This window comes from Xenopus laevis, chromosome 1S (genome assembly GCF_017654675.1).
Source record: "Xenopus laevis strain J_2021 chromosome 1S, Xenopus_laevis_v10.1, whole genome shotgun sequence".
In the NCBI taxonomy this organism is placed as follows: domain Eukaryota; kingdom Metazoa; phylum Chordata; class Amphibia; order Anura; family Pipidae; genus Xenopus; species Xenopus laevis.
This window is the reverse complement of record NC_054372.1, coordinates 56,690,799-56,758,893: the sequence shown is the minus strand read 5'-3', so window position 1 is coordinate 56,758,893 and position 68,095 is coordinate 56,690,799. Positions and strand designations below refer to the sequence as shown.

The 68,095-nt window shown below is 38.5% G+C and overlaps 1 protein-coding gene across 1 annotated transcript; it reads left to right on the top strand.

Moving 5' to 3' along the window:
• Positions 1-22,254: 22,254 nt before the first annotated feature.
• On the top strand, positions 22,255-59,351 carry enpep.S (glutamyl aminopeptidase S homeolog). The gene is made up of 20 exons (XM_018243348.2): positions 22,255-23,075; positions 26,306-26,447; positions 31,663-31,794; positions 32,754-32,874; positions 33,208-33,362; positions 36,422-36,535; positions 37,780-37,914; positions 38,129-38,194; positions 38,869-38,934; positions 39,019-39,170; positions 40,356-40,444; positions 42,049-42,191; positions 45,464-45,519; positions 48,222-48,372; positions 50,390-50,463; positions 51,643-51,744; positions 52,402-52,572; positions 54,760-54,903; positions 57,627-57,708; positions 58,945-59,351. Exons 1-20 carry the CDS (start codon positions 22,375-22,377, stop codon positions 59,083-59,085), a joined length of 2,937 nt encoding a protein of 978 aa, XP_018098837.1. The 5' UTR covers positions 22,255-22,374; the 3' UTR covers positions 59,086-59,351.
• Positions 59,352-68,095: the final 8,744 nt, after the last annotated feature.

The window sequence follows — 68,095 nt, the reverse complement described above, 5'->3', positions numbered from 1 at the left end:
GTGAAATTTTGTTAGTCAATAAATACTAGATTTGTTTAAAAAGATATACAAGACTGAACAGTATATATATACATTAAAGATGTGGGGGGGGACATCAAATAACTGATGTATAGTTCTCTTACAGCGACTATGCATAATCTCCTACTCAAATGTAAACAATTAAAAAACACTCCAGGAGATAATACTGCATCCATTTATATTCAGATAACTGCTTAGATAAGAGTGTTTAATAAGCACAGCCTTCCATAAATTAACTGCAAACAGTGTGTTATTTTTTCCTTTAAAGCAGATCAGAAAAAAGGGTAGTATACTGTAAATAACACAGTTTTAATATCTGGTGTAGCATATTGATTATTCTTCTCCTTCCTGTCAAAGGAAGGCAGCATTAAATGATTTGCTACAACAGCATGAATGGAGTGACGTTTTAGTTGCAACCAAGTGTGTGCTGAGGCTGCTTGTGTACAGCAATTGTATCTACATGTCATTTAGCATCCCACCAATCAGGTTCCTTCTCTGCCTTTTCTCAAATTAAAGCCACCCAGTCGCCATTCTGTAATGGAGAGATTCTCAACCTTTGCTGTTACAGATGAGGCCAAACTATAATTCCAAGCGCCACTAACTGATGAAGAAGGACAGAATGAGGCCAGGTTACATTACTCTTTTGTTTTATGAAGTTAAAACATCGCCCCTTGTCTGAATTTCCTATAACAGTAAGTTTATTTTCAGCAGCAGACCAGTTTTAAATTTCTTAACCCTCCCCACCCCCAGTTATACATAGCAGTTAGTTTCTAACTGGAGTATCAGGTAAAAAAAAATGTACATGTAAGAAAAAAATTGCAAAGTGCCAACCTAATCAGAACACAGTTGGCAATATATATATATATATATATATATATATATATATATATATATATATATTTTTTTTTTTTTTTTTTTTGCCAACTGTGTTCTGTGTTCTGATTAGGTACATGTAAGTAACAAACATGGCACTTTGCAATTTTTTTCCCTCCGAGTCCTTACCACAACTAATGATAGTTTTGCCCACAATAGTTCACTTGTGTGCATGTTATGTGGGCCATTTCAGTACAATTCACTGCACTACACAGCATGTACTAATTGGTCCCATCAATTGCTGGGTTTGTACCCATACAGATAACTGCTATCATGAAATCAGCAGGTTATTTGTGTTGCCAATACTGTTTGTGTATAGCTTTCCCTAGTGATGGGCTACTGACCATCTGTAATGACATCATAGCTTCTACTATGGGCACTAACGAGAGAAAGAGGGTTTACTTTATCTCTGCTTCTCCCTGATATGGTTTGTTGGCCTGCACACACATCTGACAGTTGGTTCCAGAAACAATATGCATCATTTTTGCTGCTATAAATAACAATGTACAACTGATGCTTTGTGCACCATGCCCAGAGCACGTTTGATGATAATTCCCGAAAGACAAATGTAATGTTTGTTGCTTTTCTTTTTCATCAATACAGAAGCAAAGGTGGCGATGGGGAGTTTCATTTTAATGTATGAATTTAATGTTTTTTATTTTTACTCTTTAACTATGGACAAGGAGACACTAAAGTGTAATTCAATGTGTATTTTGAGAGTGGACCAAATTGCTTAAATTGTGTGTTTTTGATTAGGCTACAGAAATGCAAGAGGTCTATATTATGTTTTCTAAATGTTGAAGTGACAGGCATGATTCCTACAAAATAAAATTCTGACATGCTATTTTCCTTACACCCAGACTGCACACTAATAATGAACCTGAGTGTCAGGTTATATGTATTTGGGCAAAAAAGCAATAATAGACTGGAAAAATACTGGTAACTAGGGATGTAGCGAACGTCGGAAAAAAAGTTCGCGAACATATTCGCGAACTTGCGCAAAAATGCGAGCGGTTCGCGAACGGTTCGCGAACCCCATAGACTTCAATGGGAAGGCGAACTTTAACATCTAGAAAAGACATTTCTGGCCAGAAAAATGATTTTAAAGTTGTTTAAAGGGTGCAACGACCTGGACAGTGGCATGCCAGAGGGGGATCAAGGGCAAAAATGTATCTGAAAAATCTGCCTGTGTGTGCTTGGAAGAGATAGTGTAGGGGGAGAGCTGTTAGTGATTTCAGGGACAGATGATAGTAAGCTTGCTGGCTAGTAATCTGCTTGATACTGCTCTGTATTGGAGGGACAGAAGTCTGCAGGGATTTGAGGGACATTTTAGCTTAGGTAGCTTTGCTGGCTAGTAATCTACTGTTCTCTTTAAACAACTGCCATACGTTGACCTTGTAGGCATTGTTTGCCCAGTTTTTTTGGACGCAGCCACTGAAGCACAGTTGCCAGAAAAAATATGCCATATAAATGCTGAAAATAGTAATTTTTCGCCATACGTTGACCTTGTAGACATTGTTTGCCCAGTTTTTTTGGACGCAGCCACTGAAGCACAGTTGCCAGAAAAATTATGCCATATAAATGCTGAAAATATAAATTTTTTTGGTTGCAGCCACTGAAGCACAGAGGCCAGAAAAATTATGCCATATAAATGCAGAAAATATGCATTTTTTTGGTCGCAGCCACTGAAGCACAGTTGCCAGAATAATTATGCCATATAAATGCTGAAAATATAAATTTTTTTGGTTGCAGCCACTGAAGCACAGAGGCCAGAAAAATTATGCCATATAAATGCAGAAAATATGCATTTTTTTGGTCGCAGCCACTGAAGCACAGTTGCCAGAAAAAATATGCCATATAAATGCTGAAAATAGTCATTTTTTGCCATATACGTTGAGTCAACGTATGGCAAAAAATTACTATTTTCAGCATTTATATGGCATATTTTTTCTGGCCTCTGTGCTTCAGTGGCTGCGGCCAAAAAAAACTGGGCAAACAATGCCTACAAGGTCAACGTCGTTGACCTTGTAGGCATTGTTTGCCCAGTTTTTTTGGCCGCAGCCACTGAAGCACAGAGGCCAGAAAAAATATGCCATATAAATGCTGAAAATAGTAATTTTTTTGGTCGCAGCCACTGAAGCACAGTTGCCAGAAAAATTATGCCATATAAATGCTGAAAATATAAATTTTTTTGGTTGCAGCCACTGAAGCACAGAGGCCAGAAAAATTATGCCATATAAATGCTGAAAATATAAATTTTTTTGGTTGCAGCCACTGAAGCACAGAGGCCAGAAAAATTATGCCATATAAATGCAGAAAATATGCATTTTTTTGGTCGCAGCCACTGAAGCACAGTTGCCAGAAAAATTATGCCATATAAATGCAGAAAATATGCATTTTTTTGGACGCAGCCACTGAAGCACAGTTGCCAGAAAAAATATGCCATATAAATGCTGAAAATAGTCATTTTTTGCCATACGTTGACCTTGTAGACATTGTTTGCCCAGTTTTTTTGGTTGCAGCCACTGAAGCACAGAGGCCAGAAAAAATTAAACCAGTAGGGTTTGCACCCTAGTTTGTAACGGTGGCGGAGGGAGGAGGAGGACGCTAAAGGACAGCTGTGTGTGGAGTCATGAGGCTTGAAGAGAAGGACAGCTGCATAGAAGTCAGAACAAGTCTTCCGGCGTGCAGTAACCCTCCGAGATCCACCCCTCATTCATTTTAATAAAGGTCAGGTAATCGACACTTTTGTGACCTAGGCGAGTTCTCTTCTCAGTTACAATCCCTCCTGCTGCACTGAAGGTCCTTTCTGAGAGCACACTTGAGGCTGGGCAAGACAAGAGGTTCATGGCAAATTGTGACAGCTCTGGCCACAGATCAAGCCTGCGCACCCAGTAGTCCAGGGGTTCATCGCTCCTCAGAGTGTCGATATCTGCAGTTAATGCCAGGTAGTCCGCTACCTGCCGGTCGAGGCGTTCTTTGAGGGTGGATCCAGAAGGGTTGTGGCGCTGCCTTGGACAGAAAAACATTTGCATGTCTGACGTTACAGACTGGCCAAAGGGCTTTGTCCTTGCAGGTGTGCTCGTGGCAGGATTACTGGCACCTCTGCCCCTGGAATGTTGATGAGTTCCTGAAGTGACATCACCCTTAAAAGCATTGTACAACATGTTTTGCAGGCTGGTTTGTAAATGCCGCATCTTTTCGGACTTGTGGTATGTTGGTAACATTTCTGACACTTTATGCTTGTACCGAGGGTCTAGTAGCGTTGCGACCCAGTACAGGTCCTTCTCCTTAAGCCTCTTGATACGGGGGTCCTTCAACAGGCATGACAGCATGAAAGACCCCATTCTCACAAGGTTGGATGCAGAGCTATCCATCTCCGCTTCCTCATTATCAAGGACTGCATCATCCACGGTCTCCTCCCCCCAGCCACGTACAAGACCAGGGGTCCCCAAAAGGTCACCACTAGCCCCCTGGGAAGCCTGCTCCTGTTGGTCCTCCTCCTCCTCCTCCTCCTCCACAAAGCCACCTTCCTCCTCTGACTCCACTTCTGGCACCTCTCCCTGCGTTGCAGCAGGTGCCTGGGTTCGTTCTGGTGATTCCGACCAGAAATCGTGCGCTTCCAGCTCCTCGTCACGCTGGTCTACAGCCTCATCTGTCACTCGTCGCACGGCACGCTCCAGGAAGAAAGCGAAGGGTATTAGGTCGCTGATGGTGCCTTCGGTGCGACTGACCATATTTGTCACCTCTTCAAAAGGTCGCATGAGCCTGCAGGCATCGCGCATAAGCACCCAGTAACGGGGGAAAAAAATCCCCAGCTGTGCAGATCCAGTCCTACCACCCAGTTCAAAAAGGTACTCGTTGACGGCCCTTTGTTGTTGCAGCAGACGTTCCAACATAAGGAGCGTTGAATTCCAGCGAGTCTGGCTGTCAGAAATCAAACGCCTGACTGGCATGTTGTAGCGCTGCTGAATGTCAGCAAGGCGTGCCATGGCTGTGTAGGAACGTCTGAAATGGGCCGACACCTTTCTGGACTGGGTGAGAACGTCCTGGAATCCTGGGTACTTGGAGACAAAACGTTGGACTATTAAATTTAACACATGTGCCATGCAGGGCACATGTGTTAAATTGCCTAGTCTCAACGCTGCCAACAGATTGCTTCCATTGTCACACACCACTTTTCCGATCTGCAGTTGGTGTGGGGTCAGCCACCGATCGGCCTGTGACTGCAGAGATGACAGGAGTACAGATCCGGTATGGTTTTTGCTTTCCAGGCACGTCATCCCCAAGACAGCGTGACAACGGCGTACCTGGCACGTCGAATAGCCTAGGGGGAGCTGGGGGTGCACAGGTGTGGAGGAGGAGAAGGAGGACCCAGCAGCAGAGTAAGAAGAAGAAGAAGACGAGGTAGAGAGCGATGGAGGAGTAGAGGTGGTGGCAGAACCGCGTGCAATCCGTGGCGGTGACACCAACTCCACTGTTGTTGTTGAGCTACCCATTCCCTGCTTCCCAGCCATTACCAAGTTCACCCAGTGGGCAGTGTAGGTGACATACCTGCCCTGACCATGCTTGGAGGACCATGCGTCAGTAGTCATATGGACCTTTGGCCCAACACTAAGTGACAGAGATGCGGTAACTTGGCTCTGCACATGTTGGTACAGGTGTGGTATTCCCTTTTTAGAAAAAAAATTGCGGCTGGGTACCTTCCACTGCGGTGTCCCAATTGCTACAAATTTGCGGAAGGCCTCAGAGTCCACCAGCTGGTATGGTAAAAGCTGGCGGGCTAAGAGTGCAGACAAGCCAGCTGTCAGACGCCGGGCAAGGGGGTGACAGTCAGACATTGGCTTCTTACGCTCAAACATGGCCTTCACAGAAACTTGGCTGGTGGCAGATGACTGGGAATGGGAACAGGTGGTCAAGGTGGAAGGCGGAGTGGAGGGTGGTTCAGACGGGTCAAGGAGAGCAGAGGTAGAGCAGTAAGATGCTGGACCAGAAGGAGTGTGGCTTTTAGTTTGCCTGTTGCCTTTGAGGTGTTGCTCCCAAAGTGCTTTGTGCTTGCCGCTCATGTGCCTTCGCATAGAAGTTGTACCTATGTGGCTGTTGGGCTTACCAAGGCTCAGTTTCTGACTGCACTCATTGCAAATTACAATGCTTTTGTCAGAGGCACACACATTAAAAAAATCCCACACTGCTGACTTTTTGGAAGTGTGCGATCTGGCGGTAACAGTAGAAGTTGGCGGAGTTGGCGGTATTGGCGGCAATGGCGGGTGCGTTGGCCGGCTGAACACAGGTGCCGATACATGTTGTTGCCCTGCTGATCCCTGCGGGCTGTCCTCCCTGCTTCTTCTAAGTCTTATTCTCCTACTGCCTCTCTGACTCTCCGTCTCTCCATCTGAACTACCCTCCTCTTGCTCTCTTCTACTAGGCACCCACAAAACATCAATCTCCTCATCATCATTCTCCTCAGATGCATCAATTTCTTCTGACACATCACAGAAGGAAGCAGCAGCGGGGACCTCCTCCTCATCACTCATTATGTCCATCTCTATCGTGTTCTCTGCCAGAATTAAATCTGGTGTAAGGTCCTCATCTCCTTCATCTTCTTCTGGCAATAATGGTTGCGCATTACTCAGTTCAAGAAACTCATTGGAAAATAACTCCTCTGACCCCAGTGAAGAAGGGGCACCGGTGGTGGAGGAAGTGTTACGTGGGGTGGCCATAGCAGTGGAGGATGAGGAGGATGTTGTGGTAAAGTTAGAAACGGTAGAGGATGGGGTGTGCTGTGTAAGCCAGTCAACTACCTCTTCAGCATTTTGGGAGTTCAGGGTCATTGGCTTTTTAAAACTGGGAAATTTGCTAGGGCCACAGGATTGCATAGCAGCACGGCCCCTAGCACGGCCTCTGCGTGGCGGCCTGCCTTTGCCTGGCATTATTTTTAAAAAAACAACAACAACAACAAAAACTCAGTTGGTTTTTCTGGAAACGATAATACACACAGCTAGATGGCGGGTTGAAGAAAACACTGTGCAAATAATGCCTACAAAGTCAACGTATACACTACTACAGCGGTGGATACGGATTACGTAAAATATATGAATGCTGCTTGAAAAAAAGTAACTCAAGTGGTTTTTCTAGAGACGATAATATTATCAATATTTAGACAAAATGTGAACAAGGTCACACAGCTCGATGGCGGGTTGAAGAAAACAGTGTGCAAATAATGCCTACAAGGTCAACGTATACACTACTACAGCGGTGGATACGGATTACGTAAAATATATGAATGCTGCTTGAAAAAAAGTAACTCAAGTGGTTTTTCTAGAGACGATAATATTATCAATATTTAGACAAAATGTGAACAAGCTCACACAGCTCGATGGCGGGTTGAAGAAAACAGTGTGTAAATAATGCCTACAAGGTCAACGTATACACTACTACAGCGGTGGATACGGATTACGTAAAATATATGAATGCTGCTTGAAAAAAAGTAACTCAAGTGGTTTTTCTAGAGACGATAATATTATCAATATTTAGACAAAATGTGAACAAGCTCACACAGCTCGATGGCGGGTTGAAGAAAACACTGTGCAAATAATGCCTACAAGGTCAACGTATACACTACTACAGCGGTGGATACGGATTACGTAAAATATATGAATGCTGCTTGAAAAAAAGTAACTCAAGTGGTTTTTCTAGAGACGATAATATTATCAATATTTAGACAAAATGTGAACAAGCTCACACAGCTCGATGGCGGGTTGAAGAAAACAGTGTGCAAATAATGCCTACAAGGTCAACGTATACACTACTACAGCGGTGGATACGGATTACGTAAAATATATGAATGCTGCTTGAAAAAAAGTAACTCAAGTGGTTTTTCTAGAGACGATAATATTATCAATATTTAGACAAAATGTGAACAAGCTCACACAGCTCGATGGCGGGTTGAAGAAAACAGTGTGCAAATAATGCCTACAAGGTCAACGTATACACTACTACAGCGGTGGATACGGATTACGTAAAATATATGAATGCTGCTTGAAAAAAAGTAACTCAAGTGGTTTTTCTAGAGACGATAATATTATCAATATTTAGACAAAATGTGAACAAGCTCACACAGCTCGATGGCGGGTTGAAGAAAACAGTGTGCAAATAATGCCTACAAGGTCAACGTATACACTACTACAGCGGTGGATACGGATTACGTAAAATATATGAATGCTGCTTGAAAAAAAGTAACTCAAGTGGTTTTTCTAGAGACGATAATATTATCAATATTTAGACAAAATGTGAACAAGCTCACACAGCTCGATGGCGGGTTGAAGAAAACACTGTGCAAATAATGCCTACAAGGCCAACGTATACACTACTACAGCGGTGGATACGGATTACGTAAAATATATGAATGCTGCTTGAAAAAAGTGACTCCGGTGTTTTTTCTGGAGACGGTAATATTATGGATATTTAGACAGAATGGGAACAAGGTCACACAGCTCGATGGCGGGTTGAAGAAAACAGTGTGCAAATAATGCCTACAAGGCCAACGTATACACTACTACAGCGGTGGATACGGATTACGTAAAATATATGAATGCTGCTTGAAAAAAGTGACTCCGGTGTTTTTTCTGGAGACGGTAATATTATGGATATTTAGACAGAATGGGAACAAGGTCACACAGCTCGATGGCGGGTTGAAGAAAACAGTGTGCAAATAATGCCTACAAGGCCAACGTATACACTACTACAGCGGTGGATACGGATTACGTAAAATATATGAATGCTGCTTGAAAAAAGTGACTCCGGTGTTTTTTTCTGGAGACGGTAATATTATGGATATTTAGACAGAATGGGAACAAGGTCACACAGCTCGATGGCGGGTTGAAGAAAACAGTGTGCAAATAATGCCTACAAGGCCAACGTATACACTACTACAGCGGTGGATACGGATTACGTAAAATATATTATGGCTGCTTGAAAAAAGTGACTCCGGTGTTTTTTCTGGAGACGGTAATATTATGGATATTTAGACAGAATGTGAACAAGGTCACACAGCTCGATGGCGGGTTGAAGAAAACAGTGTGCAAATAATGCCTACAGGGCAAATAATGCCTAAAAGGTCAACTTATACACTACTACAGCGGTAGTAAAATAAAAAAAGTAAAATAAAAAAAAAATGAATATTAAAAAAAAAAAATTAAAGTTGGTGCTGCTGAACTACTAGGAGCAGCAGATTAGCACACCAGTCCCACTCCCCAACACTGCTAGACTAATAGCACTGGGCTCTTATAGTAGTAGTAGTAGTAGTAGTAGTAAAACAACAAAAAAATAAATAAAAGCAGTCCTTACAAGGACTACTGTTATTGCAGCAGTCAGCAGATGAGATCAGAAGCAGGACAGCTGCCCACTGCAGCTACATACAGAGCACTGCAGTAGAAGGTAGATTACTAGCCAGCAAAGCTACCTAAGCTTAAATGTCCCTCAAACCCCTGCAGACTTCTGTCCCTCCAATAACAGAGCAGTATCAAAACGATTACTAGCCAGCAAACTTTCAACTGTCCCTGAAATCACTAACAGGCAGCAGCTCTCTCCCTACACTATCTCTTCAGCACACACAGGCAGAGTGAAAAAACGCTGCAGGGCTTCGGTTTTTATAGGGAAGGGGAGTGGTCCAGGGGAGAGCTTCCTGATTGGCTGCCATGTACCTGCTGGTCTGGGGTGAGAGGGCAAAAAAAAGCGCCAACAATGGCGAACCCAAAATGGCGAACGTCGCGCGACGTTCGCGAACTTCCGGCGAGCGCGAACACCCGATGTTCGCGCGAACAAGTTCGCCGGCGAACAGTTCGCGACATCTCTACTGGTAACTTATGCGCTTGATCAAAGAATATTTAGTCACATAAAAATAGTAGTGTTTGCCTTCTGACAGTAGGCCAGTAAATGCAATATGCTGATAGCTTGCTATGGGTTACTCAAGCTGTAGCAATCGTTGTACTTTTTATTATATTACCCCTTAAGTGAAGAAGTGAAGAGTGGATGGTAAAAGCTCCAAATTGAAATGCTATATTTAAAATGTGGAGATTTGTTTGAACTAGTATTGGAACAATCAAGGCAATTGGGACTCCAAAATTTTCACACTGCACTTAATTAACCACCCCTTTAATGTATGTTGAATCAAATTACAAAAAGGTAATAGAGCTCATATTTTACTAATCTCCTCCCCCTAGAGTATTAGTCAGGGATGTGCTAAATGTCCCTTCACTATTTGATAAACCATAAAACTGTATGCAAAAGCCATGCTTTAGGGCATGTCCTAAAATTCAGTGAATAAACTCTCCAGCAACCCATGATCCCGAGCTTTACTTGTCAAAGGACTTGAGGTGTCAGAGATTGAAAAGGGGGCACTAAAAAAAAATGAAATAGCAAATAGTTCTCACCTTTCTGCTATTTAAAAAAAAGGGCCTGGTATGGAGTTAGAAAATGAACAAAGGACATGTTTGACTGTTATGCCTGGAAACACATGGAATAATCTTATGACTATAGATCTACTGTATAATGTCTGCAAAACAAATACATCAATGCACTGTTCTCCTGACCATGCACAGTACATGTTTGCCTGTTCAAATATCATATATTGGAATGACCCAGGAACAAAGTCTCCATGGACATAATTTTTTAACTTAGCAATTACATGCCAGAATATTTTCATAGCAGGGCAGCAATCTGTAAATACATCAGTGTCTATAAAATGTCTACTTCTTTATCAGTCTTTCCTTAATCTGACACCCAGTAAATCGTTTTTCCCTACTTTTCCATGCTCTGTATTTGGCATTTGCAATGATTATGGCTCATTCACCATTATGTTCAATTTATGTAGACACTCAATACACAATTATGGATAGGGTTGCCACCTTTCTCGGTAGGTAACTCCAGGTGGGGGCATAGCCGTGATGTAATGTGCCAGTGGGGTGGGCCAATGACATCTTGGGGGCAGGCTGATAATGTCAGGGGCAGGGCTATGACAACCTGCCTTGTTTTCCTAATTTTAAAAACCGGCAGGCCGGTTCAGATTTTTGAAGGGCTATCCAAACCGGACAGGTGGCAACACTGTATGGGGTGCCATTTGTCCCAAATACATTCTGTATACAAAACTATCCCTAATACACAGAATGAATGTCTCTCATGTTATATAAGAATTTGTGACCATACACAGAGAAAAAAAATATACAAAAGATTTATTTCTATTAAAGAATGAAAACAAAATCTGGTTAGTGCACAAAAGGATGTCATTATATCACAAACTCCATTCTGTGACGCAACACTGTCAGTCACATTCCTGAACCAATAAGAACAAAGCTTATTGCCATATACGAAGAAGATGAGAAGTGGCCAGCTCTGCTCCACATGGCTAAGGCAAAGTATCTGACATGCTATAGAGGGCGCCCTCTAATGTCCCCTGTGCTGCATAGTAATAAACATGAACAAACCTTTCCTAAAAGAGCTGCTGTTAAACATTACAGGTTCATAAATGGAAGTTTTTACAAATGGCTGAGAAATATAATGCTGCACTTATAATGATTGTAGAGAAAGAAAAGTATGCAAAACATAAATATGATAATTTTAGGTGATATGGCTATTCTTATTGTGTGGCCATTTTGGTTAAGGGCATTCCTGCTGTTTTGCCATTATCTTATGACTCACTCCTGTTCCTCTTCCTGTGTAAGCTGAGAGCAATAATGGGACAGGCCACACCCACCTGCCATGTTGTATTAAATGTACCAGAGGTTACTGTGCTTGTCTGGCTGCTTTGCCTGACTCTCAGAGACAGTTATAAGTTTTGTATATGATAGTTAGACTCCAATGTCTCCTAGCTGTAATCTTGCACCAATTAGCTTGTAGTAGTCTCTTAATAATGTGCTTAGCTATAGTTCAACTACTACATAATAGCTTTAGCCAGAGACTTGGGACTGATCATGTGCACACATACCTCCCAACTGTCACTTTTTCAGAGGGACAGTTCCTCTTTTGACAGCTCAACCTGAGGCCCCTCATTTGTACTGGAAAGTCCCTCTTTTCTCTGCACTGAACAGCCAGAAAAAGAAACAAAATTTCTAACGTAATTGGCTTTTGGCAGAGAGGCCAGTACAGCTAACAGGTGCAACTAAGATGCTTTATAACAAATTTGAGATAAGAAAATAAGTAATTTTAACAGTTTAGATAAGGAGAAATATTTTCAAATTTTTATAACCTGCCAAACTTTGTAAAATGAACATGGTAATTAGGGGATGCGGCCACAAAATGGGTGTGGTCAAAAAAAATTGCTGCACTACATGCAAAAAAATTTTTTGTCTCTCTTTTTATTTCCAAAATGTTGGGAGGTATGGTTCAACTACTACATCATAGCTTTAGTCAGAGACTTGGGACTGATCATGTGCACAGTGCATACCTCCCAACTGTCCCTTTTTTGGAGGGACAATCCCTCTTTTAACACTCAGCCTGCAGTCCCTCATTTGTACTGGAAAGTCCCTCTTTTCTCTGCACTGAACAGCCAGAAAAATAAACAAAATTAGTATGGGTACTTCAATGTGGTAACCAAATTACTCACCACGTAAGGGAAGTGGCCCAGGTGCACTGCCCTGAGCCCTCAGCATGGGGGCAGACGAACCGAAATGTAAAAAGGAGCAGGCACTCAATGAACGCAGACTTCCAGCAGGCACCAATTCAAAGTGTAAAGATCTTTATTGTGTCCAAAATTTCTAACTTAATTGGCTTTTAGCAGAGAGGCCAGTACAGCTAACAAGTGCAACTAAGATACTTTGTAACAATTTTGAGATAAGAAAATAAGTAATTTTAACAGTTTAGATAAGGAGAAATATTTTCAAACTTTTATAACCTGCCAAACTTTGTAAAATGAACATGGTAATTACGGTGTGTGGCCACAAAAATGGGTGTGGTTAAAAAAAATTTGCCGCGCTACATGACAAAAAAGTTTTTGTCCCTCTTTTTATTTCCAAAATGTTGGGAGGTATGACCACACATTCTGTATAGTATGATGTGTAGGTTATATGAACAGCCACTCCTGAGTACTGTGTGTAAACAAAAGGGGGTCATTTAGGCAGGGGCAATTTTAGGGGATCATAATCTATATATATAGAAGCAACAAGCTATACAATGCTTTATATTTATTTATAACAAAAGACTCTAATGATGTTGTCCCCTTACCTGCCCAGTGCTTAACCCTTTCACATCAGAGTGGGTCGAGGGGGGCACAACACTAGAGCAGAGAGCACAACTGCGCCCATGTCACATGCATGTCCAGGGCCGCCAGCAGGGGGGGGGACAGGGGGGACAAGTGTTCCGGGCCTGAAGGGGGGCCCAGAAGTGCTGCATTTTTCAAAGAGCCGGGTCCCATTTACGAGCGCCCGAGCCGTGCGGCCATTTCGCATATTTTGTTTACACACAGTACTCAGTGTGGCTGCTCATATAACCTACACATCATTCTATACACAATGTGTGTCATACCTCCCAACATTTTGGAAGTAAAAAGAGGGACAAAAATGTTTTCTGAATGTAGTGCGGCAATTTTTTGACCACACCCATTTTTGTGGCCACACCCCGTAATTACCATGTTCATTATAAAAATTTGAAAATATTTCTCCTTATCTAAACTGTTAAAATTACTTATTTTCTTATCTCAAAATTGTTACAAAGTATCTTAGTTGCACCTGTTAGCTGGACTGGCCTCTCTGCCAAAAGCCAATTAAGTTAGAAACTTTGTTTCTTTTTCTGGCTGTTCAGTGCAGAGAAAAGAGGGACTTTCCAGTACAAATGAGAGATCTCAGGTTGAGCTGTCAAAAGAGGGACTGTCCCTCTGAAAAAGTGACAGTTGGGAGGTATGTGTGCACATGATCAGTCCCAAGTCTCTGGCTAAAGCTATTATGTAGTAGTGTTACTATAGCTAAGCACATTATTAAGAGAGTACTACAAGCTAATTGGTGCAAGATTACAGCTAGGAGGAGACATTGGAGTCTAACTATCATATACAAAACTTATAACTGACTCTGAGAGTCAGGCAAAGCAGCCAGACAAGCACAGAAACTTCTGGTACATTTAATACAACATGGTAGGTGGGTGTGGCCTATCCCATTATTGCTTTCGGCTTAGACAGGAAGAGGAACAGGAGTGAGTCATAAGATAATGACAATTTTGGTTAAATGCCCTTAACCAAAATGGCCACACAAGCAGGTTACTACAATAAGAATAGTCATATCACCTAAAATGATCATATTTATATAAGTTTTGCATACTTTTCTTTCTCTACAATCATTATAAGTGCAGCATTATATTTCTCAGCCATTTGTTAAAACTTCCATTTATGAACCTGTAGTTTTTAACAGCAGCTCTTTTAGGAAAGGTTTGTTCATGTTTATTACTATGCAGCACAGGGGACATTAGAGGGCGCCCTCTATAGCATGTCAGATACTTTGCCTTAGCCATGTGGAGCAGAGCTGGCCACTTCTCATCTTGTTTGTATATGGCAATAAGCTTTGTTCTTATTGGTTCAGGAATGTGACTGACAGTGTTGCTTCACAGAATGGTTATTTTATCTGTTTTGTGAAACAAAACTGTCATTTTGTGGAAAGAATGAATCCTGTACTATAAAATCTTGCTTTCTGTCACAGATATCTATTTTGTCAGTCAAATCTAGCTTGACAAGCACTAGTTAGTTACATTATTATATATTATGTCCAACTTTGTTTTTACATAATTCATTCTGTAAGTAACTTTGCACATAAGTGTGTCCGTTACATGGAGTTTATACATTTATGAGACAGATTGCTTGTTAAACTGTGCAGAATGGAGTTTGTGATATAATGACATCCTTTTGTGCACTAACCAGATTTTGTTTTCATTCTTTAATGGAAATAAGTCTTTTGTATATTTTTTTTCTCTGTGGATGGTCACAAATACTTATATAACATGAGAGACATCCATTCTGTGTATTAGGGATAGTTTTGTATACAGAATGTATTTGGGACAAACGGCACCCCATAACACTGATCATGGACCAAAGATTTTGTGCAAAAATTTTCATTTTGTATCTTAAATATTTTTTGTATCTTGTATCTTATATCACTATTCATTTACAATTTTGTTAACATCAACGTTACAGTAGATGGAGCTCTAACTCTCTAGCTAAAATTCTTTGTAGGCTTCTGTGGGGATTTTTACAACTTACTTGCGCCATTTTCTACGTCACATGATCAGAGTATTACTTGATCACACAAGTGGAGCCCACTGCAATATTCTGCAACAGAGTGACCTGTTAACACCTGAAACTTCAAGCTACTAGGCAGAATCAGTTCTTTCTCCCAGGCTGAAAACGTTATCAAAGGTGATGGGGAAATTTAACTTATGTATCAGGTGTTTGCTTTCAAACACTAGTCCAGTAGATTTAACATGCTGATTGCATACTCTAATCTTTTAGACCTTGAGCAAACTTTGCACCTTTTATTCAATTTCTCCTTACTTTCATTTCACAGAGTAGCAGTAAAAGTGAAAAGCTTACACAACTGGGGATTGTGTATCAAATACCTTGACAAGGGAACTCCTCAATTGACCCTCTCATTTTAGCCATCCCACTGAACCCCATTGTTACACACCTTAATGAAACACCAGGAGCCAGAAATGGGGTAAAATTGCCACAGCATTTATTCACATTTTATCAAATAAATTGGACCTTGCCAGCCTTACCCCTAGGCAATATTCAAAGCCAGAATTCCATAAAAGATTGCCACTAGGCTCTGCCATTTCTCATTTGAGATCAGCACTATGTCATTATATCCACCACTGAGTATTAGGCTGCCTCTACCAACAGAGAGTATGGCCATCAAATCTGCTTCGAGCAAGAGCTACATCTTCCACCATGAGAAAATATCAGTAGTCCTGCTGTCGGCCCTGAATCTGCAGTGTCTCGAAGATAGGAAATCCAAGCAGGCTGTCACGTAGCACAAGCAGTAGTAGCATCTGTATCAATCAACCCTTGTGTAATCATTAGAGAGAACCTCCTTTCTGCCTGAGCACTACTCTAGCAAGGTCCTACTTCCACAACAAGCCCAACTGAAAACCTTCAGTTGGGTTTGTCCCCACCATAACTATATGGTGGGGACTAAACACTATTGGTTATTAGTTAATAAAACATAGAAAAAGAAAGAAAATAAAATATTTACAAAATATGCAAAACATTTCCTTTGTTTCACACTGTACTGTACCACAGTATTGGTGTTCAGAAATTGGCCAATAGCCTTATGGAATATATACACATATTTTTAAAGATATCATATGGATGCAAAACATAAATAGAGGGATAGTGAACATAAACTTGATTATTTCAGAAACTATGCAGAATTTTTAATTATTATATTTAGTAAGTTTCTTTTTGCAGTATGATGAAGCTTATATTAAATTTACATTTTTGCAATCGTTCCCCTTTAAAGGGCAATTTCATCTTCATTAGCAAAACTGTAATAACACATAAAACATGGCCCTAAAATACCCAGAAATGTGTTCAAACTTTCATAACCTGCCAAATTTTGTAAAATGGTCATGGTAATTAGGGTCTGTGGCCATAAAATGGGTGTGGTAATTTTTTTGTTGGGAGGTATGCGTGTGATTCTGCCAATCCCTAAACACAAACCTGTGTAATCTGGCTGCTGGTCATTCGTATCCCTTATCATGCAGCCCTTGTGCGTATAGCTTCAGAGCTTTCCTTTCCACTGCTGAAAAATGAATGTAGCAGAAAGCACATAAAATTTGTAAATAGATAATACTATAAACAATTGATTTTACTATATAAAACAGTTCATATAAAGAGATCAATGAATGAATCTGCTAATAAATAAATCAAATTTCAGTTAATTGAGAGTCACTGGAGTTTGCCCTAAATTTCAACCACTTGTTAACCCCAAAAATAATTGCATACCGTATATAAAATCAATCACCACTGTTGCATAATGAAGAAACATTGTAATTTTCAAATGTACATAAAACATTTTTAAGGAATTGACTCTTCATGGCCCAGCACTCCCCCCCCACCATGCATGAGACTTATAAGACCTAAGGAATATTTTAATTACATTTCTATGCAGCATTCTTATTCATCTTTGTGTTGCCTATTACCTAACCCTTTTAGTTTCCTTGGCACTGCTGTAAATTAGTTGTGGTGCCACCTTTCTATGCACTTGTACTATTCATCTTATGGTCATATTCCTTGCATCTTGTTGTTGTCCATATCCCCCAGTACAGCCATCCTCATGAAGGTATTACTATTAAGGGGAAGATTTATTAGGGTCGAATTGAAAATTCAAAATTTTTTTATGGTCACAACTGTCAAATTCAACTAGGGAATTATCCAACTCGTTCGAGTTATTTTAAGTAAATTAAAACATGCTCTTCAAACGTTTTCATGTAGTAGGATAATAATTCTATATTGTTGCCATGTTTTATAGGTTACAGTACAGGGATATCATCTGGAATGCTTGGGTCCTGTGTTTTTCTGTAAAAAGGATCTTTCTATAATTTTGATCACTATCACTTAAACATATTTCAAAACAAATATATCAAATAGGATTGTTTTTCCCGCTAATATGGATCTATACTGTTAGTTAAGATCTAGTATACTTACAACAAATATTTCTTTAAATATTTGGGATTTATTTGCTTAAATGGTCTCTATAGCTGATGGTTTTCTCATCATTCTGAGCTTTCTGGATAATGGGTTTCTGGATAAGAAATACCATGCCTCTATAATGAAGATGCTATACCAAAAATACCTTGGGCCCAGCTAGGAGGCCATAAAGTTACTTCTGGATACATAACCAGCACATGGGCCTCAAGGTGGACAACCCTGATGTTTTCTTTCTCTTTATTTCTGTTGCCTTCTAATCAGTCACCTACATTATTTAGCCATTTCACTCCCATATGAGAGTGTTGTTTTCAAATTTTTGAGATTCTACATCTAGCCACCCACACAGTGTGTTGCTTACTTAGACCCAATTTACCCACACTAATACTTATGTCTTATTAATTATTAATTGTTTGGTATACATCTTCTTCAGTTAAATATTATGGGCAGAGCTATAAGATAGATAATTGCCTAGAGTCACACATATAATGGAACCCTACAGACCAGTAGCTAAAAGAAATGATGTTGGTGAACAGCAGGGCAAGATGACAACACTATGGGGAGATCAAATCCACAGAGAAACATGGAAGTAGTGAGTTCTTATATCAGTGTTGGCATCATCCAATAGTTCTGTTAAAGTCACTACTAAACACATTATGGTTATATTTGCTGTTAAAGGAGAACTAAAGCTTAACTAAAGATAGAAATTTTGTACATTGTGTTTTGTGCTTCTGTACCAGCCCAAACCACAGCCCTTTAGCAGTGAAGATATGTGTCTCCAAAGATGCCCCAGTAGCTCCCCATCTGCTTTTCTGTTGATTCACTGCACGTGCTGTGTGCTGCTGTCACTTTCTGAGCCTAGGGACCCACTCACAATATACAGTACACATAGGGGTATATTTATCAAGGGTTGAATTTGAAAAACTTTGAAATTCGAATTCAAAAAGAACCACCGAAAATAAGTCAGTTTTTTTTGGCCGAATAGGTCCGTATTCAGCCAAATTCGAATTGTACTAATCAAAGTAATAGCGTATTTGATCAATTCGAATCGAAGTTCTTCCCAAAAAAAACTTGATTTTTCAAAGTCCACCAATTGACTCCAAATAGGTTCTAGGGGACCCCCATAGGCTAAAACAGCAATTTGCAGGTTTTAGATGGCGAATGGTCAAAGTCAAATTTTTAAAGAGACAGTACATGATAAATTAGAATTTTTCCAAATTCTAATCGAATTTGGACTATTCCCTATTTGAAGTACACAAAAAATAGCTTGAAATTCAAATTTTTTTCGTTCGAAAATTCACCTCAACCTTTTATAAATCAGCCCCCTGGAATACAAATGTCATAATTTAAGGCTGATTAGTAATTAATACCGATAATTACTACATGGGAGCACAGAAACCAGTGCAATTAGCATAAAAATTTAATGATCATCTTATATTACAGTTCAACCTTATTTTCTGCTTGATAATTAGAGACGACCCATAACCTTAGCTTTTCAACAGTTGCTCAGAGCCCACTGAGCATGTGAGTGTCGCAGACACTTTCCAAGATGACCCTCTGTGACAAGTTTGAAGTCCTGGATAATTGCTGCTATTGAGAAGCTGAAAATTTAGGCTGGTGCAATAAGTTCATTATGTACAATATGGCATTTTAGCCATATTTTAGCCATATTAATTTTTAGGGTCTAAGCAAACATGATTTGTGTTCATTTTGTTTACATTAATTACCAGAGCATTGCATAGACTGTGGGAGATGTTATCATGCAGGTATTCTGGGGGAAACCCTTCTTGTACAAACAAAAAACAGACAGTGACTCTCACAATCCTCCCCAAATTACTTTTAAAATAAGAAAAATAAAAGTCAGCATGTCAGAGAAACCCTCCACAAAGCTAAGCCAAGCTCATATAACATGATTTATGATGGTAGGATGCTGATTTGAGGTGTGGTTGCCTGTTTAATAAAATAAAGATTTAGTCCCTAGAGTTGCAGCTGAAGCCAATCTGCAGTTAGAGTATTTTGGATATTTACAATTCAAATATCCACTGCCCAGTTCTACAGAGAAAGCAATGTCATGTGTGAATGGCCCCAGTATCAAAACAAGTTCACATAGCCAACTAGATCACTACATTTAATTTAGCATAAGGTCTGTTTTTAGGACCATTATAATATCTTGAGTATAGTTCTGTCTTAATTTATATTTATTTATTTCATGGCCTTGTTTTGATAGGACTAGAATAATTAGTAGCACACCATCATGTGCCTTGTGCTTTCGGGTACCCTTTAGGAGAAGCTTCTAACAACTAAATATTTATAATTAGCTAATGCAATTGAAAATTAATATATTAATTTAGGCTAGACAAAACAAACTAAATTTAGTAAAATATAAAATATGATACTTCTGTTTTTCTGTTCTGGTTCTATCAAGTCTGACATTTAAAATGCTTTCTGGTTGCTTTAGTTAGGAGAAGATGTCAGGAACTAGACTGCAGACTATTTGTGCACTGTTTGTAAACTTAGATAATCTTCTATTTGCTTCATCGTGTCAGTCACTTGTATAGAGGCAAAATGTCAGTTTTGGCAATAAGAGTTGCTTTGTGTTTGGTCTCCCCTAACAAATGTTTGTGCAATGAGTAGGATCTGACAAAGAAAGCTGAAATGTGCCATTTATGGCAAAAAAAAACTGAAGTAGAGTGACACACCACTATTTTACTAACCTCTCAAACATGAGAGACTTTGGCTTGTACTTGTGCATTTAAGCAACAGTATAAAAAATGGTAACAATTTCCAATGTTAATATACTGTGAGTGTGATGGGGCTTAGAGAGGAAAGGGTGTAATTCTAACACAACAAACAATCAGGGCTTGGGGTAAGTGAGTTTGCAAGTTAAAGCAATGCGTATCTTGACAGCGCTATATAAATAAATGATGATGAAGTTCCCGCCAGCGTTGTGCAAGAGGAGACAGAGAGTGAGATGGATGGTGGTTGTTCAGAAGAGGCAGAGTAACAAGTGCTATGGGAACAAACAAGGAAAAGTTCTGCTCACCGCTAATTTTTTAAAAACATTAAGCGGAGATGCAATGAGGTTGTGACCATAAAATTCCCATAGACAAATACAAGAAATCCTCTGAACTCAACCCATTATCAATATATTTGGGACATTGAAACATTTTGTGCCTTAAGCTACTAAAAATGCCTTCCCCTTTAAACAAAGCAGCGGGTAAGTTGCAGGTAAAACTTAGTCCCTTTGTAAAATATATAATGAAGCAATAGAATTCTTAATGAATCAGATGAAAGTTTTGTGTAGGACTGGCCATATCGGGGATGACTTTGACGTAGTTGGCCATCTTAAATATATTGCAATATATGGAAAAACAATCCCTGTTTTGTTTCTTTAAGCGTCCGCACACTTGCACTGCGTTACTATTCGGGGTGCACGGTCAATTTCTGGCATACATTCGATTTTTGGAATAATTTATTCCTGGATCAGCACTCCCATTTTGACGTGATTCATTTTGATTTCTGATTTTTAAGTGATCAGCCTTTGATGTGAGATCTCATGCTAGAGACCATGGTTTAATACCTTGTGACCCTGGACAAGTCACTTAATCTCATGGTGTCCCGGGTACTTAGTGCGCCTATAATGGCTGCCTTGCTTGCTGTAAAGTCCCATGGGAGAAAAGTGCTATATAAAAATGATTCCCTTCCTTTTGCTCGTCAGACTTTTAAAGGGGAAAACAGCATTTCTTCAGGAGAAAAAAAACTAAGATTTTTCATGATTTATTAAACCCAGATGGTGTTAAAAGTCAGAATAAAAAAGTACTCAGATCTGCCAAGTTCATGTAAAAGTCAATGGCAGATGTTCCGTTTGCCACTGGAAGATATCCTGTTCTGCGCTGGCTTTCGTACAATATTCTGAAGATTTCCTGGTTTTTGACGATAATCCAAAAGAGTTTTCAGGCGTCAAATTCAAAAAAATCATACAATTTAGATTTGTTTAATGAATTTATCCAGTCTTTTTCCTACACCAGATTTTTTCCTGAAAATTTACTGATAAATACAGTAAAAAAAAGTCAGTGGCAATTTGGTGGGAGTGGTTTTAACAAAATTGTGAGACATTTTCGAAGTTTTATAAATAAGCCCCTCAAACAGAATTATCAAAGCTATGGGTTTCTTGCTGAGTTTTTCCAGCAAATTAGTTTCCTACAAATCATTTCTCAGACCCAGCATTACCTTGTTAATGTATACAGGCTGAAACAGACTGAGTTTGGTTAATGACTTTGCCCCCCTCCTTTTCTCTGGAAAATTTCTTGCAGGCACCCATGCATTATTACATTCATTTCTGGCACTTAATGGAAAATAAGCTGGAGAGATTTGTGGATATCCAATACCCCTCCAGTTCTGAAATAAAACATTGGAGCCTTTCATTTTAAATGCTGAAATGTTGTCCGATGGCTGCATGGGATGCAGAGAATTGAAGTTTGATATCTGACAAACTTGGATTATACAGTTGCTAATACAGACAGGAGTACTTGGGTTTGGGGTGATCTGCAATTTGCTGATAAGAGCCTGGTAAGATAGCCCTTCTATTATCTGTTGCTGATCATTAACAAGCAATTGAATAGCTACACTATGCCCCGGGAGGAGAGGGAGGGGGACTGAAGAGAAGAATGTTAAAAGAAGCTTGAGTCAGCTCAGAGTTGCTCACACCAGCAGAGCACACAGACAGGCAGCAGGGCTGTGCACATGTTGTGCATTACACCCCCTTGCATAGATTAGCTACTTTAGCCTCTTTCTAATTCGGCAGAATGGGGATGGATATGCAAGATATGGACCTGTATGATGGAATGCAATCTAAAAAATACTGCATTCGTGGCATGCATGTGGCTGTCATTGTAGGAATAGCGATAGTGGTTGGAGTGTCTGTAGGGCTAGGAGTAGGTCTTACATACCCTGATCCCTGTAAAAGCAACAATGGAGATGTAACCACTGCATCAACTACAACCAGAACCTCTACCACCACAACAAGCGGCACCCCCACTGCCCCTTCTCCTGCTACCACCCCAGCACCACCAGAACAGGAGGTTTGTCCGGAACGTGATGACAGTAGTGGAAACTGGACACTATTCAGGTTGCCCACCCACATTAACCCAATTCACTATGACGTGGAGCTGCACCCCATAATGGAACAGGACACTTATAATGGAACTGTGAACATCTGGCTGAAGCTCAGTGAAGTGAAGAGCAAACACCTATGGCTCCATATCAGAGAGACCAAGATTATTGGGCAGCCCAGACTGACAAGAGGCTCACTCCAGATCCCCATCCAACAGTGCTTCCAGTACACACCCAATGAATACCTGGTGCTGGAGGCCCAGCAAGTTCTGGATCCAAACTCACCCACCGATGAGAGTGACACCTATTGCCTGACCCTGCAGTTTGCTGGGAGACTGGATGGCTCGCTGGTGGGGTTCTACAGGACTACATACCAAGAGAATGGGGTGACCAAGTAATGTATAATTTTTGTTTCTTTTTGTCTTGCATGAGGACCATATCTGACTTAATAAGTCTCCCTTGGGGGTAGCCTAATAATCAAACTACATCTATCCTTTGCTATGAGTAGCTGGTAGTCCCCAGTAGAGCTGCATAGTAGTTTGGGCATCATTTGCTCCCTTTTGCCCAAACATCGTGGACAGTCTCCAACCTGTTTCCTAGACTAAACCGAAATGAATTATGGGAAGGCCATCTCCCATAGACTCCATTTTAATCAAATAATCAAAAATTTTAAAAAACATTTTCCTTTTTTGTCTGCAATAATAAAACAGTGCCTTGTAATGGATCCCAACTAGGATATAATTAATTCTTATCGGAGGCAAACAATTCTATTGGGTTTATGTAATGTTTACATTATTTTTTAGTAGACTAAAGGTATGGATATCCAAAATATGGAAAGACACCTTATCCAGAAAACTCCAGGCCTCAAGCATTCCAGACAATAGGTCCTATACCTGTACCTGTATTAAAAAAACTCATCATGAAGCCCACAGCTCACATAGTTGTAACAGTGGGCTGGCTATATGTAGTGTATATATACCAAAATGTGTTGCACTATACATAGCACAATAAATAGTGAATAAAGTACCCCCTCTTGTAAAATATAAGGATATTATAAGTTACCAAGGAGTTTCATGACCATATAAAAACACGAGGCCGAAGGCCGAGTGTTTTTATACAGGTCATGGAACTCCGAGGTAACTTATAATATCCTCATATCTTACAACTGGGGGTACTTTATTAATTATAATACACAAATTTTAGTGAGTCATGTGACAGAAATTACATCACTACTCACCGTTTATAACTGATGACATCACTACTCACCGTTTATAAGGATATAATTTACAAGATATTCACGGCTTTTGTGTATTATTAATTGATATATAATATATATATATATATATATATATATATATATATATATATATATATATATATATATATATATAGTGAATAAAGTACCCCCTTTTGTAAAATATAGGGATATTATAAGTTACCGAGGAGTTTCATGACCATATAAAAACACGAGGCCGAAGGCCGAGTGTTTTTATACAGGTCATGGAACTCCGAGGTAACTTCTAATATCCTCATATTTTACAACTGGGGGTACTTTATTTATTATAATATACAAATTTCAATGAGTCATGTGACAGAAATGACATCAGAACTCACCGTTTATAACTGATGACATCACTACTCACCGTTTATAAGGATATAATTTACAGGATATTCATGGCTTTTGTGTATTATATATATATATATGTATATGTATATATAGTCCCAATGGAGAAGCAATCACACCAAAATTATATCATTTGCCTGAGTGCTGGTAACAAATAATCTAATAGTCCAATGAAGTACAGCACTTGACAGGACTTGTGCAAGGTTTTTTTAAATTGAATTTTTATTTAATACATTACATTAACTTAAAAAAACATAGCTTTGTTTGCACAAGACCTGTTGAGTTCTTTTCTGCTTTGGAGTGTGTGTGTGTGTATATGTTACTTAGTAAATGTTCTTCATTGATAGACTTGAAATAGTTTAGAAGCTGGACTGACAAAAAGGAACAGAGCTGCTAGTCAATGGGGAGATTGAGTCAAAACAGACTTTAGGGAAGTGATATACAAAGAATAAAACCTGATAGAACAATACAGAGAAGATCGGGCTGGGATTTGGTGGGTTCCATTGCTGCTGCAGCCACAGGTAGCCATGCAAACAGAAACGGAACTAGAGGGGGGCGGGCACTGGCGCAGGACACGCAGCCGGGCCCCCCGCCCCCCTCTGTACACCCGGAACTGGCCGGGAATATGCGGTGCGCGGACTGCCGGGGGGCCCTGAGGGGGTGCGGGCCCTGGCCCGCTCGCACCCCCCTGCTCCACCGGTAGTTCCGCCCCTGCATGCAAACACTTACTGCACTAACAGACAGACAGATAGACACACACGCACAGAAACAAGATCCCTCTCTCACTCACAGCATCATGTGACCAGTTAGGGGCTCAGAAAAGTATCAAGTAAGAGCCTGCAGCAGCTGCCAGAGAGACCTGCAATGATATCAATAGAGAGGCAAAGGATGAACACTTGCTGAGATCTTAAAGGGCGCCTAATTACTTACTATTATTTCCCTGTCGTAAAATGATTTCTGGTTTCATAGTTTTCTTTTTTGCTTGCAAAGTTTGGCTTGTCAGGCTAAATCATTTTGAATTCTAATAATGCCTTCAGCTTTCACACTGTTATCTCTTGAAGCAAGGACAACCTCTTCCAATGTTTTTGTGGCCCTGCCTTTCATTTTAAAACACACCAATTGATAGTATTGCTCCAGCAGGATTGCACTGAAATCCCTTTTCAAAAGAGCAAACAGATTATGTTATATTTAATTTTGAAATCTGATACGGGGCTAGACATATTGTCAGTTTCGCGGGTGCCCCCAGTCATGTGACTTGTGCTCTGATAAACTTCAGTTACTCTTTTCTGCTCCACTGCAAGTTATAGTGATATCAACTCTCTCTCCCAACCCCCAGCAGCCCATCAGCAGAACAATTGAAAGGTAACCAGATAATAGCTTCCTGGTAGATATAAGAGAAGCGCTCAATAGTAAAAATCCATGTCCTACTGCGACTCCTTCAGGTACATTAAGTAGGAGAAACAATAGCCTGCCTGAAACCAGTTCCATAGTGCAGCACTGGCTCTTTCCGAAAGCACATGACCAAGCAAAATGATCTGAGATGACTGCCTACACACTAATATTACAACTAAAAAATACACTTGTTGGATTAGGAATTACATTTTGCATAGTAGTAGTAATTATTTGCAGTATAAACAGTGTAATTTAGAAATATAAACTAAACCATAAAAATCATGACAGAATACATTTAACTTTGTAATGGCTATCCCCTGTGTAGCTGGTACTGATGGACTGAGAAACTAGCATTCAGGGACTAGTCTAGCTAAGTAAAGAAATAGAAAAATGTAAAATAATATAAGAATCAAAAATATTGGTACCCTAGAGCCATCCATGCTCAACACTGTGTGTATTTTATACATGGTTAGCATAAATCTTGCACAAGATTGCACTTGTGTTACTTTTACATTCCCTGCTTTATCCTTTGGGTTCAGATAAAGCAAAAACAGGAATACTGTATGTGTTTGAGAAACTGAAATCATCCATATGTTTCTTTTTCTCAGGAGCATTGCGGCTGCCGACCATGAACCAACGGATGCACGCAAATCCTTCCCTTGTTTTGATGAACCCAATAAAAAAGCAACCTATACAATTAGCATTATCCACAGGGAGGAGTATGATGCCATATCAAACATGCCTGTGCAGGTATGTATTGGAAATCTACTGACAGGCTAGTACAATTGATGGGATCATTCATCAAAGAAGACGTTTGAATTCTTATAAAAATATACTATTTTCCCTCTTCCAGATATGTTATAGAGCTCTTTCTTTTGATTTGGTTTGATGTTTAAAGGGAAGCTGTGCTGAATGAGCTTTAGGAATTATTTTTAAGAACTTTGCTCCCAAGTGTTAACATTGCAAATTCATACATATTTAGCAGTTTGGGAACAAAGCCCTCTTACAATATAGGTATGAGATCCATAGTCCTGAAACCCATTATTCAGAAAGCTCTGAATTACAGAAAGGTAATCTCCCATAGACTCCCATTAATCCACATTTTTAAAAATGATTTCCTTTTTCTCTGTAATAATACAACAGTACCTTGTACTTGATCCAAACTAAGATATAAATAATCCTTACTGGAAGCAAAACCAGCCTACTGGTTACATATTTTTCTAGTAGACGGAAAGATCTTTTATCTGGTAAACTCCAGGTCCAAAGCATTCTGGATAACAGATCCCATACCTGCATTTCCAACTCAGAATGACCACCTGAAGATTCTGCATATAGCTGTAAAACCCAACATGTCATGTTTACCATCACAGTTTCTGTCTAACCATGCTGAATATTGCATGAAACTAAATTGATAAAGTTTATCAAATTATGTCATAATACACAACATCCATAAATATCTTGTAAAATATAACTTTAGAAACAGTGCATAGTGATGTCATTTATTATAAATGGTACTTAGTGATGTCACTTTGGAGTTCGGTGACATGTTTAGTAGCACTTGGCCTTTGGCCTTGTGAGCTATTTGAAGTCCTTGTGACTTTTACTATATTCCCTACATAGTGTTGACATTATGGGGCAGATTTACTAAGGGTCGAATATCGAGGGTTAATTAACCCTCGATATTTGACTAGGAACTAAAATCGTTCGACTTCGAATATCGAAGTCGAACGATTTAGCGCAAATCCTGCGATCGAACGATCGAAGGATTATTCGTTCGAACGATTAAACGATTAAATCCTTCGAATCGAACGATTCGAAGGATTTTAATACAACGATCGAAGGAATATCCTTCGATCAAAAAATCACAGGCAAGCCTATGGGGACCTTCCCCATAGGCTAACATTGACTTCGGTAGCTTTTAGCTGCCGAAGTAGGGGGTCGAAGTTTTTCTTAAAGAGACAGTACTTCGACTATCGAATGGTCGAATAGTCGAACGATTTTTAGTTCGAATCGTTCGATTCGAAGTCGAAGTAGTAGTCGAAGGTCGAAGTAGCCCATTCGATGGTCGAAGTAGCCCAAAAAAAGTTTTTTAATTCGAATCCTTCACTTGAGCTTTGTAAATGTGCCCCTATGTGTATAAAAATGCTTGCTTGATAGGTAGAAGAACAGTAGTGAAGAACAAGAAACCCTTATGTTTTGATATAACTTTTGGTTTTTATCCAAATAAAATGGATCTGCTATATTTATAATATTTTTCCCATCAGAATATTGTTCCAGTTTTTTAAAAGCTAAAACAAACAGTTGTTTTCTTACATTGTGCAGTGTAATACATTAGTTAAAAGCGCTTCTGCTTATATATATATATATATATATATATATATATATATATATATATATATATATATATATCAAACCCTCTCACAAACCGCACTCCAAGGACTTGTAAGGTGTCAAAAATCAAAATGCCTTTATTTCTCAACGTTTCGGCTCTCACTCGTGAGCCGTCTTCAGGAAAGTGAAAAAACTACACATGTGAAACGATTTATACGTGCAAAAAGGGCGCCAAATGACGTCATCATTGGTGGGTGTGTACAAGGACTGATAATTATACAAAGAAGTGATAAACATTGTATGTCCATGTCTATAATAAACAAGTTAGCGGAGCTTATAGGTGCTCTCTTAGTACATACCTCCAATCGCATACCTTCATATATCCGCCCGCACACTGGTATGTTTAATCGCCAGGGGACTCTTGTTCCTTCTCGGCCTCTCACCTTTCTCCCTGGGGTATAATCACGACCTAAAAACATAGATCACAGGTCAAAAGCCAAAAAAATCAAATTCATATTAGTCTTTTTGTAGCATCAGTTATGGATACCTGTGATCTATGTTTTTAGGTCGTGATTATACCCCAGGGAGAAAGGTGAGAGGCCGAGAAGGAACAAGAGTCCCCTGGCGATTAAACATACCAGTGTGCGGGCGGATATATGAAGGTATGCGATTGGAGGTATGTACTAAGAGAGCACCTATAAGCTCCGCTAACTTGCTCTACCAGAATACTCCTACAATCACTCCATTAGACCAGAAGTGACAGAACCAGGAGTAACCCTGGGAGAGATTTACACCGCATCCCTGACGGCAGAAGGGGGGCCACAGACCATTTAGTCAGTGTACACCCTGATGCCAGGGAAAAGAGTGAGATAATCATCCAATATGGAGAGTGAGTCACGATCGGGACAATAAGTGCAGGGTCGCCTGCAAGGAGTGATTGGAGTCTATGGTTTCCCCGCAGTTGAAAGCGTTAGTACGCACCATGGTAACGTGGGCGGGGCTAAGGCCGGATACCGCGTGAGAGCAGGGAGCTGTTGTCACTAGGAACCGGAGAGTAAAATGAACGGTCGGGCTAAGCGGCACATTTTACTGGTATGATCTGCCGAGACGGGGGACTGTGAGGGAGTGAGCGGCCCACACCTTAGATCGCCTGGGGGTAAGTGTTTTTAATCACGATCCCTGACGCGAGTCAGGGGTCGCAGCTGGACACAGCGACGGGTGGTTTTTTTAAAGATACACGTTTGGTGGATATGCACTAAAGAAAAGTCACGCGGACACATGGATCAGTTTATTATAGACATGGACATACAATGTTTATCACTTCTTTGTATAATTATCAGTCCTTGTACACACCCACCAATGATGACGTCATTTGGCGCCCTTTTTGCACGTATAAATCGTTTCACATGTGTAGTTTTTTCACTTTCCTGAAGACGGCTCACGAGTGAGAGCCGAAACGCTGAGAAATAAAGGCATTTTGATTTTTGACACCTTACAAGTCCTTGGAGTGCGGTTTGTGAGAGGGTTTGATAGTATTATTTTACCAGCACCCAGGCGGATGTTTTTTGGAAAAGAGTGCACCTGACTAGGATTGTTTTATATATATATATATATATATATATATATATATATATATATATATATATATATATATATATATATATATATATATATATATATATATATGACAACTTCCATTACTGCAGCTACTCTATAACAATCTATGCCACTTGGTTTATATTCCTTTTCCAGTCTGGGAAGTGTGACCATAGGAAGGTATTGTTTGTCCATATTTTTGTTGGAAATATGGATAGTTAGGTAACTTGGGAAGAGACCATTATTAAACATTATACGAGCATACACTAATTCCTTACATAAAATGCAACGTGATTCCTTGCCATGAAAGCATTGTGCTGTAGAAAAAAGCAGAGGAAAGCCTTACTCGGAATGTAATCACACCTGCATTCCCAAAAGGCCTATTTGAATGTTTACATGCTCTGTAGGTGAATGTGCAGCTTGTGTCAGCAGGAACAGCTTGCATGCCCTCCTGGAGCCCTTATTAGATCCAAGGCTTGTGACTTGTTCTGCCCCAGAACTCAATGGACATGCTGTTCCCTTGCTTTCCTTCTTTCACTGAAAGTTATTCTTATTTTTTGGCCCAGATCCATAAGCATAATCGAAAAGCTAAGGCATGGTTAGTCTTTTGAATCTGAGCTTTTGTCATTATCCCTTGGTGCTCTTTCCTCCTGAAGTCTGTATTTACCTTCGAGTGAATGAAGCAGTTTATAAAACTTTACGTTTCTGTGAAAAAACGTTGCACAACCTCCATGCCCACATAATGAACAGCAACTCTTTTGCCAATTCAAAAGGAATATTTAATTAAAATGTAAGACTCTCAAAATGAAAGAGCATTTAGAAAAGCCCACATAGGTATGTAATGTAGCACCCTTTAGCTTGACATATGTGACCTAAAAGTATTATCCTTTGGCAGCTTATAGAAGGAGCAAACGTTACACCTCCTCTGCATATACTGAGAGAGTGGTTTGCATTAAATCAGGTGCTCTTTATTTTATGGGCATAACACACCAGAGAGAAAATCAAATCTGCAATGTTTGAAACTGGGATTTTCCAGATGAGAGGCCTTCAATGTAACCTGGATAATATGATTTGCATGATTTTTATTTGTATTGAATTTGATTTATAATTGGTTTGAGTCTCACCGAAATGTTTCACGGAATGGTTCACTTATTAATGCACAAAAATGGGACTATACCCTTATACTGAGAGATTTTACACAATTGGACTCAAGGAACTGTTCATTGCTTTACAAGCAAGCACTACCTATCCACAAACCAGGAAGACCCTTGGAAGGACCGGTTGAATATGGATCGCTTTAAATACCTATACAGATATATGGACATATGCTTAAAATTAACCTCTCGGTTCACTTGATAATATGTTAATTAACTAGGGTATAAGACATGTTGTGAGGGATGTTCTGCATGTCTGACGAAGGGGCACGCCCCCGAAACGTTACATCACTGACGCAAGTGTAGATTTAATTAAATAGAGAGAAAAGTAGTAACACCACAATATTGTTAAAAATATGTTGTAGAATTAATTCACTAATTAATTTACCCTTAAGGTGCAACAGTTAGAAAAAGTGCTTAGTGCTTCATGTGCCGTTAAATTAATTCTATACCTACACACCACCAATTAATTTTACCAAAATTAGTTCATGTATTCATTTAAAACATCAATTATAGTTCATTCAAAAAGTGCAAGTGCTTATATACTGTAACTTCAATTCATTTAAGAATTCATTGATTATCCATTAATTAGTTAAAGTGCTAGTGCTAATAAATATCAAAAATTCATTGAAAAATGTGATATTATTATAAAAAGAGGATCCTTTATATCTCAGCAATTCATGAATAAAAAGAATGGGAAAGGAAAATAGATTAGAGGTGGAGTTGTCCAAAAATCTCCTAAATAAGGCTTTTTTCTGTCTAATGCCCTGGGACAGGTGTAGATTTGCCCACTGTTTACAAATGAGTCTCACAAAGAGACTGCTTGTGGGTTACATTTGTATTCTGCCCTTTTATTCATTCCATTACCATATGTTTGTTTATAGGAATCAGTCAGCCTTGGAAATGGGTGGAAGAGAACTCTGTTTGAGAAGTCAGTTCCAATGAGTACGTATTTGGTCTGTTTTGCAGTCCACCAGTTCACTTATGTAGAAAGGCTTTCAAAACGCGGTGTGCCTGTAAGTATATGACTAATCTTTAGTTTGTCCTCATTACAATAACAACTGACTGCAACTGAGTGACCCATAAAGGGAAAGTTCATGTTATAATAAATTTTTAGCATAATGTAGACAAATCTTCTAGGTAATAAACTACTTAAATGGAGTGACATGTTTTTACTCAAGAATGCAAGCTACAAACCAACCTACTTTTACCCTTAAACTCCACAAGTGCTTTTGATCAGATTTTGTGGGTCGGATCTCCCATGCAACTACAGCACCAAATTTTGTAGGATGCAACAAAATCTGATCCCCCTATAGCTAGAATGTAAACTCGGATCAGATAAAGTCGGATGGAGTCTTTTGTTCATATGTTTATATCCTACAGTCAATGTATTTCAATGAGAAAAAAAAACATTTCCAACACCATCCGTTTTTATCTTGTCGGATGAACATGCAGCATGTAGCCTTCCCATCCGACAGTCGTGTCTTGTCAGATGGTAAATGTTTCATGAAATTTACACATCAGATTTTTCTATAAGTCCCATTATATTAGACCCATGTAACAATATCTGACCATGCACCAAAAGCATTTGAGTAGTTTAGCCCATAGAATCTGGTCAGTGGTGCCTGGAAATTTGGTAGGCTATACTGGAGAAACTGTTGAGAACACTGAGATAATATTTCTAAAAAATGTAAAGGTATAGTTCACCTTCACAAAACCTGTGTTATAAGAAAAATATACCATAAATAATGACTTTTGGCTTTGGCTTTGGATTTATATTTTCTACTCTTTTTGTTTGTAAATAATATGTTTTTGAAACGGTGGGCTGACTATTTAATGACCTTGGCTTTGTACTTTATACAGCAATAACATGGCTGTGTCCTATCATTAAATGTGCTCCTAGCATGAGCTGTTATAGCTTGGGAGTGAGACAGGTAAGAGAGGCCAGAAACTGATTACTTCCTTCTGATTCCAGCTGAGAATTTATGTACAGCCCTTACAAAATGCAACAGCAGTGTATGCAGCAGACACAACCAAGATTGTGTTTGACTTCTTTGAAGAGTATTTCAACATGACTTATTCCTTGCCAAAATTAGGTACGTCATTTCACTTTTAATCACGCCAATCTCTGTTACTTTTCAATTACCTCGATGGAAGTATTCTACGCTGCTGTTTGAGGGTTTTTAATGTTTCTTTTCTTCTGCCTAAAACAATCAAATAAATAATAAAAAAATGGAGACCACTAGAGTGATATTTTAAGGATAATATAATTCAACATAAAAATGGAATCCCCCAAAGGAGAGGGTGGAGGGATCTGCATCTGCAATTTCCACAAATCTTGGCATTCTAGCTAAGATATTTTATTTACTTGACTTGTTCTTGCCTTAAATTGTTCTTCTCCCACCCCCCCCTTCCCCCTCTTTATTTAGACCAAATCGCCATCCCTGATTTTGGCACAGGAGCTATGGAGAACTGGGGACTGATCACTTACAGAGAAACAAACCTGCTTTATGATCCCAATGAATCTGCCACAGTGAATAAACAAAGAGTGGCAGCTGTGGTTGCTCATGAGCTTGTGCATCAGGTATAATACTTCCCCACTGTTAATTTCCTGTCAATAATCATAATCTTCGTAGTAACCCTTGTGTAGCTGTGTGTGTATTTTGCTTGAGATCAAGTTTGCGGGGGGTTCATTGAATATTGAGGTGCACCACTTTATTTCCACTTATCAGTTTAAGTGGTAACAAGTACCATAACAAAGGTAAGGTGCCACTTCTCAGTCATGTATGAGGCACCAGCACATGTGAAATAAAAAGGGGCCTCAGCTTCACCCTTTCTGGTCCACCAATGTGAGCCATCAGCTTAAAAACTGAACTAGTTTTATTTGGATATTCATTCCAATGACTGGTCAGTCAACAGTTCACCAAATTATTCAGTCTGTTTATTGTTTTATTTGAGAACTGAAATTTACTATTGCTTGTTCATAATGATTGATAAGTTTATAATTAGGAGAGTGGTGAATGCACTGATGATGACCCCAACTGCAACATCATACACCAGGACCTTAGAGCATTTAGGGAATAGTGATCATAACATGGTCTCCTTTGAGATTCTGTTGCAGAAGCAATTCTATAAGGGAGTAACTAAAACACTAAATTTCAGACGTGCAAACTTTGACAGTATAAGGGCATCTCTGCAACATATTAAGTGGGAAATGCTTTTCACAGGGTTAAACACAGAACAAAAATGGGAAGTCTTTAAAATGCTGCTTAATAAATATACTTGTCAGTATATTCCACTTGTAAGCAAGGAACATCGTTGCAAAGCAAAACCTTTTTGGTTCAATAGAAGCGTTGGTGTTGAGGTGGGTAAGAAAAGACGTGCTTTAAAGGCTTTCAGGTTAGCTGGTACAGCCGAAACATTTATAAGGTACAAGGAGGCCAATAAATCATGCAAAGAAGCTATAAGGCAAGCTAAAATTGATATAGAAAAGGATATTGCAGCAAGCAGTAAAAAAATCCAAAATTATTTTTTAAAAATGTTAATAGTATAAAAATGAAGCAGGAAGGGGTGGGACCTTTAGTTTCAGAAGGGGGTCAGCTGGTTGATGAAAACAAAATAAAAGCGCAGATCCTGAACTCATATTTTTCATCTGTCTACACAAATGAGGAACCAGTAAGTGAAGGTTTCCTTCGTAATAGTACCAATTCTAGTAATACAACTAATGATGCATGGTTCACACATGAAGAAATTCAAAAGAGACTAGAACATGTTCAGATTAACAAAGGTCTGGGCCAGATGGTATTCATCCCAGGGTAATTAGCGAGCTTAGCTCTGTGATTGCCAAACCTCTTTACTTAATTTTTGAGGATAAATTGAGATCTGGCATAGTGCCGAGAGACTGGTGAATTGCTAATGTGGTGCCTCTATTCAAAAAAGGATCCCGTTCTCAGCCTCAAAACTATAGGCCAGTTAGTCTGACGTCAGTGGTAGGAAAGCTTTTTGAAGGGTTAATAAAGGATAAGATACTGGACTTCATAGCAAATCATAATACTATGAGTTTGTGCCAGCATGGTTTTAAGCGTAATAAATCTTGCCAGACTAACTTAATTTCTTTTTATGAGAAGGTAAGTAGAGACCTCGATTCTGGGATGGCAGTGGATGTGATTTACTTAGACTTCGCTAAAGCATTTGATACAGTGCCACACAAAAGGTTATGGTTAAATTAAGGAATGTTGGCCTGGAACATAGTATTTGTACCTTGATAGAGAACTGGCTAAAAGATAGACTACAAAGAGTGGTGGTAAATGGAACATTTTCTAATTGGACCAGTGTTGTTAGTGGAGTACCACAGGGGTCTGTACTAGGTCCCTTGCTTTTCAACTTGTTTATTAATGATCTGGAGGTGGGCATTGAAAGTACTGTTTCTATTTTTGCAGATGATACTAAATTGTGCAGAACTATAGGTTCCATGCAGGATGCTGCTACTTTGCAGAGTGATTTGTCTAAATTGGAAAACTGGGCAGCAAACTGGAAAATGAGGTTCAATGTTGATAAATGCAAGGTTATGCACTTTGGCAAAAATAATATAAATGCAAGTTATACACTAAATGGCAGTGTGTTGGGAGTTTCCTTAAATGAGAAGGATCTAGGGGTCTTATAAATATAAATAAAGTTCTGTCTTGCATAAAAAGGGTATTAGCTCAAGGGATGAAAACATAATTATGCCTCTTTATAGGTCCCTGGTAAGGCCTCATCTGGAGTATGCAGTGCAGTTTTGGACTCCCGTCCTTAAGAGGGATATAAATGAGCTGGAGAGAGTGCAGAGACATGCAACTAAATTGGTTAGAGGGACGGAAGACTTAAATTATGAGGGTAGACTGTCAAGGTTGGGGTTGTTTTCTCTGGAAAAAAGGCGCTTGCGAGGGGACATGATTACACTTTACAAGTACATTAGAGGACATTATAGACAAATAGCAGGGGACCTATTTTTTGGACAGACATAATATCAAAGGCTATTGTGATACTAAGCTCTATAGTTAGTATAGGTATATAGAATTTAATTAAAAGTAGAGAGTGGTGTGTGTATGGATGCTGGGTTTTCATTTGGAGGGGTTGAACTTGATGGACTTTGTCTTTTTTCAACCCAATTTAACTATGTAACTATGTAACTATGTAAACTGGTGGAAAAGGTGGAAGATATTTCTTGTTGTGTGTTGTTCGGGCTCGGGTTTTCCTGCATTCTTGCCCCCCGCTGGCACAGACCAGCTCCCCTGATCTCTGGGCCCCCAAAATAAAACGATGATGTTCGACGTGCTGGCATTCGCATATGTGCTGGGCCCCCCGGAACTTTGGACTCTGGTGGGCCCTCAATGCTCCAGTCTGACACTGGTTCCAAAAGAAGGTACTGCATTCAAGCTGCAGGTGCATTCCCATTCTCTTCCCTCCATATTCATTGTGCAACTGCTACATATAATAACGCACATTAGGTAAAAATGCTCATGGTTAACAGCCTGACAAATAAACAAAAAGTTTCAATTACCTGCCTAGATTTTGCTCTCTGTTAATAATGCAGATAATATGAGAGTTTAATTCACTGCAGTTGATTTAGTGGGTGACAACGTTGCATTATGTCCTTTTTAGTGGTTCGGAAACATTGTAACTATGGACTGGTGGGATGATCTATGGCTAAATGAAGGCTTTGCAAGCTTTTTTGAATATAATGGTATAGATACAGCCGAGCCAACATGGAACATGGTGAGTCAAGACATATACTTTGTATATGGCCTCTAATGAAATGGGTGTGGGAGAAAAACGTTTGCATAATTTGTTTGCATTATATGAATTTTAGGCCTGGGGGTGTCACAGATAGAAAAGCATTATTTTCTTTTTTTTTTCTTCCTTTATTTCTCTTTTATTTTTTTATTATTATTTTCTTTCTTATTCAGGGTTTGCTACATTGGTTACTAAATTAATATCCTGAAATAATGGCAACAGGAACATTAAAATATTTTAAACCAATTAGTTTGACATGAAATAAGACCATGGATTTCTGCAATAAACACCACAAATTTCTACAGTAAACACCATAGATATCAGGACTTCAGGCTTCGAGACTATCATTGTGTATGACAACTTTATATGTAGCACTCCAGCATGTTTGTTGCTGCTGGGAAGAGCATAATCTAATTTGGTGTCTGGGGCACAAAATTAAAAAGTCATGTTCTCAAGGTCAAAGAGAGTATATATTACAAGAATAGAATCCAGGCTTCCAGGAATCAGAACCAAACTTTGATCTACTTGCAGAGGCAACAGCCTTATTACAATACAGGGGGAAACAAAGCTTCATTTTATTACAGGCTTTAAAAACATAAAGAATAAACTCAGTATATTTAAAACGGTGCATATAATATTGGACATAAATACAATGTATATTAAAATTTATATTAAATATTTTTCTTAGTGTTTTTATGGGATCTCAAAAGAAGTCTAAAGGGCTCATTTATGAGTGCAAGTTTGGAAAGTGCAATTTTGGGCAGAATGATGCAAAATTGGATTCAATTGAGCTGAAAATCTTTACATAGGTTAGCATGATGTAATTTATGGCAATCGGAGTCAAAATTACATCTGTGCCCTATTCCTTAAGTGCAAATGCACTGTATCTATTAATGCAGACTGTTGTGGGAATCAAAGTCAATAGACGTACTGTACTTCTGAACAGACTGGCTGTATTGGAGTGTCATGCTAAAATGAGAAAGTACAAGGAGCGATTTTAGATACAAGTACCTTTAATAAATAACACTGATGCAAAAGTTGCACTTAATATTTATCAAGCCCTTAGCAGTAGTTACATTTACTATATAGACAACATTGACATGCTAATTGTTTTTTCATCACCAAATCAGTTAATATCAGCATGAATCTATTTCTCCAGACATTACAATCAGTGTTGGTTCTGAATACATTATTTATTAGAGCTTAACAATTTAATGTGTTTTCAGCTTGACCAGATTCTAACTGATGACCTGTTGCCTGTAATGAGAGATGATGCTTTGCTTTCTTCCCACCCGATCATTGTCACAGTCTCAACTCCCGCAGAAATAACATCAGTATTTGATGCAATATCCTACAATAAGGTATGAAATACTCTATGTTGTGCATACTGCATGATACTTTAGTCTAGCCACTATAGTCCTGCAAGTGTATGAGGAATTGTGTAAAATGCAATGGAAGCTATACTATATATGCCCTGTTACTTTTTCCATCAGAGGTGATATAGACTGTGTGGTACAGAATTGATGTGAATGAATAGGTATGGTATTAAAAATGTGTGTTTTAATCTTTTTCTAGGGAGCATCTATTTTAAGAATGCTTGAAGACTGGATTTCACCTGAAAACTTTAAAAAAGGATGTCAGGTATTGCTTTGGTTTGTCCATATTTCAGTTATTGGATGCCTTGTTCAGATTTGCCCAATGTATTACTGGTCAATACGTTTGTTGTTTTGACTGGTATACCTAGAATAAAAGGACTTAAATGAAAATGCATTATATTTTATGCAGAACTTGGAGCAGAGGAAAGGTGTACTTTTTAATTCAGCTGGTCCCATGTTTGTAGGACTGGTTCAAAGAAAGTTAAAATGTAATAGTGTAATGGTGATGCAGGGGCCAGCCCAAAAAAAATTGGGACTCGTGGGTGGAGCAGGTTTGGGCTGACAAAGCACATCTTTAAAGGAACATTGGACAGGTGGAAGGCGGAATTCTGCCCACACCAGCCCTGATGTTAGAATCCCCCAATGGCCTGCTGTCACCTTATTTATATACTCATGACTGTCTGCCTTGACCCCTCTTGTGACATTAGAGATGGGTTAATTGGGTGTGTATTATTCAAATAATGATGACTTGCCAGGTTGAGCTGGGAATAGGTTAGTCTAGGGTGGGTTAGGGTGAGGTATGCTTTTTGTTGACCGCACAGCAGTACCATGATGTAAAAAAATTGCCATAACACAATATTTTTCTGCAATATTTGTAATATTAATAAACATGCCTAACATTTGTTTTGGCTCTGATAATCATAACTCTTTTTATTATAGGATTACTTAAAGGATTATGTCTTCAAAAATGCTAAAACTGATGACTTTTGGAATTCTCTAGCAAAGGTAAAAACCTTTTTTTTCTAAATGTAGATATGACTTTTTGCTCAATTAGATACAGTTTGTGATGGCAAAATACTTTCATTATAGGCAAGTGGAAAACCAGTAAAAGAAGTCATGGATACATGGACGAGGCAGATGGGTTACCCAGTGCTTGATGTGGAATCTGTCAATACTGTCAAACAAACTCGCTTTCTTTTGGACTCCAATGCAAATGCGTTAGAGCCACTTTCAGAATTCAAGTTTGTGCCAAATTTTTTTTCATAATTAGTACATAAGAATAAGTGTGGTTGATTTACTACCATAGGTACTAAATCAGTGTGATTGCAGACAGCAATTAATCAAATGGCTCATTCCATTTTCTTATTTGAAGAATACATAGTGCTGTACAGTAAAAATAAGTGACTCTTCCCCACTAAAGAAAGAAGTATAATGAAGTATGAGGGGCCATGACTGTTCCAGATAAAGGCCCAGAATTAACTCAGTGAGAAAAAGTTTATCATGTAAAAACTAATGGACGAGATTACATTTGAGATGCAATTCAATTCAGAAAAACGTATCTCACCGTTTATCACATGAAAACTCTATTGAAGTGACGTCTATTGAAAAAAACTGGAACTGAATTAGGAGAAAAGATTTTTTCATCTCTTATTAACCTTGTCCAGTGTGCGCCACACTCATGCCAGATTTTAATCCAAAATTCAGTCAGGTTTAGCATGAAATGGCTATGGATATGGTGCACTGCTTATGGGGTTATTTATTAAAGTCTGATCTTTTTCTGGTCGGACTTTTAAATGGGAAAACATTACTTTTCATGTGCTTTGGTGTTGGGTCCTTAGGGTGCACCAACTTCTGTCTTAAAGTGATACTGACACTAAAAAACGACTTTTTGAAATATAAATGTACATTAAAAGTTACCTATAGGTCATCCTGATTGTTTGTTTTTCACTGAGTGGTTGGTTTTTTAAGTAATTGTTAGTTGATGTTCCTAAACCTGACTAGATATATTTGTTGGTTACCAACAATGCCTTGATTAAATGGCTTATTTATTTAACCTATTTAAGTGTTTATCCAATTTTATTTGACTCCAAATTTGTAAAATTGTTTACTAGAGGCCAAACATTATGCAGTTTCAGTATCTGTAACATCACCTTTATTTTCTCAGCTGGTAGAGTTTTAACTAACTTGCTTTCTATTGCCAGGCTATATGCACAGCTATCAGAATCTCTAAATAATAGGACTTGTACATGAGCAGTACTATTGCACTCATATGGATAATGAGTAGTTGTGTGCTAGAACCAGCTAACTGAAAGGGACTATAAAATATGCATTTAAAAATGCAGGAACACTAAATACCCTAATTTTTTTTATCTGCAGTATCCAAAATAAAACATGTTACGGATCTAATAAAACTTGATGTTTTTCAGCTACATGTGGAACATTCCAGTGACATTCTACACAACGAACAAGAATAGCACAAACTACAATATCTTATACAACAAATCTGTTTCTGCAGGTAAATTATATTTATGAGTAATATTATTCATCATATATCTTCAAATAAGAAAATGCTTTTTTTTCCCCCCAAAATAACAAGAAAATTGTCAAATTCTTGGTTGACTTAAACAGTCACCTTACTTGAATGGGGGCCCCTTTCAAAACAGATATACATATAATGAGTTATTTATGAAAAGCACATTTCCCACATTCATTAAGGGGCATATTTATCAAAGGTCGAAGTTAAAAAACCTTCGAACTTCAAATTCAAAAAGACCAATCGAATGGAGGTTGAAGTTTTTTGAGGTCGTAGTGGGCCGAATTCAGCCCACTTCGAATCGTACGATTGTACTTCGATCGTACTTCGATCTAAGTTTTTTTAACTTCGACCTTCGATCTACCAAACTCCCCCAATTGCCTCCATACAGGTTGTAGGAGGTTTTAGATTTACTTATGCAAGATTCCCCATAGGCTAATACAGCACTTCGGCAGCTTTTAGGTGGGGAATGGTTGAAGTCGAAGTTTTAAAGAGACAGTACTTCGAATTTCAACTATTCCCTAGTCGAAGTACACAAAAAATAGCTCGAAATTCAAAGTTTTTCAGTTCGAAACTTCGCCTCGACCTTTGATAAATCTGCCCCTAAATGTAGGTTTGTGCACTTGGCGCACACAGTTTCCATCATGCCTTCTCTTGTGAATTGCAACAGTGTGCCTACTGACACAGGGGAACCCTGGAGGAGCTAACACTACCTTGAAAGTGGCAGTAGCCCCAGGGTTCCTACAGAGGTCACAGAATCAGGTGCAGATATAATTTTGATGCTGTGTGCCAGAAATTACTACATCTGAACACCAAAGTTTTTCAGTGAAACTGTATCCAAATTGTGCTGAACTAGGAGGCACATCCCCAACTTGCACTCACAATTCTGCTGGAATTATAAAAAGAAACAATGCATTGTGGATATAAAAAACATGTCAACTTGCATATTCCACACTGTATATGCACATGTAAATGAGCCCTTATGAACTATGTATAACATATCAATATAATGTCCCTTAAAAGGCAACTAAAGCCAAAGAAAAATTAGTCTGGGTTAGACTTGTGGCATTAAAGGTTCTTTCTCTCTTTGTTGCTCTGTATATTTTGGCTCTTTCATGGTTATTGACAGGACTGCATACTATCAGACTTTTTATTCTAAGGGCTGTTAATTGTCAAGGGGCCCGACAAAGGCTTGTTAATGATAAGGAGCTTTTAGAACAACTTTGGAATCATACATTTTTACTTTACAAAGCACAACTGCTCTATACATAAGGTCCACGATTTTATCCTAGGTCATGCCTTTAGGTCATTTTAAATGCTAATAACAATTACTAATATCCTATTGAACAGTATCCTATATATGCCCCCTTCCACCTTAACTTTTCTAGAACGGAATCAAAACATTTCATAAAACGCAGTTAAGAGTTTTATGCTAAAATCTTGCCCAATCTTTGAAGCAGTATTCAGAATTGTCCCTTGAAAAACAGGGGTACTAGTGGGCAGGGGAGCCAACAGTTTTTTTTAATTGATTCTGGCCAGTGTATTGATGTGGTTTCTAAAATTATTTCTGTATAATTTATTCTTAGACACTGGGATTTCTTTGACTCCATTTAATGAGACTACAGATGGATTTTTGAAAATCAATAGCAGACATCTTGGATATTTCAGAGTAAACTATGAACTTTCAACTTGGAAGGAACTGAGTTCATTACTATTAGCAAACCATGAGGTATGTCTCAATTAAAATATATTAGTGTTGTCAATGAGGTCAAGAAAGTAGGGTTCTTGTTCAGTGTCAGTTATCTAGTAGAATACAGTCAAAGGCAACTGGATGTTTAGAGTTTTTATTGAAAACATTTCACCATCATGGCTTCTTCAGTTCAACTGAAGTGGTAGGGAATTCCCTGGCATTTAAACCCTTGAGGGTAGTAAAGTCAGACATTCAATCAAAATGGTTCCATTGAATTTCTGTAAGGTGGTGGCTGAAACTCACAGATGTGTGATCCAGTCACAATGGTACCATGATTTTTTATTGAGGCAGATATTAATCTTTCAATGTACATGACTGGAAGTGTGAATTGTTTTGAAGCCACCAGGGTAAGGATGTCAGAGCAGCATTGTATGTTGATGACAAGTGATGTCGCAGACCCCCTCCTCTGTTCAGGGATGTGAAAGAGTCATAAATGGCCTCTTTCACACCTCTTTCAAATCATCTGTTCTCTCTATCTAAATTGTGCACATTGTTGTCCTCAAAGGAGTGTCCCTTTACCTTGAGATGTAGCTAGACTGCTGAGTCTAGTCCTGAGGAGTTAGCCCTTCTATGTTGGGCCATTCTCATTCTCAAAGAAATTGTTTTGTCTCTCCAATGTATATATCATAGCACTTTTCACTGCACTGGACAGCACAGACCACATTACTTTTCATGTGCTTTGGTGTTGGGTCCTTAGGGTGCACCAACTTCTGTCTTAAAGTGATACTGATACTAAAAAACGACTTTTTAAAATATAAATGTACATTAAAAGTTACCTATAGGTCATCCTGATTGTTTGTTTTTCGCTGAGAGGTTGGTTTTTTAAGTAATTGTTAGTTGATGTTCCTAAACCTGACTGTTTTGCCAACCTGACTGTCCCATCTCAGCCTGTCAGTTAGAGTTTCTAATGCTATGGACTCCTGCTGCACAAATATGGCATCCCCCTCACAGGCAATCACAGGGAGTCAGATAGGTAATGTAAAAGCATCGAGCAAATACTTTATGGCAAAATTATAAGAAGCATGCAATGTCAATTTTATGGTAGATATAAAAAAAGGTTTAATTTCTGATGTCAGTATCTCTTTAAGGTGTTGCTGGGTTTGAAATATACAGGACTGTGATGCTTCTTGAAGATTCTCCTAAGTTTTTCAGATGTTTCAGCCACAAATAGAATGACTATGTTGCTTAGCCTGCTATTTTCCTCGCCTATATTTCTTGGTTTGGTCTTTTTTGCTTGACTTTGATTCCCTACCTTTTCTGTTGAACTGAAGAAGTCACTCTGATGAGTGGTGAAATGTTTTCAAGAAATTAACTTGTGATTAGGTGAAAGGGGATAGGGAGAATCCGCAGTGTCATAAGTTTTTTTTTCCTGGTGTCCCTCCAGCCTAGTCTGACCCTATCCTTAGTCTTCTTTTAGGTATCACAAGAAGTGATGTGATTCTTAATTCCCCATATGTCTTTAGGTATACTTTGAAAACATTGAAAGTAAAATCACATTCTTCATCATGTTCTTACAATTACAGTCAATACAAGCTACCAGTCCATTGAGAAGTCCTCTGTATAAACAACTCCCCTTCTTTTCCCAAGCTGGAGACTTTGTTAGGCTTAACAAAGCATCATCCCATTATACAGATGACTTCTCAGTGTGCTGCTGATTTATTTTAATTGTGCTCTTAAAAAGTAGAAAGTGGAATGTAACTTTATTTCATTTTCAGATTTTGGAGATTTATCTAAACTAACCAAAATGTCTTTCATTTTAAAAGCACGTGTTCTCTATTCACTCATTATGTCATAAATAAATCCAGGGAACCTTCTCTATATTAATTTTTTCTTATCCTGTGTTTTACTGGTTGCTGTAGTGTCTTATCAAAACTATCTTTGTTCCATTTGATCCAGATTGTACTAGATTATTATAAGGATATGTTTGGGGGTAAGAAATGTTTTCATAACTTCCTTGAGAATTTACAACTAGATATATTTGTTGGTTACCAACAATGCCTTGATTTAAATGGCTTATTTATTTAACCTTTCCATACTGAAAAGTCTAACAGAGATACATTTGTTTTCCTGTGCCAATATCTTTCTTAATCTCAAAAGATGCCAATGGTGATGTTCAGATCAAAAACTCATTTTAATGGCTACGGAAGTGAGGCAAATTTCAGAACATATAAAACAAGGTCTGCTGTTGTTTTATGTCTGTATTATTCCAAACACATGAATAAACATGAAATACCTTCTAGCTATAAAAGTATAGCTATAAAAGTATAATGTATTATCAAGATTCACTCTCCCATAAAAATGCATTCACTTTAAGGGTCAACAATGCCAATAAATGAAAGTGGTTTTGTTATCATTTATAGATAATGTACTATAATGTTACATGTGTGCTTGCTAATACAATTATAATAATATACATATAAAAACCAGATTGGTGAAACTGCAAACTGGAGATCTGCTGAATAAAAAGCTAAATAACTCCAAAACCACAAATAATAAAAATTGAAAACCAATTGCAAATTGTCTCAGATTATCACACTCTATATCATGCTAAAAGTAAATTTGAAGGTGAACAACGCCTTTAAGCACGGAATAAACAGGGGTCAATTTTTATTCATGCCTCTCTCATACCTTTCTCGTATAAAATAGGACTGCTGTTGCCAAGAAATGTTTATTGGCAGGTTCAAGACAAACAGAACAACATAACCTTTAGGGTAATGGAGCCGAAGGTATATACAGGCACTTTAAGCCAGTACCGTAATTAGAGGGGGGCAGGCCCTGGTGCGTGACGCGCAGCCGGGCCCCCGCCCCCCTCCGTACAGCCCGAGTTTCAGTGGCGCACGGCTCTGCCGGGGTGATTTCAGTGGTGCTGCCGGGGGGCCCTGGCCCGCTCGCACCCCCGCTCCCCCGGTAGTTCCATGACTGCTTTAAGCGCCTGACACATCATGGCATAGTAATCTACTGAGCTGCATTTACATTATATCTAATTCATGTACAATGAACATGATCATTTTTTTCCACTTTACTCTTGTTCTGTGTGTAAATTACAGCCATTCCAGTTTCATAGATGATCTAAGAAGACTTCTATTCAATTTAAAAAGCAAAATTAATCTGTGTCATTTAGCTAATGAAAGTATTGTAACCTTATATACACTTGTGCATTCTGTAAAGGTACGTTTGAAAATGTATTTGAATTCAACACAAAAAATGTATTGGCACTTTCTTCAGTGTGTGATTTTTATTCTGTCTTAAAGACCTTTACTGATGCAGATCGAGCAGGCTTAATTGATGATGCCTTCGCGTTGGCAAGGTGAGTTTTTCTTATTTGATGCTGCATTGAAAGTAAATATATACATATTCTTAATATGTAAAAAATGAGCAGTATACCATTAGAGAGTAAAAAACTAATTGGTTTATGTATTTATATAAAGAATTTTGTATTAACCGTCTATATCAGTAAGAATGGATTATTCTCACAGAGGCCACCTGTACAAGCTAATTCAGAAAGTATGAAGCCACGGGTTCTTGGGACCATTTTTTAAAAGTGTAATTAGCTGAGAGAGAAACGGTCTATGGCATCTTACAGCAGCCCCTCATTTGCCAGAATCTACAGATTACATTGATACTCATTATTTATTCCATTAGCCGTAACTGTATATACTGTTTGGGAACCCCTCTCAGCCTGCATAATAATAATTACTCCACTTTTAACAAAAAAGATAACAGTATTTCCCAGGAACATCTGAGTACTGGGGTGTTTTCTGAACAAAGATTTTTAGTGAAGCAGTATTTAGTTGTATGAAATTAAATCAAATGTGCAAAACTGCCTTTGCAAAAATGTGGGTACCCTTGTAATTTTTCTCATTTAAATGCATGTAACTGCTCAATATGGATTACTGGCAACACCAAATTGGTTGGATTAGATTGTTAAGCCTTGAACTTCATAGGCAGGTGTGTCCAATCGTGAGAAAATGTATTTAAGGTGGCCAATTGCAAGTTGTGCTTCTGTTTGACTTTCCTCTGAAGAGGGACAGCATGGTATCCTCAAAGCAACTCTCAAAAGATCTGAAAAAAAAAAGATTGTTCAGTATCATGGTTTAGGGGAAGGCTACAAAAAGCCATCTCAGAGGTTTAAACTGTCAGTTTCAACTGTAAGGAATGTAATCAGGAAATGGAAGACCACAGGCACAGTTGCTGTAAAACCCATGTCTGGCAGGCCAAGAAAAATACAGGAATGGCATATGCGGAGGATTGTGAGAATGGTTACAGACAACCCAAAGATCACCTCCAAAGACCTGCAAGAACATCTTGCTGCAGATGGTGTATAAAATTCATTCCTGAACCAGATGGTGTGTAAAATTTCATTCCTGAACCAGCAAGTGTATTTTTTTTAGTTGGTGTTACTGCTGCTATATATATTATATATATATATATATATATATATATATATATATATATATATATATATATATATATATATATATATATATATATAATATTTTTTTACACTTTTAGAAATGGTCACAAGAGAAATGGGCTAAAACATCTGGCAACTGCCACTATTCCTCACAGCAAATAGACTTGCATCTTTCAAAGAGACAGAGATTGTGTATTAAGGGGAGGGCAGCATTTCTGGCTGCCAAAGCTGCAGTTTGGATAAAGGCCTTAAGGAGTCATGGATGACAGATTAACCTCACAGTGGCGTGTCAGAAGTTACAAAGTGCAGAGTCTGACATGGAATTTCTTTCTTGAATTTCATAATTCATTACCACGACAGACAAGGAAGCAGGCTGCTTGAAAACAGCTTATGTTTACCACCCTATTGTAGGGGATTATCTATAAAATCATTATGACTGTGGTATAGCAGGCTGGCATCTGAGAGCACTGCATTGCACTCTCAGCTCTTCAGTAAATGAACTACATCCTCCAGACACTTATTAAGTACAGCCATCTTTATTCTGTCTACTGTCGGTAGAGTTATCTAACAAATTTCACAGACTCCTAGAATAAATTAGCTGTTTTCAAATAAAATAAAATATTATTTAGAGCCTTATCTGGCAGAAGTAGATATGGTGGAGTGGCAGAATAAGCCGGACGCCTGCTCAGAGGACCTTGTTTATAGGTAGACATTGCTGCAAAGTTTGTTTAACTTTATCAAATCCCCTGTGATTTACTGTTATTGTACTGAATAGGAGCTATATGCTTACACTGTGGCAGATACAACATTCTGCATCTGCCAACAACTATCAGAGCTTTACACTGATGGAATGTGTGCAGATTAGTCAAGGGGCAAATACAATTCACAGTTATTCCCAAAGCAAATGGTGAATGAGCCACAGTTTTGTCTGTTTTGCAGTCTATGAAAAATGAATTATATTATAGAATAGCTGGTTGAATAGAGGTAACTCCTCTTTAATACATTTGAGAGAACGCCATGGAGGAAACATGAGAGATTCTGTGGAAGATTCCACTAGAGGTATGAGATCTGTTATCTGAAATGTTTGGGACCTTAAGCTTTCCATCACCATATCTTAAGTCTGCTAATGTAAACATTAAACAAACCCAATAGGAATCTTTTGCCACCAGTATGGATTGGTGAAGCTTAGTTACCTTCAAGTACAAGCTACTGTTTTATTATAATAAATAATATTAGAAAAAATACATTTAAAAAAATATAATTATTTGCTTGAAATGGACACTATTCAAGACAATTTTCCTGTAATTCAGAGCTTTTTGGATACATTTTTTCAGAGAAGAGATTTGTATTTTATCTTTTAATGTGTTGTCAACATATGATGATTTCTCTTAATCTTGCAGAACAATTGTACATGTCCTACTGAATAAACAGGGCACTGCAATATTAAAAAAGGCAATTTTTTTTTCATTTTTGCAGTTTTACACAAAAAATTACAACAGCAAATTTCAAGGCTGCTACTTGATACAATGATATAAACAAATACTGACTGTTGCTCACATATTTTATAATATATATATGTTCTTTGTTTTATGTAGGGCAGAGAAGTTGGACTACAACATCTCCCTTGATATGACTAAATATCTTGAGAAGGAGAGCGGTTATTTGACTTGGCGAAGAGTGATCTCAGCATTAGCATATCTAAGTGACATGCTGGAAGATGATGATACCATCTATCCAAAATTTAAGGTTTGGCTGTTTCCATTAATTAGCCTAAGTCCCTGGGATACGTTATATTTACTGGACACCCTCAAAGCAACACACAAAGATCATATTTAACTGCTCCCTCAAAGCAGCATGGGAAGATTATATATTATAAAGTCAGATTATTGGAATAAACAGCTTCAAAGCAGTATTTTCAAACTGCATGTGTTTTTATTAGCAGTGCAACACACAGTGTGTTGCACTGCTAATAAAAACACATGCAGTTTGAAAATACTGCTTTGAAGCTGTTTATTCCAATAATCTGACTTTATCATATACCGTTGGGAGTGTGGCACAGGCTCCTAGGAATCTACAGCGATACCACGTTTGAAATTATAAGCTGGGACCAGCAATTTGTATGTTTTTGAAGATTATATATTACAATCTGGTCACCATGATAGATATATATTTAGAGAGAGAGCTCCACATTTGTTTCTTCATGTGCATACCCTACTCAAGGCTGCTTTAAGGTGCCCTAGGCAGCCTGGCCAGTCCCATCACCTCCCAACCCCTTTGTGGGCATGCACATGCAAATATCACAAATAAGCATACGCACAAGTGAACAGATGTGCAAAGCAATGAAATAGCCTGCCACGAGTGAGGAGAGTGGAGACAAGGGGACCGAACTAGGAGTAGGCAGCTCCCCCCCCCCCAATTTTGTGGCCAAGGCACGTGCCTACCCCTATTTCAGGCCCTGGCCCCAAAATATGTGTAATAGAATTTAAGCTGATGAACTTGAATATAATAAGGCAGGTAATTAAGGAAAATCTTTGGTTACTGAAGTCCACATGAGGTATTAGTGTACCATCGTGAACCAATAGTGATGGGAGCAAATAGACCCAGGGTCTGATTTAAAGGTTGTGTGGACTTAGGTCCCCTCCAGTAACATTTGCTCTAAAAAAGTTTTTTCCAAAATGTTTAAAGTTTAATGTTCCTGGTCTCTGATGTTTCAGTCTGGCAGTTTAGTAATTCAGGTGCAGATTTTGATTCTGAACTTTTAAAATTTGCTTCATTAGTTGATACATTTCCCAGCAGCATCGGTGAAATATTAGCAGCTATTGTATCAATAATGAAACGAAGAGTGTGCTCAGAGGGGTAAAAGATAAGAAATATATCAACTGATATATCAATATAGAACAGTTTACAGAGTCAGTGACCCCCCTTGCAGAGCAGCTTTAGAAAAATAATATAAGAAGGTTAGAAATAAAACTTAACACTGCAATGTTAGAAAATAGTAACTCAAAAAGTCTTTATTTCTGTTGAACTATGCAAAAACAACTAAACTGAGAAAAGTATTCGAAGGCACTGCCCTGGTCTACTAATTGGCTTTCTATTTCATCAGTAAATATGTTGGTAAATATTTCTGTTCTGCTGTTCTGAGTAACAGTGTATTTTTTCTATCTTCAGATACCACAGAATAGGGTTACATGTAGGGAAATAAATTATGAAATCCCTGTTTGTTGCACAGGCCCAGGCAATAGAGTAATGCTATGCTACAGCATGCTAGCCTCCATTTACCATTTAGAAGTTAATTATTGAATGAATGGTGCTGTTCTGATGCAAGAAAATGGTTAGATTTTGTAATATTGTATGTTTTTGGTAAAATCATACATTTGAACAAGAGTTTAGCTTTCCATTAAGTGGTTGTTGATCTAAAAGAAGAATGCTGATTTGCTTAAAAGTAATATTCACCTTTTGAAAAGGTCTACCACAGTGGTAGAAGTTTGCAAAAAAAGAATATTCCCAAATAGCAGAAATTGTACCACACTTAGGATGCAGACATTCAGGCTGGTATGCGGGTACCAGTTTGGTGCTCACGTTAGTGCATTTTCCCTGCTCTACATCATCACGCCCATAATGTTTTATGCTTTATATGAAAAACCATTATTTTTTTTTCCCTTGCGTTTTGCTATTTGTATATCCAATAGTCACTGTTAAAAATAGTAATAAAACAAAAATATACTGCATATCTTATTTTAAATCCTATTTTACCTTAATTTAGGAATATTTAAGTAAGCAAGTCAAGCCCATCACACAAAACCTGGGGTGGGAGGACAATGGTACTGATGTTGACAAGTAAGTGGATGATATAGAATTGTATGCATTGGATAATAAATAATGTATGTATATATATATATATATATATATATATATATATATATATATATATATATATATATATATATATATATATATATATATATATATATACAGTATACACATGACCAAACACTTGCACTCTAAACCAGTTTTCGATTGCTGCGGGTGCTAGGTCAGATCTTATGTATAGTTCAAAATGACCCGCACTCCAAAATAGTGAACCATCATATTTTTTTATTCATACTTATGCATCCAAAGTTTCTGCCCATATTTGGACCTAAAATAGAAATTCATGACCAGGAACAGAAACTCTTAGGTTTATAAAGCTGTGTAACATATTTTACACATAATAATAAATGTTGTTAAAAGTTGGTGCAATATAGTTGTCATAGATGTCAAGATGTGACTCTTAAATGTAGACTAACACACTGCAATCACAGATAAGAATCCAACAGCTTAATCACAAAGGCAAGTAGTTTATATTACACCAGACTAAAGCAGGAATTTGAGGACCTCTCACTTTCTGCAAACTGTTGGAGTCCTAGTGACAAAATATTTCTGGCAGGATAGTGTAAACTGTTGTATAAAAAAAGTGGTGGCTTGCAACACAGTTTTTACACTTGCTGACAGTATTTTGCTCTCAGCTACACTTTCATGGAACATCATTAAAAAGATTTATGATAAGTGGGGGACCTGAAAAGAGAGTATGAACACACTCCTCTCCCGTTCCCCCAACTGCCATATGTGTCCTGCAATTCTGCAGTTATGGGCAGCAAAGGAGGATGGATATACCAATTTGCACCCGGAATATAACTCTTCTTACAAGTATCATGTACTGGTTATTGTAAAAGGACAGTATTTATCAGCACTATTTATTTCTACATAAGTGATACATTTCCTAATCTGTTAATTAGTAACATGAATGTCCTTATCCATTGTGGGTCACAACACAATAATTATTTAGAATGTGTTAAAAATATGCTAGAAAGAACAACTGATTCCAGAAACACTGGGGTACAAAGTATGAAATGGTATTTAGACATACAAAATACCCCAGTTAAGGTGATAATGACTACGTTTACAATTTGCTTTACTTTTATTTGTCGAGTCACAGTTCAAAAGCCACCTACACTTTTTATGTGATTTTTACATTAGGCTCCTCCGAGCTTCAGTTTTGGCGCTTGCATGCAAAATGGGAGACCCAGGCGCCTTAAACACTGCATCTAGTTTATTTAATGAATGGACTGGTGGAAAAAGGTAAATGTCTATCTCTTTCTGCCTTCACTGTAAATGATTTACATGATCAGTCTATCACAGATTATTTGGTTTTATTTGGTGTAGTTTACAGGGCCAATACTGCACACAATTTCAAATGGAAAATTTTGTATTAGGAGAATAATGTGTTGATAAACTTGTTTCCTTATGTGAAAATGATTTTCTCACTTAAATATTTTATGAAAGCAGAAACATAGCAGTAAGAAGCAGTATGGTGGAGCAGGGTTTAGTATCGCTGCCTTGCAGTCGTAGGTTTGATGCCAAAGGGCACTATCTGCACAGAATATGTGTGTCAGACATATGATATTTATGTTCATCAAGCTGTTTACAGATCAAATTGTCTTTGTATTAAGGCAATCTGTTAGCTTCCATTCCCTAAATGTATGTTAGCTGACAGGCACAGGATTATCCATGGGTGCACACACAGAGCTGATCTGGGCACAAAAACACAGTATACATTACGTTTTTTTTTTCTAGACATTCATTTCTAAAATTGTTTGCAAAACAGGAACACAAAGCAAGTTCTTTTTACTTTCTTACAGAGTGTATTATTTAAGCTGTGCTCCGGGTTCTTGGTTGCAGTCAGCAAATTGTTTAATGTGTATGTGGGATTCTATGTTGTTTTTTAATTTGTTTCAGCATTCCAGTGAACCTCAGGCAGCTGGTGTATCGCTATGGTATGCAGCAGTCTGGGACAGCGGAATCATGGAACTATATGTTTGAGCAATACCTTGCTACTTCTTTAGCACAAGAAAAGGAAAAACTGCTGCAAGGACTGGCTTCAGCCAACAACATTGTACTTATAGACAGGTTTGGTTACACTCTGTTTCATGCCTCTGTGTCATTTTGGTGTGTTTTTTGGCCTTCCCAAATGCATGATCAGAATATACATACATATCTGTGTGTCTCATGAGCCACACTGTGTCACAGTGACTGCTCTACTGTATTAGACATATTGATCATTATGAGTCCAATCTAGGGAAAAATATTATGTCTTTAAATCATACAGTTGTGTTCAGAATAATAGCAGTCTAACATCACTAATCTGATTAATCACTTTTTTTGGTAGAAATTATATTTCTACATGGCAAATAATTTACTTGTAGGTGTAGCAGAGTACTAGAAAACCAACAGACCCAACAGTCATGACATACATGCTGCTGATTCTGTGTAACTGAATCATTAATTGAGGTTTGTTCAAAACAATAGCAGTGCTCAAAATAATAATACCTTGTTCCAAATAATAGCGGTGTGGAGTTCAGTTAGTGATGTCATTCTTTCCTCGAGGTTTCAATTACAGCCCTTATTTAAGGAAGGAAGGCAGCAAATGTGCATGCTGGTTATAGTCCATTTCTCTCTGAAAATAAAAGTAAAATGGGTCGTTTCAGACATTGTTCAGAAGAACAGCGTATTTTGATTGGAGAGGGGAAAACATATAAAGAAGTGCAGAAAATGATACGCTGCTCTGCTAAAGTGATCTCAAATGCTTTAAAATGACAACCAAAACCTGAAACATGTGGAAGAAAATGGAAAACTACCATCTGAATGGATAGAAGAATAGCCAAGATGACAAAGACTCAGCCAATGATCAGATCCAGGAAGATCACCTGTGAGTACTGTTACAATTAGAAGATGCCTATGTGAAGCCAAACTATCAGCAAGAAGCCCAGGGGCGTTTCTGCTATGAGGCAAGGTGAGCACCTTACCTCAGGCAGTAGCTCCCCAGAGGTTAACAGGGGCTGCAAAAAGCCACTCCTGGTAACTTTAAGAGCCGAATTTACGGTTATTAAACAGTTAATTTGGCTTTTCTATCACTGAGAGCACTATTTTGCTCTCTGCACTAGCGATGTGCCCCCGCCCCCAGAGGCAATCTTTATGGTAAGTGCGATGGGCGGCAGTGCGAACGCTGCCTCAGGCGGCTTTGTACTGGAAACGCCCTTGAAGACTCCCCCACAAAGTCCCATTGTTGAAAAAAAACACTTGCTGAAGAGGTTACAATTTGCCAAAGAACACATTGACTGGCCTAAACAAAAATGGTGAAGCAAAAAAATGTGTAAATGAAAGCAAGATTGTTCTTTTTGGGTCTAAGGGCCATAGATATTTTATCAGATGACCCCCGAACACTGAATTCAAGCCACAGTACACTGTGAAGAAAGTGAAACATGGTGGCACAAGCATCATGAAATGGGAATGTTTCTCATACTATAGTGTTGGGCCGATTTATCACATACCAGGGATCATTTATCAGTTTCAATACATCAAAATACTTGAAGGGGTTATGTTGCCTTATGCATAAGAGGAAATGCCCTTGAAATGGATGTTTCAACAAGGCAACGACCCCAAACACACCAATAAATGAGCAACATATTGGTTCCAGACCAACAAGATTGATGTTATGGAGTGGCCAGACCAATCCACGGACCTTAATCCAATAGAAAACTTCTGGGGTGACATCAAAAATGCAGAAAAGTTGTGGAATGTAACAGGTGCCAGAAGTTGGTCGACTCCATGCAACACAGATGTGCAGCAGTTTTCAGAAACACTGCTTATACAACTAAATATTAGTTCAGTGATTCAAAGGAAAGCAAAATCCTAAAACATATTTCAGTTTATACAGCGAACGTTTGAGTTTTTAAAGAAGAATGCAGACACTGCTATTTTTTGGAACATCCTAATATTCCCTTTTCTTCATTTTCTGTTAAGGGATAACATAAATTTGCTAAATTTTTCTTCATGTTTTGATTTGGAATAGTGCAGTGTTCCCAATGCATTTATGTGTATGGAAATAAAAGCTGTTTTAAGGATTTTGAGCTTTATTCATTTTTTAAAACACATACTGCTATTATTCTGAACACAACTATTTACTGAAAATTAAAGATCTGTTTTGGAATTAAAAAACAACTTAATACAAAGTTTTGGTTATTTGATAATAAATTAATGATGTTTTGTAAATATGTAAAATTGTTAAATTATTAACCCAAATGTAATATCTTCTAGGTACCTCAAATTCATTTACAACACCAGCCTTATCAAAAGTCAGGATACCCTGAATGTGATATATTATATATCTGTATGTAGCCAACATGGAAAGCAAATGGCTTGGGACTGGGTTCGGATTAACTGGGACTATTTAGTAGACAGGTATGACTTGGTAGTTGATATTTTTAACATGTTTCTATGATTGCTTTATTGGAGAGATATGTGTTGTTGGAAAGACATAGGGGTAAATTTATCAAAGAGTGAAGTTCCGCCACTAGAGTGAAATTCCACAGCTCTTCATTCATTTCTATGGGATTTTGAAAGGCATATTTATCAATGGGTGAAAGTGAAATTTCACCCTTTGATAAATACGCCTTTAAAAACCCCATAGAAATGAATGGGAAGTGGCGGAATTTCACTCTAGTGGCGGAACTTCACTATTTAACTTCACTCTTTGATAAATATACCCCATAGGCTGGGTGTACAGCATATTCCTTTTCTTTCTGTTTGCATTTGATGAGACATGGTTGTATGCAGAGAAGGAATTGTCTATGTTTATAAATGTGTCCTCGTGTGAAGAGGAATGCTGCTGAACAATGAAAATTACAAAGTAGTACTATCCAGTATAAGGAACGGTGGTGGGATTTTTTCATTGGAGAGGCTTTCAACTGGAGAACATATAATTATAGTTTATATGAAAATATAGTAGCTGATCTCTCTTAATACAGCTGTTTGACATAGTCCTTAAAGGGATACTATCATGGGAAAAAACATTTAATTCAAAATGAATCAGTTAATAGTGCCGCTCCAGCAGAATTCTGCGCTGAAATCCATTTCTCAAAAGAGCAAACAGATTTTTTTATATTCAATTTTGAAATCTGACATGGGGCTAGACATATTGTCAATTTCCCAGCTGCCCCAAGTCATGTGACTTGTGCTCTGATAAACTTCAATCACTCTTTACTGCTGTACTGCAAGTTGGAGTGATATCACCCCCTCCCTTTTTCCCCCTAGCAGCCAAACAAAAGAACAATGGGAAGGTAACCAGATAACAGCTCCCTAACACAAGATAGCTGCTTGGTAGATCTAAGAACAACACTCAGTAGTAAAACCCATGTCCCACTGAGAACAGCAGCCTGCCAGAAAGCATTTCTAAAGTGCAGGCACAAGTCACATGACCAGGGGCAGCTGGGAAATTGACAAAAAAATTTAACAAAAAGTTGTTAATTTCACATGTGGATTTTTAGTCACTTATCACATGTATGGACAGTCTTATGCAATTGATAGAGAATACAGAGGGGAGTATGCCATATGTTAAGGAGGTAACAAGGATGGGAAAAATTTGTGAAACTTCTCTGTGCACTGACAAGTAAATTCCCACAGGACATGAGACTCACAGCTCATCCAAGAGAGTCTGGTTGTTACTACATATATGTAACCCATTTTTGGCCATCCACCTGGTGCCAAGGTTGTACATCACATAATTCATACCGATGCAGGTCCTGAGTCCCCTTTGCTAAGTGAAAGGTACTGGGAAAATCCTCTCTGGCAGTGCCTCCACCTAATGGGATCCAGGAATACACCTGCGGTTGGCCCATTAGGAATAACATTCAACACACACTTTGCTTTTATAAAAACATCAACTTTATATAAAGAAAGTGTAAATTAAAGGGTAAGTAAACCGACATTAACATTATACATAAATGATCCACTCCCATGGGAACCTGTGGCAGTCCCGCACTACTCAATTGGCAGAATCAAGAGTCTCAGACCCTTATCCCCAATGAGTACAATAGGTCCCTAAATAGCACTAGAAGCCCAAATACCTCTCCCTCCCGATTTAGTATTGACTCCCTTGTGGCAGGTATAAACAAAGCCTGTGTCACAAATGGAATATTGCTGGATCCTCTCTTTTTCTACCCTCCCCTGCCGTCACTCACCCTGGGGATTCCCTGGGGATTCACGGGTAGGCTCACCCAGAGCTGGAGCAAGGCACCTAAAGTGATGAATCCATTCCATGAACATATGCAGCTTGTATTATCCTCCAGACATAGCTTCCAGCACTGTCTATTGCGTGAGCACGTAAGATTTCCATTGCTGAACTAATACACCCAATACTCTCCGTAGTGTGAGCAGAGCACACAAACCAGCATTTCCAAACTCAAAACCCGCGTGGTTGAGCTTCCTGGTATTGGAGGATCCTGCCTCAGCCTTGGCAGGCCTATCGAACTCCACTTTAGCCTACATTTTGCTGGTTTAGATTCACTTTCTCCTCCGTCAAATAACAGTCAGCAGCAAGATGAAATCTTAATGAGGAATGGCTGTCTGAACACATGGCTCTCCCTTCTATAGTAAAGTGGTGCAGCAGCGACACCTTGTGGTATACTCCGGTATCTGCCATGTTGCACCAGCGCAAGGGCTCTGGCCCCATTGTCCAGCCCCTGGGAAACCCCATAGCTCAGTCCAACATGTGCTCAACAACGGAGGGGTATTAACTCTATGGGTCCCTACATATAGAAAGGACACAGACTGCACTGTAGATTCTCATTGATGTTGAAAGTTCCTTGAAAATCATGTCCAGTGTAGGATCTAACAGAAACCCTAAAATGATCAGCACTAAGAGCCTATGTAGCCTATAATTAACAAAAACATTTATTTGGGCTCATATATTATACTTCTATTCAATACATTTGAAATCATATAGTTTAGATAATGTCTGCATCTGTAAGAAGATGTTTCATGTTCTGTACAACCCAATAGTGTATCTTGTGGATCTATAGATCTGCATTTATTGTCCACTGGCCCACTAACAGTTGAAAACATTTCACACAAGCTTTCAACGCTTTCTGCCAGTTATGATATGAACTAATCTTTATCTTCTCTAGATATACTATAAATGACAGGAACCTTGGCCGTATTGTCACACGAATATCTAGAACCTTTAATACACCTAGCCAGCTGTGGCAGGTAAGAAAAATACATTCTTCTAACATCTTCTAATTAACCACTATTATAGTAATAAGTGGATTGATAAACCAACATGTGTAGGATGGCTTGGAAGAAAACTAATTGGGAAAAGTCCAGTGATCCCCTACTTTGGGGGGTATTGAGAGAGGGGAGAAGTGGTATTATTCCATGGAGGGGTCAGGTCATAGTCTTCCAGCTATATGTCAGGTCATAGTCTTCCAGCTATTTATGTCCCCCCATGGGGGGACATAAATTCTGGGGCCCCTACCCTTTGTGTCTACGGTACATCATATGTTGCCAAAAACTTTATAGTGTTTTTACAGTGTAGTCATTTAATGCCCTAATTTTTTCCCCAAAATATGAAGCCCAATGGTCAGACATAAACATTAAGAGGTTATATGGACTTTGTTTCATATAGGTGTGCCTTTCATGCATATATTAAATGTCAGGCCTCTCCAATCAGAAGCATAGGCATTTCTCTCTCTAGCACTGTTTTCTGGTTCCCAATGCTGGGCTTGGAGGGATGGGATGTCTTGACATTTGCTGTGGAATTTTGCCACTAGTAAATAATTCAGCTCTGTGATGCTGCTCCACCCCTCCAGAACAATGGCAGAGAGGCTACCTGCAAAGGAAATTAACACCTGAACTACCATACATGAGGGCTTTAAAGTCTTTTTTTTCTCAATAATAGTTCATTTAAATTTAAGTAAATTGCAAAACTGCTTAGAAGGGGACTTTATAAAATCCTAGTATGTAATCCCAGTGACAAGATTTCCAGAGCCATAAATTAGTATGCAAAGATGTAATTAGAGGCTGTCATTAGATGTTCAAGCATACATGCCTGATAGGCTAACAGAAGATGAGATCTAAGGCAAGCGATTATTTTTAAATATGCCAATTGCCAAAATATTGGCAAAGTGAGAAATATGTTCAGCGCTTTATGTGGTCCTACTGGGCACTAATTTTATAGGTGTTAAAACATTAAATGTATTGTACTGAGAATGCTGAGACACACATTTTTGCAAATAGTGTTCTCACAGGTTTCACAAACATATTGCATTTTTTTAAAAATTTTATTTTGCTTTCTTATAGCTTGATTACAAAATATTGGCACTGTCCAAGTTTTATGTTTAGTTAATTGGCAGAATTTATGATGTTCTGAGCAAATGATTTCCCATAAAATTCTGAAATTTGGTGCTTAAGGTCTGTTTTATTTCATGTGTTTATTTGTATCAGATGGAGAATTTCTTTGAGAAATACCCAAATGCTGGGGCGGGAGAGACACCAAGAAAACAAGCCCTTGAGACTGTGAGAAATAATATTGATTGGGTGGCAGCAAATAAAGAAGGAATCAAGTCCTGGTTGAACAATCTCTGAAATGCCAATGAAGAGAGATGGGAAAACTCCTACTGACCAAAGAATAAGTGATGAAATCTCTTATGATTTTAATTGTGTGAATTCTGGGGAGAGTCGTTAAAAGGGAAGCTGATAGTCACAAAATGATGTTTAAGAGTTCATAAATTGAAAAATGTAATATTTTATGTGTTGATTCAGGCTTAGGGAAGCTATTTTTAGTGCACTAGCCTCTCCTAGATTTTTTTTTATATATACAGAACATAATAGCTTTTTGCAGGGCTTCCATTAGAAATTATAGGGCCCAACCCCAAGAGTGCCTCAGTTATTAGTCCAGCACCTGCCTGAGATCCATTCTGCCCAAACCACATTCACACCACTTGCAAGCACTGTTCCTTTCTCAACCCATGAAATGGACCTCTTGCCACCCCACCCCGATAATTGACTCAAAAGAAAACCCTAAATCAGTAAACTGCTTTGATAATGTTAGTTATCCTCAACCTGTAAATATATGTAAATAATGCCCATCTCTTCTATGTCAAGGTAATTTATAATTATGTATTAGTGTCTCTAATGTTTTCTATGTAATGTTTGAGCATTTCATTTGTAATTACAAATTAAAATCATATCTGTCCAGATGTCTATATCTCAGTACTATAATATTTTCAGAATGCCAAATGTTGTGCCTTTGTTGCAGGAAAAACAGAAAGCTTTGATTTGATTTTAAGGAAAGAATAGTTACTGAGGCAGTTTATTGTCAAAACATTAGCCAAAATAGTGCAAGCTAGAATGCTATATTTAGTCTGTAGAATGCTTTACCATACCTGAGTAAAAAGCTCTAAAAAGCTGTCTCTGTTTAGGATAGCAGCTGCCATATTAGCTTGGTGCGACATCACTTCCTGTCTTAGTCTCTCCTGCTTGCTCATAGCTCTTGGTTCAGATTACATCAAAGAGAGGAGGAGGCAGAGGGAGAGCAGAGCAAACTGAGCATGCTCAAGCCCTTGCCCTGGAGGTTTAAGCTGAGACAAGGACGTCTGATACAGGAGCCCATGTATACAAAATAGATGGAAAGAAATGAAGTGTTTCTTGTGAAGCTTCTTGGACTCAGAGCAGCACTATTTTGAGGGTTTACTGGTGTATGTATTTAGACCTTTCTAATAAAGCTTACTTAGTTTTAACCTTTCCTTCTCCTTTAAGGGCTTTCATGTAGTGTGCTATAGAGGTTAAAGTTAAAGTTACAAAATATATTGAAAAACTTCTACTTGTTTTCCATGTGTATGAGGCATTTTGTTTCTCGAAGTAGCATTTGTGAGACCTAAGTTGTTTTAAAGCTTACTTTGTAATACTTTTCAGATTTTCCAGCAAGAATATGATCATTTTGAAAAGTTTACTTCTTGTGCATTTTAAATTTCAGTTACATTTTTATATGAATTGTTGGTCATTAATATATAACATATGTCCAGTCAGAATTATATATTTGTCTCAAATATTTTCTTTTGCTAAACACATAACATTTTTCGGTACCACACATCTGCTATTCAATGGCTCAGCTCTCCAGTGTGCCTGTACTAGAGTGATACATATTTCAGTATAATGTCTGGTGATACAGTACAAAATTGTAACATGACCTTTGAAAGAAGAATAATTTATATTTAATCATTACTGGAGTAAATTGAAACTTTTCTCCTTTAAGTTGAGAATATTTAAAAGTACTAAGGCCTGCACTAATCCTAAACTGGGCCTTTCTCAATCCTGGCCAAACCAGGCCTTAGAATCAACTTCAAGCCCTAAACCAGTATTGCCCCATTATGCCACCAACAATCAAGGAGAGTCCAGCCACACAAATGACAGGTTCTGTGGAAGCCCATACCCAAACCAGAGCAGAACTGGATGCCAAGTTTCAGCCCAAATCTAAATCTGCCTGACACACAGGTTTCTGCTGCACTGGATCTAGTCTATGACAAGTGGTACAGCAACCCTGTAAAAAAACATTGTTAAAAAGATCAACTGTTGACTGGGAACAATATATAGCTTAAAGGGATGCTGTCATGGGAAAAAAATTTTTTTTCAAAATGAATCAGTTAATAGTGCTGCTCCAGCAGAATTCTGCACTGAAATCCATTTCTCAAAAGAGCAAACAGATATTTTTATATTCAATTTTGAAATCTGACATGCTCTGATAAACTTCAATCACTCTTTACTGCTGTACTGCAAGTAAAGCTGGGCATAGACGCAAAGATCCGATCGTACGAATCGTGGATTCGTACGATTTTCGGACCATGTGTGGAGAGTCCCGACATTCTTCGTCCGTCGGAGATCGGTCGTTTGGTCGATCGGACAGGTTAGAAAATTTCTGTCACCTGCCGATAATATCTCTGCGTGTATTGCCGATCGTACGATTTTCAGTGGGAGACTGTCACTAGTGTTGTCAGACATAAGTATCGTACGATTGCTGTCAGGGGCAGAACATTGGGTGATCTGTTGTTATTTGATCGGAATGGTAAAGACTTTGATCTGAATGGTTAGTGGAGGGTCGGGAGATGGGAAAGTCCGATCGTACGTTGATTCGTACGATCGGATCTTTGCGTCTATGGCCAGCTTTAGAGTGATATCACCCCCCCTTTTCCCCCCCAGCAGCCAAACAAAAGAACAATGGGAAGGTAATCAGATAGCAGCTCCCTAACACAAGATAACAGCTGCCTGGTAGATCTAAGAACAGCACTCAATAGTAAAATCCCATGTCCCACTGAGACACATTCAGTTACATTGAGAAGGAAAAACAGCAGCCTGCCAGAAAGCATTTCTCTCCTAAAGTGCAGGCACAAGTCACATGACTGGGGCAGCTGGGAAATTGACAAAATGTCTAGCCCCATGTCAGATTTCAAAATTGAATATAAAAAAATCTGTTTTCTCTTTTAATAAAAAAAAATCTGTTTTCTCTTGGATTTCAGTGCAGAATTCTGCTGGAGTAGCACTATTAACTGATGTGTTTTGAAAAAAACATGTTTTCCCATGACAGTATCCCTTTAAAGGACATTTATACTTTTTCATAGTTTGTTTTCTCACTGTAAACACCAAGGTTCAATTTATATTCTGTAGACTCTGATTTTGATTAAATGTATTGTTCCTGCCTAAAAATTGACTAAATATAAATGGTTTTATTTTACAGAAAAGCTGATTTTTACAAATATTTAAACAGTGTGTTGAAGTAGCAACAAGTGAAGCTCATTACATGAATTTATCCTATACAATGGATAACCTACATCCTATTAGGTGTTATTGAGTTTTGTTTAAAGGGATAAACATTCCTTCCTTTTTGATATGATGATTCAGTTTGGTTTATGTATAAAGGTTTTCCCTTGCCATGCAGATAATTAGATTTACAGTGCACAGATAATTCCTCTTCATAATAGACTTCTGCTAACAGAACAGTCACAACTGAGGGTGAAGTGAAGGGGCTGTTTACTGGGAATCTAATTATCGAATTATTGCAAGGACCCCTTATGGAGTGGCTTCATGTTATCTGTTTGCTTGGCTCACAAAATAAGAACACCCCCCCCAGATGATTAATGCAATAGTCAAATAGTAGATTCAACACAAGGCCTATCCATTGAACTCATGCTAAAGGGGAAATACTTCCCCTTTAACACTTATTTTCTATTCATTCACTTAGTAGCACAAATGCCCCTGATTTTCCCTCTTTAAATAAAGCATAGTTACCCTTGAACCATTACAACCAATTGATAACAAATGTACTCCAAGTAGAACACATCTAAGAATAGCTAGGCTGATTTCAAAACAGAATTTACTCAGCCATTTACTTAGTCATTATCATAGTTAGAGAAGGCAAACAAAATCTAATAAATATCAAAAACAAAAAGCAAGATACATAAGAACCCTCTCAACGTGTGTTCCAAGTCTAATCCAGTGGAAGGTTCCGTGTGTATCCTGGGCCAATAAATAACACACTGTGAACACTGTGGTGTTTATACAAATGGCCTGTAGATGTCACTGTGCTCAAGACATACTGTGCATACTTCCTGTCTACTTAAAAGTGAAAGTGAAAGCTTACTGTTGTGAATAAGGGTACTGCTTTACTTGGAAGGGATCTCTTTGCTACATTAAACCTACAGTTAGTTGACGGTCTCATTACTACAGCACCAGTGCCTGCCACACAGCCAGTGTCTAAAATGTCACCACAAAGCAACACTTCACTGGGTTGTGCAAAGAAATTTGTACACAAAGTTAAGTTGAGACCAGATGTAAAACCATCACTGTGCTCAAGACATACTGTGCATACTTCCTGTCAGCTTAAAAGTGAAAGTGAAAGCTTACTGTTGTGTAATGCCTGCATGAGCCTGCTAATAAAGCACTGTTATACTCTAGTCATCCTACTCATCCTCGGCTACCCAAAACATAACAAACACCCCACAAGACTGCTATATAGATGAAATGTTTGGATTAAGAGTTAAGATTAAGATGATCAAGACCAGATGATTTACAAATGAACTGTATTCATTACACTATATACACAAGTATATCACAATGAGGCAAGTCAAGATGAGAATACTAATTGTATCCATCTGTTGCATCTAATTCAGCCTCAGAATAAATACATTTTATATATACTGTATGTATATATATATATATATATATATATATATATATATATATATATATATATATATATGGTGAGTCTTCAGGAAGATGGCACAAGTGTAGGTGCTGAAACGTTGAAAAGACTGAACAAGTCCTCTGCACTCAACCCATTATCAATATATTTAAGACAGAGACATTTTGTGCATACTGCTACTGAAAAATGCCTTACCCTTTAAACAACACAGGGATTGTTTGTCCATATATTGCAATATATTTAAGCTGGCCAACTACGTCAAAGTCATCCCATATCTGGCCAGTCCTATGCTCAATTTTATCTGATTCATTAAGAATTCTATTGCTTCATTATACATTTTACAAAGGGACTAAGTTTTACCTGCAACTTACTTACTGCTTTCAAAGTAAAACTCCCAAACTTGGCTGCCCTTTTATTAGACATCAGTAGGATCACCTGACTATAGCTGGGTGTGGGAGCTACAACATGGAGCTTGTAATAAAGCCCCCGCAGCTCCGGATTTTCAGCAGGAGCCAAAAATCCATCATATTGCCCACAAATATGTACCTGTGCCAGCAGCTGCCAAGAGGGAGATGGGGGAGTACAAATCACAGGCCAGAGGGGGTTGGAATAGGCGGTTTATAAAATTAAAAAACTATTAAAGGCCAAGCAAACCAGGGTTTAAAAAAAGAAAAGAAAAAAAGAGCCGCTTAAATGTGCGCCCCCCATCATGATTGCGCACTAGGTGGGCGCCTACTCTGGCTACCCCTAGTTCCGGCCCTGTGTGGTATGCTTTGGATCATGAGCTGTTCCACACCTTCTCCATACTTTTTTCTTGTCATCATTCTGGTAGAGGTTGATCTTGGTTTCATCTGTCCAAAGAATGTTTTTACAGAAATTTGCTGGCTTTTTTAGATTTTTTTAGTCCAATCTAGCCTTTCTATTCTCGATGTTTATGAGTGGCTTGCACCTTGCAGTGCACCATCTGTATTTACTTTCATGCAGTCTTCTCTTTATGGTAGACTTGGATATCGATACGCTTCACCATGGAAATGATTTTGTAATCATCCACCACTGTTGTGTTCCATTGCTGAGTTCACCAGTGCTTTCTTTCTCAGGATGTACCAAACTGTAGATTTTGCCACTCCTAATATTGTAGCAATTTCTCGGATGGGTTTTTTCTGTTTTTGCAGCTTAAGGATGGCTTGTTTCACCTGCATGGTATATATATATTACGTGTAAATAACTAGTGAAAAATACAATAATCTATTGCCTACTTTACTAGAACTGCAGAATTATTGTTCTGCACTGTCACCTGCTGGACACATCACTTATTACATGGCATTGTGAACGACCGTCTTATTTGTGCCTAAAAAAAAATTTTTCTTTAAAAAAATATCTGCAAATAATATCATGAGATTTACCCACAATGCAGAACTCCAGCATAATAGCAGGTGAGCATAAAATAGCATAAGTCACAATTTATCAGTAAATGCACAAATACCTGCATTGGTAAATCGAGTGCTAGCTGTAAACCAGATTTGTCTTACTGTATAAGGGATAACATCAAAAAGAAAAGCATTCCATAACCCCAACTTTTTCATAAAAATACAAAAGTGTATTCCAAACTTCCAAAACTCTACAGGACCTTCTTTATTTGTCATGGATCCAGGACTACAGCGGTCAGACTTTTAAACATGTAAAGAGGGGAAAAGAAGTTCATAATTAGCCATTTTTTTGCACCTTGCACATTGTTGTCGGCTATGTGCAAAGAGCCACAGGAATATGTACCCCTTAGAAGTCTTGCCCTTGCACCCCTAGTAAATGATCCCTGTATCCCTATCCCTTATTTAAACTATTGTAGGGGCGGGAGGCCAGGGGTCCCTGAGAGAGAAGCCCCTGTGGGACTGGGCCCCCTAGTCCGAAACTATATATGACCAACTATATTAAAATGGGCCCATAATGCAATATTTGATCCAAACGTCTTAACTTCATATGGCACTTAGGAAGTTATATATTAAAGTCCGATTTTTTTCTGATTGTACTTTTAAAAGGGAAAAACATAATTTTTTTATGGTGTTAAAAGCATAAAAAGAATAAAAACGTACTCCAACACAGACCTGCCGAGTTCATGTAGAAGTCAATGATGTCCAGAAGATATCCTGATTTGCAGATTTTGATAAATAACACCCTATGTGTTAAAGTGAATCACACTGTGAAAAGTGAACATGATGAGCCCTCTGCTGGTGGTATGATTACCTTGCATTTGGCTTTTCAAGGAGTTGAAGAAAATAGGCATAGGGAATTTATACAGACATAAGAAAGACTCCCTGTATGTCAACAAAACAAAAATCCACACCCCAAACAGGATATGGGATCTGTTATACAGAATATTCAGGACCATGAATTTATCAGATAATGGGTGTTTTTGTTATGTGGATCACCATGTTTAGACAACTAATAACACTGAAATATTAAAAACACTTGTAGTATTAGTGCAGCATCTTATTTAGTCATGGTATTTACAGGCCAAAGCAACTATTACAGCCTGTACTTATGGTAAGCTCTTGGGGCAAAAAGCACTTTAATCTGTCTCATAACATACAGCACTTAATTTTGGAAATCGTTCATGTTTATATAATCACAGGGGTTGTCAAACCTCTTCAGTTGAAGCCCCACTGGTCAGGGTCCCTAGGCCCACTGCCGTTTGTCGCCCCTGTCCCCTCCAGGGGGACAGGAGCAATGGGGATTGGCGCATGGGAAATTTAAAAAATTATTGCATGTCCAGCACATCCCCAGTGTGGGTGTGGTTGGGCAGCATGCCACCCCCCTAAAATCCTGCCACCCTAGGCCCGGGCCTAGGTGGCCTTTCCACAAATCTGGGCCTGCAGTTGCCACATTTCTCCACAGTAAAGGCAGGACATAGGGGTTGGTTGAGGATGTTGGTAGGATGGTGGATGATGTTTGGGGCTGGATTATGCCATTAAAAAGCAGGTCTAGTGATGATGTGTGTGGGCCTGGTGACATTGAAGCAGGGCTCTAATGTCCCACATGGTTCGAAGGGATTTGTTTGGGTATGGAAAAACAGGAGAGTTGGCAACCGTAGCCCTATAGAGATATAGAAAAAGATTTGTGTATCAGTCATACAGCTATAGTTGTTACAATATTTAGGACAGTAAATACATGTTCACCTCAACTGTCAGGTGTATCTAGGAGAGAAAATCACCATTCTCCCCCTCAGGGTCACACTATGGGGGTCAGGGCCCACCGGGGCTGCCACATCAGAGCCCCCGCCCCCCAGGAACGCTGGCTCTGTGGAGCGCATCTGGGCTGTGTCCCGGTGGGCCAGTCCAACGCTGCTCACTCTACTAGCCTTCAGGCTTTTTTCCCATCCCCTCATGTCACTGCAGAGGGGATCTCAGCCCCACAGTTTTGGAACCACTGATGTAGATTGTCAGCCACTGACCCAGAAGCAAAGTATTCTGGGGCAAAATGTTCAGTAACTTATAAAATGTCCACTGTGAAAAATTAGATTAACATTATTATAGACAACGGAATTCTAAAATAAATAGTATTTTTTATTCTTGTATTCTGTTTTAACTTTCTATGGTGCACCTTTTATGTTTGTCATTTTAATACATATGTGTTTGTTATTAGAGAGGCACCAAATCCAAGATTCAATTCAGGATTTGGTCTTTTTCAGCAGGATTCGGATTTGGACACATCCAAGTGCCTGGCCAAACCGAATCCAAATCTTAGGAGCACTTTTTACTGCATGCTGCACACACAATTCTTTTTAGCCCTTCCTTGCCCTAAATAGCATATGCAAATTAAGGTTCAGATTTGGCCTAATCCTTAATGAAAGATTCAGAATTCAGCAGAAACCCAAAATAGTGGATTCAGTGTGTCCCTAGTTGTTATGATCAGTGCTCATAGCAACCAAGCTAGAGCGAAAGCTGAGCAACAGAAAACAATTCATTTTTAAAATAGACTCTTCCTTTAGCAGCACCGCTAGATGGGGTTCATATGGGAATGCTTGCTATGGTGGCCAGACCACTGCTTTGCCATAGGCCTTAAAGTGATACTGACACTAAAAAGTTTCTTTTCAAAATATTAATCTACATTAAAAATTACCTATAGGTCATGTTCGCTGATAGTTCTGCTTTTGTAAGTATTTGTCACTTGAAGTTCCTAAACCTGACTGTTTTGCCAACCTGGCTGTCCCTTCTTAACCTGTCAGTTAAAGTTTCTAATGCTAATGGACTATTGCTGCATAAATATGGCAGCCCCCTCATAGAGGAACAGGGTAGTAAGAAAGGTAATGTAAAAGCATCAGGCAAATACTTTTATGGCAAAATTATAAATAGCATTCAAAGACAATGTTATTACAGATAATAAAAAAGGTTAATTTATGGTGTCAGT

Coding starts and splice junctions, on each gene's coding strand:
- enpep.S (XM_018243348.2), top strand. CDS start 22,375: ATGGGGATGGATATGCAAGATATGGACCTGTATGATGGAATGCAATCT. Junction 33,363..36,421: donor CTCATGAGCTTGTGCATCAG/GTATAATACTTC, acceptor TGTCCTTTTTAG/TGGTTCGGAAACATTGTAAC. Junction 57,709..58,944: donor CACCTAGCCAGCTGTGGCAG/GTAAGAAAAATA, acceptor TATTTGTATCAG/ATGGAGAATTTCTTTGAGAA.